This window comes from Borostomias antarcticus (assembly GCF_949987555.1).
Source record: "Borostomias antarcticus genome assembly, chromosome: 15".
NCBI lineage: Eukaryota > Metazoa > Chordata > Actinopteri > Stomiiformes > Stomiidae > Borostomias > Borostomias antarcticus.
Genome location: NC_140248.1, coordinates 14439908 through 14511996, shown reverse-complemented (window position 1 = coordinate 14511996; position 72089 = coordinate 14439908). Strand labels below are relative to the sequence as shown.

At 44.7% G+C, this 72089-nt stretch overlaps 1 protein-coding gene across 2 annotated transcripts; it reads left to right on the top strand.

Annotated features, from left to right (window-relative positions):
* Positions 1-21353: 21353 nt before the first annotated feature.
* gabra3 (gamma-aminobutyric acid type A receptor subunit alpha3) lies at positions 21354-71402 on the top strand (the record flags this gene model as incomplete). Of its 2 annotated transcripts, none has more annotated exons than XM_084450016.1 (8): positions 21354-21467; positions 23482-23550; positions 37208-37428; positions 53241-53323; positions 56071-56214; positions 57987-58139; positions 64016-64221; positions 71076-71402. In XM_084450016.1, exons 2-8 carry the CDS (start codon positions 23548-23550, stop codon positions 71400-71402), a joined length of 1137 nt encoding a protein of 378 aa, XP_084306142.1. In that variant the 5' UTR covers positions 21354-21467; positions 23482-23547. The 2 variants fall into 2 exon arrangements, with proteins under 2 accessions (XP_084306142.1, XP_084306141.1); XM_084450015.1 differs by having other exon boundaries at positions 21357-21467; positions 64016-64239.
* Positions 71403-72089: the final 687 nt, after the last annotated feature.

The following is a 72089-nucleotide window of genomic DNA, read 5'->3' as shown; positions in this document are numbered from 1 at the left end:
CTCTAGGGTGTACAGGGATTGGATGGCCCTAAGTAGGGACCCCCTCACCCCATACTCCCGCATAACCCTCCACAAGACCTCTCGAGGGACCCGGTCGTAAGCCTTCTCCAAGTCCACAAAACACATGTAGACAGGTTGGGCAAACTCCCAAGCCCCCTCCAAGATCCTTGCGAGAGTGAAGAGCTGGTCGGTAGTTCCACGACCAGGACGAAATCCGCATTGTTCCTCTTCGATCTGAGGTTCGACTATCGGCCGGACCCTCCTTTCCAGCACCTTGGAGTAAACTTTCCCTGGGAGGCTGAGTAATGTGATGCCTCTATAATTCGCACACACCCTCTGGTCCCCTTTTTTGAATATTGGGACCACCACCCCAGTCTGCCACTCCTTCGGCACTGACCCAGACTTCCACGCAATGTTACAGAGGCGTGTCAACCAAGACAGCCCCTCTACACCCAGCGCCTTCAGCATTTCTGGACGGATCTCATCAGTCCCTGGGGCTCTGCCACTGTGGAGTTGTTTGACTACCTCAGTGACCTCCTCCAAGGACATTGACGACCCCCCATCATCTTCCGGCTCTGCCTCGATCGTAGAGGGTGGATTAGTCGGGTTCAGGAGTTCCTCAAAGTGCTCCTTCCAACGCTCAACAACCTCCTCAGTTGAGGTCAGCAGTGTCCCCTCCTTGCTGTATACAGCTTGGATGGTCCCCCGCTTTCCCTTCCTGAGGTGTCTGATGGTCTTCCAGAAACACTTTGGTGCCGACCGAAAGTCCTTCTCCATGGTTTCTCCGAACACCTCCCACACCCGCTGCTTTGCCTTGGTCACGGCCGAAGCCGCAGCCCTCCGGGCCTGTCGATACCCTGCAACTGTTTCTGGGGTCTCCCGGGCTAACATAACCCGGAAGGCCTCCTTCTTCAGTCGGACGGCTTCCCTCACCACCGCTGTCCACCACGGTGTCCGAGGGTTACCGCCCCTTGAGGTACCTATGGCCCTCAGGCCACAGCTCCCAGCCGCAGCTTCAGCAATGGAGGCTTTGAACACCGACCACTCATGCTCGATGTCCCCAACCTCCACAGGGATGCCTGAGAAGCTCCGCCGGAGGTGGCAATTGAAATCTCTCCGGACAGGCTCTTCCTCCAGACGTTCCCAGTTCACCCTCACTACACGCTTGGGTTTTCCAGGTCTGTCCAGAAGTTTCCCCCGCCATCGAAACCAGCTCACCACCAGATGGTGATCAGTGGACAGCTCTGCCCCTCTCTTTACCCGAGTGTCCAAAACGCATGGCCTCAGATCAGATGATACGATAACGAAATCGATCATCGACCTTCGGCCTAAGGTGTTCTGATGCCAGGTGTACTTGTGGGCATCCTTGTGTTCGAACATGGTGTTTGTTATGGACAAACCGTGACTAGCACAGAAGTCCAACAACAAAAGACCACTCGGGTTCAGATCGTGGTGGCCATGCCTCCCAATCACGCCCCTCCAAGTTTCTCCATCATTGCCTACGTGTGCATTGAAGTCCCCCAGTAGGACACTGGAGTCCCCTGCAGGAGCCCCCAAAAGGACTCCACTCAGGGTCTGCAGGAAGGCTGAGTACTCTGAACTGCTGTTCGGTGCATAAGCACAAACCACAGTCAGAGTCCCCCCCCCCACAGTCCTAAGGCGCAGGGAGGCGACCCTCTCGTCCACTGGGGTGAACTCCAGCACAGAGGCGCTCAGCTGGGGGCTAGCTAGTATAGCCACACCTGCCTTACGCCTCATACCGTGAGCAACTCCGGAGAAGAACAGGGTCCAACCCCTATCCAGGAGTTTGGTGCCGGTGCTGTGCGTGGAGGTTAGCCCCACCAGGTGTAATTGGTATCGCTCCACCTCCCTCACAAGCTCCGGCTCCTTCCCCCCCAGCGAGGTCACGTTCCATGTCCCCAGAGCCAGCCTTTGCCGCCCGGGTCCGGTTCGTCGGTGCCCCCCGCCTTCACCGCCACCTAGTTGGCAGCGCACCCGACCCCGACAATTCCTCCCGCGGGTGGTGGGTCCACGGGACAATGGAGGAGGAGATGGTACTTCCACGTTGCTTATTCGGGCTGGGCCCGCATGCGAGCGCCTGGTGGCCGGGCTTACCACGGAGCCCGGCCACCAGGCGCTCGCATGCGGGCCCTCCGTCTGGGCCTGGCTCCAGACGAGGGCCCCGGGCTTCCTCCGGGCCGGGTCTCTCTTCCTTTTTGGTGTTCTGTCATCAGGGTTTTTTCCTGTAACCCCAGGTAGGGGGGCTAGGGGGTACTACCACTTGCCCAAGGTGGACCCCCAGACTAGTGGAGGGAAGGAGGCGTCTTACTTCTCCATTCTAGTTTTGCAACTAGCCACTGCCGGAATGGTGAAGATCATGGGTCCAAATTGCAAAGTTGTTCCTCATGAGGAATGACGTACATCTACCAAGTTTCATACATTTTCGTCAGTCAGGGTGGACATGGAAGCATTATACGCTAAATTGCTGAGCACTACATGTGGTCAAGGTTGATACAATGTGAATAAAACATTACATACTAAAGCAATATTTTAGTGGTGAAACACAAAAACACACAAAGACAGCTCTTTTGGGGGAGCTGCGTGAAACATACTGTTAATAAGTGCATAATAAAGGATTTATTAACCTTAATAATGCATTGTCTCGCTTTAGATCCACTACTGCAAAATTGCATAATTAACTGCTAATAAATGCATAATAAGTGCATAATAGCAGTCTATAAATAGTTAACAAGTTTCTTATAAGTGCTTATAAATGTCTTATAATCTAACAATAAACATGTTTATTATGCTATTATTAAACACTTGTAGTCTTATTTACGAATAATAATGTCTTATAAGCATGTTATAATGATTTATAAGGTCCTTATTTCCTATTAACTAATGCTTATAATCTATCAATAAGCGTGATTATTATGCTATTATTAAACATTAATACAGTCTTAATAAATAATCCTTAATAATCCTAATAAAATAGCAAAATACCATAAAGAATAACTTGTCTAATCAGCCACGTGTAGGAAGCAGGAAGGAAACAGTGTGCTAAGTGGCAATGGAGTCCAGTGTGTTATGGTTTATACTGTAGTGGTGCAGAACTGCCCTGTCATTTGTTCTGGTTGTCTCAGCTTAATATTGTATTCTTAATTTTGGTCTGTGTCTCTGTCAGTATTACTCTCATTCTCTCCATGCGTCAACTTCGTGACTCCTGTTATTCTTATTTCGAAGTTGATATTCACTAGGCTCTATCCACTAAGATAGGTCTACTATATAGGCTAGCTCAAACTCGTAAATCACCTGTTTCTTTTTAAAATGCCAAGTGAACACATGTTTAAGTCTAGGGCTATTCCTATAGTTTTCAAAAGCCTCCGGATCTGCCCATTACACCAGAACGCAACACCGGATTTCTAGCGCCAAAATGTGGTTCTAGTCGTATCCCAAGGCCTCCTGGTTCGAGCTTTGTTTTGGCTGGAGTAACTGCTCCAGGGCCTTTCTGGTGCCGATAAACCTCCCGTAAGACATGCAAAAAATGTGTGCACGCTGCTTCGCTGGCTCTGGCATACAGTAGGCCTACCTGGTGCCAGGACCCACCAGACACCACTGGCTATAGGTGAGGCTTTATGCCTCACCTATAGGTTTGAAGTGCGGTGAGGTGAGCATGGGTGTGGGGGGGATATGTGATCTGGTGTCTATCTCTATTTTTTTTATTTAACTGAACTTCAAAAATGTAAGTCTACAGTACAGCTGTACAAGCCATGACCACATTTGTAAATAATGCCTTTGGACTTCAGAGCAGAGTGCCTCCAGAGTATCTCCACATCAGCAGTGCTGTCTCTCTCCGAGTCCTACTGCCTCCCTGATTCCTCACTGATACCATCGCCCTGCTACAAATCGGCTTTGCTACAGTGCAGGCGGGAGACTTTGCGAATGGATAAAGTTGTCACAGACAAATCCCCTATATTAGGTTCTATCACTCTGTACATCACTGCAATCTCTCAGTGCACACACTCGGTGATAGGCAGGACTTGATTAAACTATTATTCGCAACAATCCATCTTTTACATATGAATGAGCAGGCTGTGTTCATTTCCCATTCCACGGAGGTCTCCCCAACTGCCATTCCAGCCTCGCCTCCAACCCCCCAGCCTTCGCCGCGCCATGGCCGGCTAACGAGCACAGACAGCTGGACCCTCTTCTGTTGTCTGTTTAGTTTGGAATCAGTTTCAGCGCTACTGGCTAAACTGACACATAATCAATGGCTATGAGTGGCAGAGCGCTGTATGACCACCGCAGCCCGGGATCATGTCTCAAGTCCCCCCGGCGTCTCTCCTCCCATACACACACACACACACACACACACACACACACACCGCATGCATTATTCACGGGATGGAAAGGAAGGGCGTCACTTTGAGATGTGACCCAGTCGACAGATAACATTCTGTCAACGTTACCGGGGTGTTGTCAAGGTTAATGTGTTACGGGGCTGGGAGATGGGTAATGTATTCACTGGTGGTGCGTCTCTCTGCAGGTCTCTCTTCTGGCCGTCGGATGGTTTGACCATGCAGGCGTATGCTCACATATCATTTTTTTTGCTGGAGCCCCCAAATTAAGATATTTAAATTCAAAGACATTACATTATTGTGGCTTTGTGATTGTGATTACTGACTGACGTCCAGTGATCCCCTGTCCCTAGCGCCAGTAGGCCCTACTTCCATTCTTGTCGTCTTTTCTGTGTCACATGATTTATAACTACGGTGCCTCTTGAAGGCGGCTAGTAAGTTGCATCGGAAGGAAGCAATTTGAAACGCCTCCATTAAGCCCTTGTCCTGTACCATTTAAATTGGCCTGCAGTCCACAACAATCCACTTAAAGGACAATGCTCATTTTTGACAACCTGGACCTTAATTACGACATATTATAAGACGTTTGACTCACCGAGATCACTTTGGTGTAGTTCGGAGGCATGTAGAAGAAATTTAAAATCCAGCGCGTGCCAGTATATCCATGTAATGGCGGTGATCGGGGCACTTAGAATGCAGTTTCTAAAAATCTATTTTCTTCCGCGAAATGGTTAATGTTACGTTAGCTGTTGTTAAGTTTGCTGCCTAGTGAAAATAAACATTTATTGGCAGCTATAATGTTATGTTCTATAAATAAATTAGTCAGACAAGTAAATCACGTCTTGTACTTACATGTTCTGCTGCGAACGTTTTTTCTGTACATAAAAGTTACTAATACTGTCACCTACTGATTTTACACTGACTGAAAATGTACACTTGCAACTGCAAGTATATATATATATACTCCTATATAGTAGACCTATCTTAGTGGATAGAGCCTAGTGAATATCAACTTCGAAATAAGAATAACAGGAGTCACGAAGTTGACGCATGGAGAGAATGAGAGTAATACTGACAGAGACACAGACCAAAATTAAGAATACAATATTAAGCTGAGACAACCAGAACAAATGACAGGGCAGTTCTGCACCACTACTAGTTTTTAGTAGTTTCTAAAAATCTATTTTCTTCCGCGAAATGGTTGTTAGAAAAAAATAGATTTTTAGAAACTGCATTCTAAGTGCCCCGACCACCGCCATTACATGGATATACTGGCTCGCGCTGGATTTTAAATTTCTTCTACATGCCTCCGAACTACACCAAAGTGATCTCGGTGAGATGTATTACCCAAAATGTATGTCTGCAGGTTGGACCCCCTGCCCACCTCGGTGCTCATGCAGCTCGATCCTGGTACAGGAAGCCAGTTCACGTCTGGCCTGCTATATCTCGTTCGATAACAGCAAAATAAATCCATAAATATAAACGTTATGGTTTGAAGGTACAGGAATGTTACGTTAGCTGTTGTTAAGTTTGCTGCCTAGTGAAAATAAACATTTATTGGCAGCTATAATGTTATGTTCTATAAATAAATTAGTCAGACAAGTAAATCACGTCTTGTACTTACATGTTCTGCTGCGAACGTTTTTTCTGTACATAAAAGTTACTAATACTGTCACCTACTGATTTTACACTGACTGAAAATGTACACTTGCAACTGCAGGTGTTTATCCACAATACATGGCCTGGTTATTTTCATCCAAATCCCTATCTTGACATGGGGACATTGGTAATGGACAATTAGCCTACATCTTTACTCTGAGCAACCCAGACACAGCTTACTTAATAAACATTATGCCATTTACCTTATTCATCCAGCAAGTCATTACATACTAACAATATGAGGACAACATCATCATTCCCCATCAATTATCTCAACTTTTTAAAATCTTGATTTTCCAAATAAATTTTCCACTTGTTGATTGTTGACCACTGCCTGTATTAAAAATGTTCCACCATGGAAATCTGAGGAATATGAAGGCACCGATTGAATGGATAAATAGAAAACCTATATACAGAGGATGAGTCGGCATTAAATAACCACAGAATGAATACTAATAGATATCAGTCCACTGGATTCAAATGGTGGATTTGTTGTCTTGGCAGCAGAGTTACATCTGATTTGGCATCAACTGGTCTGGCTAAGCCTATAATTAAATCAGATCGACAATACATCCAACACAACTGTATGCCTTCATGTGGATTTCAAGCAGGCCTACGCTTGTGCATGAAGATTTGATACAATTGCAATTGGGTCTATTATTGAATGCCATGCATATTGTCCCTTTACTCACCCAGACCTAGGCTAGGCCCGTGGGCTTACAATGCATCAGCAATAAGCTTACAGTACAATACATCATTGGCTTGGGATGTGGGGAAATGACAGTGTAGTCACAGTAGCCTAAATAGAAACCAGTGTAACCTTTTTGCCAATTTCTTTACCAAAACATATGCGAGTACATCTACTGCTCCCTAAAACAAGGACTGTCACCAGAATGTCAGTGGCCTTTCTAATCTGGGCAGTGCACAAAAATGAATGTTTCACTGGCTTCGTGAAGCAGAACAAAGGGCCTCTGCAGTTCAAAGTCTAGTATATCCACACCAAAACACATCAGAAGTCGTATCATAAAACATTTTATTGTGCATGTTTGTCAAAGACACACGCTGACTCTCACCAACCATTGAGCCAAATATGAATTTGATCACCAATAATCAGTAGAAACAAATCTATGCTTGAACACTGTTCACCCTTACTGAACATTCTCACTGTCAAGGAGGAAATACAAAGCTGAAATATTGTCCAGGTCCTTTACATCAACCCATTTATGCATGAATGAAATGATACAGCAGTAAACATTTAGGATAGTAATAGTTCTTGAATGCCAATAGTTCTTGTAATGTTTGGATGAAAAAAAAAAAAAAAATCTAGACAAACAGTACCAGATAGGCAACAGACAGGTAGTAAGGGAGCTGAACTGATCTAATAGCCACATGTACTGTAATAATGCTACTTACTGGACTGGGAGTCCAGTCCCTGCTTCTCCAGACAAAGCACTTTCAGAGAAGTAAATTAAAAAATTAAAAAATTGAAAACCACATACAGTACAGCCTCCTCAGACTGCAGGGCTCTTTTCAGGTTCTCTACATGTACCCTGAGCCTTTCCTTGCCCTCCTCAGTCTGGCCCTTTTTCAATTGCTCTTGTAGCAGTTCCTGTTCACTGTAAAAAAAAAGAAAAGAAAAGTGAGACATTATCTATAAATCTAAAGTTCAACAAACGTACCCCGTGACAAATGAACATTGTTTAGCATTATTAACCCTCTTACCTCAGTCATATTGTGGTCCATTCCGGTATATGTTCTTTGCCGCTTCCATTGACACACACATCACCCCGGCGATGGCGTGTATTGTTGCCTGTGGAATGCAGTGAATGGCTGAGACTACATAGAACGGGACATAATTAATTTGATCAATTACACCTGTGTTTACCCTGCTATTGTAAGTGTTGAAATGGCTGCTGGGAAAAGGGCCGATTCACAACATTATACATAAACCACTGTCACAGTCAGACAAAGGAATCCACAGGACTAAGTCATAAAACAAGTAGAAAAAAATTAGAATATCTATATAAAAATATATAATATATATGTAATAGAAAAGCATGTACTGTATATGCATACCTACTGTTAAAAAAAACTGCCTGTCTCGCAAAGTATAAACCAGGATTTGAAAGAAATACTAACAACATTGTTACACATGAAAAATGTCAATCAAGATTACAATGATGATAGAAGAGCCAGAAGTTGATTGATTGATTATTCAGAGCTCCCAATTTAATTGCCAGGTGGCTGCAGGTATCAGTGTTCAATTGAGTACTTAAGATCAAATATACAACTGAATTGAAAGCAGCCATTTTGACATGTGTATGTCATATTACATCATGTGAGCCACACTGACACAGGCATAATTAATAACATTGATTATGGCCCTGTTACAATGGAGCAGAACCATAATCAATGTTATTAATTACACCTGTGTCAGTCTAGTTCACAGGATGTAAGATGACATAAGCTGAATCCCAAATCGTGCACTTAGGCGAAAGTGCAGAGCACTCGCGGCCTTGTGGCCTTACAGTACATGTGCGTTCTCGCCAAGTCCACAAGGGCTCAGGGTAGTCCCAAAATGGAATTGCTAGGTCCACAAGTGCGCCACTGCCGCCATTTTGCACACTTTAACCGCACTTACCGAAAGTCCGCAATTTCGTGGACTTACCCACAGACCACCGCGTCTCATGTGACACAGTGCTTGAGTGTATCCGAGTCATGATCCGAGTGCATCACACATAAATGATGACATTTGCCGATAACACAACATTTATCTTGAAATCCACATGCTGCAAACATATCCCACCCAACATCATTTTTTAATTATTATTAAATTAAAACAGACGTCAATCGGTCAATTTGCAGAGCCGAGCGGAAAGCTGAGGGGTGCGTCAGAGACGCGTCATGCATGGGCTATTTTATAGGGGGGGCAGGGGGGGCAAGTGCGTCCCTGATTGGCCAGCCCAACTCTGCTCAAATTCTTAAAAATAAAAAATAAAATAAACGTATTTTTTTTAAATAATTAACACAATTATTGAATACATAATTGTGGTTTATTAGTATGTTAGGTCATCATTAATTTTAAAAGTGTATTTATTACTTAAACTAGGCTACCTTTAAAAACATATATATTCATAATCCACCAATGGCACAACTCGTCCGTCGATCTCTACTACATCCATGGTCGATCAACTATTTCCGGTTTGATCTGTTACCGCAAAAAAATGAGATCTGACTGTACTGCTCAGTGCTCAACAAGCTACAACTAGCCAACCTGCTCACAATGGCGAAAAGCATAAAACAATTGCTATAAAAACAATTGACCAGTTCTTCATAAAAAACATAAAACTGGCAATGCTAATGAAGAAGCTACCACTCGAAATGACACCGCAGCAGGTGCAATCGAATGCAGAAGTGCTCCAGAGGCTATATCGAAGCTAGCACTAGCACTAGCAACATCACCATCGGCGAGGAAGCGATGCACCAGCAGGCAGTTGCAGTTTGATGTTGTGATGTTGGGTATGGCCTAGTGCTCGGTCATAAAGTCACATTGACATGCTTGTCACATTGACACGCCAAAAAGACCACTGTCCACTGCACGCAGGAAGAAAGCTCTCCAATCCCGCCCCCCAGTTGCGCCAGACTGCAACAACCAAGAGCTACGCAACCGAACAGAAATCAACTACAGGAGGTGATCTGAGAAATGCTCTGAAGTCTCAGCAACATTATCATTTTTACCTTGAGCAATCTTGGGTGCTAAGTCCAGTCTTTCGGGGGTTTGGACTGATCAGTGAATGGCTTTTAGGATCCTGGAATACAGGACCAAGTTAGTCATTGTGTAAAATCTCTATTTCAGAATGACAGAGGGGAATTGAATGTGTGCTTTGTTTGCATGTAAGAATTTCTCTATTGGATCTTGCAATAGCTTTGAATTAAATCATACCTATTGAAAATATGTTAACAATAAAGCACACAGTGGCACGCACATTCATGCAGCCATCATGCAGAGCAGCCTGCATGAAAAATAATGGGTTAGCTGGGAACAGCTCTCTTATGGTTTCATTCATGATTCGTTGATTACCGGGTGCCCGGTCTAGGAAGATATCTGTAACGTTACAGTGGAAACAATCCAGCACTCACGGATATATCATGAATGATACTTTATTCAATAATGGTACGGGCAGCAGCGGCAATGAACGAGGAAAGCCGTCAGGCTGAAACATTCGTTGTCGCTGCTGCCCTTGCCATGATTAAATAAATAATCATTTATGATATCTCCATGAGTGCTGGATTGTTTCCACAGTACCGCTAGCTAACATCTGCCTGGTTACCGTTAAGGGAACATAATGGAACACATTACGATCTCAAAGCAGTCAATCACGTTATTAAACCAACAACTACAAGCTGAGACAGTCTGAGAGTAATGTTAACGTTAGACTAAGCTGGCTTAGCTATTTCCATCCAAATATGATGATAAGTTAACTTTGATTGAAGAGCAGAAGTGTAACTTATCCTAAAGTTACACGATTAACATTAGTCAACTAAAATCATAGACAAATGGGAAAACGCGGCTGCTCACAAAAAGCTGACTGGGTCTTCTTATTTAGGAGGAGAACAAGCAAACAATGTTATGGTGCATTACCGCCACCATCTGGCCAAACTGTCTGCCTGCCTGTTGTTCAGTTAAATTAAGCTGTAAATCAAGGTACAAGGAGGACCATGTGGGTGTGATCGCATTGAAACTGACCAATCACAAGAGGGCAGTCCCTCTCTTGGTATCCGCCCCAAATTGTGAAACCCATTTTCATCGAGCGAGCAGAATTCCCTGGAGCAGAGCTGCACTCGCAGCGCATAGAACTCAAATGCGCGGTGGCTCCATACGCCCGCAACAGCCTGTATCGCTCTCGGTTGTTGCATTTGTGCGGGAGTATTTATATCGTACGAGTGTGCAGTTAATATCTGCGCGTGTGAAATCTGCCTGTGAGCATGTTTTACACGCTCTTGACTTTTGACATAAATCTGACTCCATAATTATCCGCCTCCACGAGTTTGTTTGAACGCAAGCAATGCTTTTGTGTGACATACAATGACGCGCCAACTGTGCCACCTACACCTGGACAAAATTGATGAATGCGACAAGGTACTGTAGGAATTTCTTCATTTTAGGGGCAAGGCCATTTAGCCTTCAGTGTCGCTCAATTTTTTAGGGCATAAAGGCTGTGCCAGGGCACAAAGGCCATTTAGTGAAATAAGAGGATTTGGAGCATACGAATAAATAACTTGAGTTATTTATTAAGTTTTATATTTGGGTTAGGCATACTATTTGACAAGGACCTTGGGACATGATATCGAACCCAAATATAAACTGAACTATACTTTTTACCACCCAAATGGCTAAAATTGAATTATACAGTACAATAACTGTGTCCTCTATGTCCAATAATAAACATGACTGGCATAAAAAGCCTACTGTATTCACTTTTTTATATCAATGGATGCCTTTATAATGTCATAAGGCATGCAATCTTGGTTGAATCATTTCAATAACAGTAGCCACTAACAACTTTACAGTATAACCCAATGTTTGACAAAATCAGTTTGTAGCATGCATTTTGCAGCAGAATCTTGTAGATGTTTCAGTCTCGACATTCTGTAAAGGCAAGTGCAGTGTAATTAGTTAAGATATAGCGTACAGTAGCTATTGCTAGAGCCAACCAAGTGTAATCAGATTATAACTGGCTATGTTGGCTAACTAACTAGCAAGCTAGTAGGTTAGGGCTGTCAATTCAAAAGTTGAACGTGATGGTTTTAACCCCGGTCTCCAGTGTGAGGGTTCATTGCTTTCACCGCTACTCTACTTGTGCAGTGGAGATTAGAGGGTTGATTTGGGTGTCCATCTTTATTTTGGTGTGCTGGGACTACTGCCTCTTGTGGTGCCAACAGAGAAATGCAGGTCAACATTCAATGGAGGGAGGGAGTGATAACTGGACAAATGCTATCCTAGATGCGCTGGCTTACAGCCACGCACAAAAATAGGTTTTGAAGCCATCACGTTTAACTTTTGAAATGTAAGGAAGATGCGAAAATGCAAATATCTTTTAATGTGAGCTTTACTTTGTAAAATTGCTTGTGATAATGTGATATACGTTGGGTGACTAGTTTTAGGAGATCAAATCATATTTAGACCGGTATGGTCTATTTTGACAGTAGCAGGGGCACAAAAGCGATGGTGGCTGCAGGAGGTACAATTATTTTCAGCGCATCAAGGCCAGAGGGAGGGGCATCGACGGCCATGGCCTCCATGTAATTTCCACCCTGGAATGCGATTAATTTGCGTACATTTTTATTAACGTCTTAATGTTTGCATAATTAATTAATCTAATTAACGTGTTAAATTGACAGCCCTAATATTTTTATGTTATTATCTGGGGCTGTGTGCTAGGTGTAGGGCCTATATTGGTGTGTGTGTGCGTTTGTACTCTTGTCAGATTGTAGAGAGGTCCTCTGGGGAGGGGGAGGGTCACGAGTTTCTGCCAACATTTGCGAACCGCAGACTGAAAAGTTTGAGAACCACTGCTGTATAGTGGTATAGCCATGTCTTATCTTATTCTGCTGTTGCAGGAGAACAGTTGAGCAGAGATGTCATTGTATGGCCCAAACTCCTCCATTATTGACAAGAGAGATATAGATGTAATGAGTTTATCCTTCTTCATCTCAATCTCTCAATCTCAGAACCCCCCCCCCCCCCCCAGTTCTCCATCCCGCTTACTGTTTCATTGATCTCTATACTAATTACCTGCATTTCAGGCGGTATAACTAACAGCAGCATTGTGCTGATATATATTGAGTAATTGATCCGTCAGCTTCAAGGTTCCTAATTGGTGAACATTCCCAGCAGGCATCTGTGAATTAGATTAGAGGCTGGCCGGCTAGCCCAGAGGGAGGACTAGACTCTATGCAGAGAGCTCCACTCAACTCAATGCTACAGTAACTGACACATGTCTCTCTACTGAATCGCTTTTTACATGTAGTGACTCGTGGTGACTCACACGACTATGTTTACACGAATGCAGTTTTGATACTAATACTAACTTTTGATATGTTTAGGCCTAGCGTCCAACCTATTCTGGTGTTTTCCAGTGTTAATTTTGACAGCAAATTTGTATTTAGTTTAGTCATAAAACTAAAAATGTCTTTTAACTAAAATGCTAGTTTCTGAATTGTGTTAGTTTTAGTCTAGTTTTAGTTGACTAAATAGCATTAAGATTTTGGTCGACTAAATCTACAGTAAATTTAGTCAACTAAAATCAAATGGGTTTAGTTAAAGTGAAATGCATTATTTAACCATTTCAAACTCATATATACTCCTGGAGGAAACATCTATTAAACTGATCGACAAAGCTACTGAATTACACTTCTGTGCACTCTCCTTGCCTGTGTTAGATTTTTTTTTCAGCGTGAGACATGACTTTCATGGAAATCTCAGTATTCTAATTGTCAATAGATTTTGTCATAGTTTTTGTCATCATAAATTTGTTTTTATTTAGTTATTGTCTAGTGACTCCAGATTGCTTTGTAGTGTGTGCCTTAAAAAACTAGAAAAACCACATAGCGGTTAAATGCCTCTGCCCAACAATGCAAGTTGCAGTTAACCTAACTAACCCTAACCCTAACTAACTGCTAACCTAACCTAACCCTAATGCTAATCCTAGCTAGCTAATGCTAACTCAAATGCTAGCACTAGCTAGCTAAAGCTAGCATTAGTGTTAGAATTAGCACTAGCTAGCATTAGCGTTTGCATTAGCTAGCATTAGCATTAGCTAGCTAGCATTAGCATTCAAAAGTGCCTTTTGTGATGTCACGGTGACCTTGACCTTTGCCATTTGAATACCAAAATCGAATACAATTAATCGAATTAAGTCCAACTGGACATTTTGGCCAAATATGTACAAATTCTGTCAAGCTGTTCTTGATACATCGTGTTCAGCAAGCCACGGATGGATGTATGGACGGCCGTACGGACAACCCGAAACCATAATGCCTCCGGAGGCATAAAAAAAATCTTGCTTATTGTGGAGAGAAAACCGTGCTCACACTGCTGGGCTCCAATTTCTGTAGCTTGGACCAAAATGTGTCAGAGTGACATTTCGAGCACCACGCTCTTCATCAGGACTGTCTTTCGAGCACCATGCTCTTCATCAGACCTGTCTGATGAAGAGCGGTGCTCGAAACGTCACTCTGACACATTTTGGCGCAGCATTGGAGCTCAGCAGTGTGAGACTTTTTTCTCCCTATAGTTTGTTCTCCTTGGGCTCAGCACCTGCCGTATTCGGCCGTGGTTGTGCGTGCTTCCTTCCACTGGCCTTTTAGGAGCCAGCAGGAAAACATTTGCTCATTGTACTGGTATGATGTCCCATGTGAGAAATAAAATTTTGACCTCTGGACTCGACAGAGATTATTTCTATTGTATACTATTCTTACACTTATACCATTTGAATTACTTACACCGTTCGATTAAAACGGTGCTTTACACTTCATTTGGTCAAACAATATTTCAGAACTAGCCAGCTTTCTCCTTCTTTAAAGTACAGGTTCGGAATTGCTACAAAGTATGCTTCCGATCGGGTTTTATTGATCATTTAGCATAGAACAACTTCCACTCGCAGTACATACTGTACGTTTGTAAACTTCCGCTTGAACTTTGAAAGGTCTTGACTGAGTTTGGAGGCTACCGTAGAAGAAGAAGAAGAGCTGCTTCCAATCATGTCTACACAACAACAACAACAACAACAACAAGTCGAGAAGACTAGGATTGCTTTGCAGCTGGTATTTCATTGATAGTTTTAGGTACTGTGGAACTGTTTGTTGATCAAAACAAATATGGACCGGATGAATCTAAACATCTATGGCTTTGTTGTCAATACAAATCAATGGATATAATATGATCAATAAAACCTGATTGGAGACATATGTACTTTGTGTTTTTTTTGCCAGAAGATCAACGGACAGCAGTGACCTGTCCTGAAAACGAGAGTTTACAGTATGGTGTTTTTGAGGAATTTAGTCTATGCCCCTATGGATCCATTGCATGTGTTAGCAGCGACAGGCTATATCTCTTTCGCAAAACTTTGATATCGGCCGTTGTATATGATCGTAAATAACCTTATAACATGACTTATAATGCTAAATTCCGAACCTGTCCTTTAACACTGTGCTCTTGTGTTGGGATTTCAACTGTGCAGGGCCCAGGACAGCTGTGATGAAGGGATGTGATATTACGTACACTGCAGTACTGTAAACCAGCCCACCTCCCAGATGGCTCCTTAACTCTCAGCAGGACTGTGTATAACTACTGTCTCTGAACCCAGTCAATAAGCTCTCCCTGCTGTGGATGGCTCTGGCTGGGGACTGTTGTCCAGCAGTGCATGTTGTCTGTTGGTGTGCCATTATGCGTCACTGGCCTGAACACTGGCCTGAACACCAGGGAATAGTCAGGAATAAGTCAACCATCAAGATTGAGTCTGTGCAATGGACAGAGCTTCAGCAAAGCGTGACCAAACATTTTGGAAGCCAGTCAGTTAAACAATGCTCATTTTCTCCATAAAAGGTGCAAACATGTAAAATAGTAATGTTGAAAGAGAAGAAACTAATATGAAGAAAACCCCTAGGAGTTGCATTCTGCCTTAGTAAAACATAGTAATTATACTGTACCAACAGTTGAAGAAAGTGTTTTATGCATACTACTGTGCTGTACTGTATATTTAATTAATTCAAACTCTGTGCTGTACAGTACAGTCGGTCTTAATTTAGCCAAAGGCACTACTAAAGCCAGGACAGCTTGCACTTTAATGTGTGAGGGACACTACTGTACAAATAAAAAACTCACTACATATAGATCAGAGTAATTGTGAGCACAACAATTCTCTTTTCAGAGTCCTCTGAAACATTATGTAACCATGCTACAGTAGTCTATAATAATACAGCATGACACTATCTGACACTATCTGTAGACTCATACTTAGATGATACTCATACTTAGATACTATGTTGGAGCCTGCTGAACCAGACCAGATACTGTAGGTTAATTCAAGCTCTTGGGCCGCTGACCTACATAGGCATCCCTTTGGGGAAGGTGGAGATTCGCCGGTTGGAGGATCTAGGGTGCACTCGCATGGGAGATGTAAATGCTGACCATTGGAGCGGGCCTATCCAGAGTGTCAGAGCCCTGGCCAACCTGCTGGTGTTGGGGCTGAGGGCTGGCTTAGAGGAGCAGCAGCTGCCGCTGGGCAGCAATGGGCCCGGTGGAGCTTAGATCACCGCTCCAACAGACCCACCAGGGAGCGGGCTGTGTCCATTCCCAAGGCTTTCTGGATCATAGACCCGAGACCTTGTGTCCTGTATAGACAAACAGGCATGGTGTGGGGATGCCAGTGGTGGGGATCAAGGCAGCCTGGCAAACATCCCAGGTACAAGCTGCAGATAATTCACAATTCCTTATCCGTGCTCTGGCTCTAGACAGCTCTCAGTAATATTCAGAATAAGATTGAAGACCGTCTCTTGGCGAGTTTTCCTGTATTTAGCAGGGTGATCAGATTATCCTGAACTCTCTTGTAATCCGCTGCTGGTGTGTGTGTGTGTGTATTGTTGTACTTGACAAGGCACTCAAAGAGATTAATTTCAAATAGCTGTTGATTCATGGGGTTGATTTATTCTCTTTAGGAATGCAAAATTCTGACATTTCCCATCCTTGCTTGTGCAGTTGCTCAAGTGTTATATGAGCCATCCATGTCCGTACAACACTGCTTTAGCTGTTTCTCCACGGCAGTACATAAATGATATGCGGTAACTGCATGGAATGAATAACATTTGCAGCTCATTTCAGGTCCAGAACATATTGTACGGCTGGCGTCAGTGAAATGAGAGGGAAAAAAAGAGGATTGGACGTAAGGGGAGTGAGAGAACGGAGATGAGAAAGGGAGTGGAACAGATGGAAAGAGATTAAGGGATCTGTGGATAGCGTTGGAAAGAAAGAGTATGATTGTGGAGAGGTTGACGACAGGGCCCACAGCCCCAGTGTGGAGCTGAGAGCTGGGCAGCTGAGAGCAGCCTGAGCCTGTCAGAACCAGATGGGGACAAGTGTCTCGTCTCCCTGGGAGACATGATTGTACGTCACGATCACCTGTGACTCACTCACAACATCCTGTCAGTGTCAAATGCTCATGTCTGTGTCGTGTCCAGAGAGAAAGAGAGAGGCATAGAGAGAGAGAGAGAAGGAAAGAGAGACAGAGAGAGACCTATATAGACCTGTACTTATATTTTTTGCTTTTTTGTGGTGATTTTGCTTTGCCAATGTAAACTTATGTTTCCCATGTCAATAAAGGCCTTTAAATTTAATTGAATTGAGAAAGAGAGAAAGGAGGGGATTGGCATTCATCTTTTAATTTTTTGGATTAGATAGGTTGTTTGATGGTGTGCTGCTTCTGCTGATGGAGATATGGACAGGAGGACTGATTTGTTCTGCTTCTTCTACTGTAGGGATTCTGTCAGAGCTGCTTTACCAAACAGAATACATGGGAAACCAAACAAAATGGCCTCTGTATGTGGCCCCATGTGGTCTCTATATAAGGTGACAGCAGTGTGACGGCACTAGGGGGCTAGTATCATGTCATGATACACCTCTTATCTGGGCCCATGTCTCCATTGTCTCTCCCCATTCTTATCGTCACTTGCTCACCCTCTATCTGTCCTGTTTGAAATGGCTGGAGAGTACTTGAAGATTAATGCACACCTGTTTCAAAGATTGCATTTATTACTATAAAAATACTTCACTACTAATACAAGTCTTGAATCAGGTTTTTTCAGGACAATGCTCTTCAAAAGTGGGTGAATAACAAGCATCAACCCCTCATTAGCTTGAGGTTGATAAAATAAATGAAATAAGAAGAGTTGGCACCTGTCCCCCGAGTCACTCAAAGCTGCATTACCGGCCATTTGTTCCACCTGGTCTCATTGTCTCCTGGACGTCTTATCTCCACCTGCACAGACAACTGGAAGACACAGAAAGCGAGGCGCAGAAAGGGAATCAGTCATATTGTGAAGGCATTGAATGATACGAGGCATGTCTTTGTCAGAGACAATGTGCTGCATATTATATGTATCAATAGCACTTGAAGGCTGGTGAGCTAAAGGAGTACAGTATGTGGAATGAGGAAGAGGAGGAGGAGGGCTGTTGAAGATGGGTGGGGGTACTGCTTCACTATGGAATAGTGCATTTTTTTATAAACATGTTGTCCCCCCCACCCCTGATGCATGTTCCTTTGTAGTAATGGAGTGGACATTTGATATTTTCTCCAAGAAATATGAAATGTTTTAAGAACTAACTTTGTCTTAGAATTAACTTTGACAGATATACTGTATGACCTACAGTAGCCATACTCCGTCTCTGGTCTATCCAGCATGATTGAACTACCTAAATAAGAGTCATATGTTGAGAAAAACAACATCTATAACTAATTATAATTGTACCCACAATGCACCTAACCTGGATACTAACCTAGAATCCTAGCATGTAGAACAGGCACCAAAAGAGCTACTAAACACCTCAAGTTTTGAACTCAGTAAGTAGAGGGCCCCCTGAGTAGGATGAGACATTAAGCATAGTTTATTTTTGTACCTACAAAGAAAAATGTATTTGGCAATGGGAGAAAATGAACTGGCAGGCGGCTCCATGGAAGGTGGTGGGCTCTGAGATGTTTGTGAGGAACTAACGTCCCAATCAACCAGCGTACACTGATCTCCCTTCAATTAAGAGTGTATTGATGAGAGATGCCAACCCCGCTCATGTTACTTTTTTCCACACCCCCTCCCATTGGAGTTAGATGATGGTTGTCTTTCATTTAATTTTCCATTGCCATAATGAATGAATGAAGCAGGGCCCCTGTAGCTAGGGAGCTGGGGAGAGTCATCAGCTCTCAAAATGTCATTTCATGCGCAGCTCGGAGCGACCCAGCTAATCCCCGCCGTAGCTTTCCCCCGGGCGCCCTCGCAGTGAGACAATGAGCCCGTGTCGCGTGGGCCCAACCTCTCCAGCGGCAGACGGATATCGGGGTCCTTATCAGCCAATCACTGCCAAGCCTCCCTCTAAGCCCACACACCACTCTTGAAGGGGAGGGAGGGGGAGATGGAGGGAGGGGGAGAGGGAGAGGAGAGTTGGGTGTGTGGGTTGGATGGGGGTTGCTTCCTGAGGTGCCCACTTTGGATGCAGGATGTGTAAGCAGCAGCTCTAAAAGCTCAAGGAATTTAATTAGATGTCGGCGGATTTATACCCAGAGCGACTCTCTTTCTCTCTCTCTCTCTCTCTCTCTCTCTCTCTCTCTTCCTCCCTGTCTTCTCACCTCCCTCTCCTGCTGTCTCTCCCTCCCTCCTTCTCCTCATCCCTCCGTCACCCTCCCCTGTCTCTCTGTCTCTGTATCTCTGCTGTGTTTATCAATCAGACTTGCTTCATTTTCGGCGCCGGGCCCTTTGGCTTTGACTGGCGTCTGAGATGATTGGATATGAAACCCAAATAGGAGTTCATACGTCAAGGTGACACACTCTCTTTCTCTCTCTCTCTCTCTCTCTCTCTCTCTTTCTCCCAAACACATGCATACACACACACATTTTAATATCTTTATTTGTGTTCACATTGACAAGAAATCCTTGAACACAAATAATAATAGACACGTAGACACATTGCACACACACATGCGCACACACACACACACAGACACACACACAGACCCACACACAGAGTCAGGTAGTTGGCTCTCTCTTCCGGATCGCCGACCACTGGGTTGCACGACGGACCCTCAACAGCAGCGACAGGGGACAAGTGGACAGTTAGGTCAGGTGTGATTGGCTACCAAATGGCGTGAAAAAGTGGATAAAATCAGTTTAGTTTTTTTTTTTATTATTAACTATTAATGCACTGCCCGATGTATTGGGCAGCACATTAATAGGGATTAATGAGGATAGGGCTGACTGGAAGCACCGATGGAGGACTCGTCCGAAGACGAGCTAGAGAGAGAGATTGTCTCACCTGTTCAACTGTCTCACTAGTTTATTACACCAACATGTGTCGGCACCATGCTCTTCACCAGACTCATCAGACTCATGAGCACGGTGCTCAAAACATCACTCTTGACACCTTTTGCCGCAATAAACTAGCGAAGCCTGAGAGCAGCAGTGGTGGGAGACGTTTTCTATCTACAGTCTGTTCACCCCTTTGGCTCAGCACCGGCCGTGTTCGGTCGTGGACGTGCATGCTTCCTCCCACTCGCTGTTCTTTGACCTCACGTCCCTTGAAACATCATTGTTTCTATTCTTTCTCTTAGCGGATCTCCTATGACTGTATTACTGCAGTGCCAGGTCGCACACGTATGCATGTGAGAGTTCTTGTAATATGCATATGTGTGTGACTGTAAATAAATGATAATTTGGCAGTTAATGGCCAGCGTGTCTGGTCGTTGATAGGGGTCAGCTCGAGGCGGGTTACAGGTCAGCTCCTCAGGGGATCGGGGGGGGCGTGGGGGGGGGGTTAGGTGAGCTCCTCAGGGGATCGTGGGGGGGGGTAGAATGGCGGTCATTAGCTCTTCAGCAGTCTGTCCATAGCGCCCTCTCAATCTCAACACCACACTTTGCACTGGGGAATCGCGGGCCCAAGAAGAGATAATTGCACTGCATATTTAAGGTAATTAAGGAACTGTAGGTTGACTGCATATTTAGGGCCTCGTTTGCTGTGAGATCGTGGGATATTATGCAGGAGGGTGGAAAGGCAGAATTTGCCTGAGAGTTGTCATTAGCTTGGTGACAATCTTCGCTAATTGAATCAGTCTTCTCCTGTCTGAGTGTAGTGTACAGCCACACAGAGCCTCGAATTAAACCCCAACGTGTTTGTCTCAATCAATGCAGAATCCGTGACTGCGAAGGTAGAATCACAAAGAAAAACTCAATAGCCCCAGCTTCCTCTGCGGTTTGAAACAACAGTGATTTGTTCCAGTGATCTGACCTAAGCTTCTTGTAAACAGAAAATTGATTATGAGGGCAGAGGGGGGATGTGGACTGGTACCTGTGCTGTTTTGGTGCAGTTATTGTTGTTGGTCTCCTGCTTTCACGCCAACTATTAAGGGGCAAATTTAGTCGTTTAAATTGACACATGCATTTTGTCTTTGTTTGTCTCACCTTCTCCATCCAGCTTTCTGTTTTTGTATGTGGTCTCACACCCTCTCTCTCTCTCTCTCTCTCTCTCTCTCTCTCTATCTCTCTCTCTCTCTCTCTCCCCGGTGCTGCAGGGCAGTGGTGGGGCACAGAGAGCCATTGCCTGATGACAGTAAAGACAACATCACCATCTTCACCCGGATCCTGGACAGGCTGCTGGACGGCTACGACAACCGGCTGCGTCCAGGCCTGGGAGGTACAGTGCCTAAGCGCATTACTATGCATGTTCCACGTTTTTATCGTAAGTGTGTCATGCGGTGTGGAAATCTGACTGGTCTGGTCCTGGTCTTGACTCGGTCTCTCAACCCCTCAAAGTCCTGGTCTTGTCTCGGTACACTCTGGTCATGAGTCATGACTTGGTCTCAGTATAGGAGGTCTTGACTGCAACATTGAGTCATACATTACAGTACCCCGCAAACACAATCAGCAATACTGTAGCATGGTTTTATACAGTATCAAACTAGCTACCTCTCATTCCCAAACAATAAGGGGTGATCTTATGTTTTGACTGATTTAACCTATCCCTCCTGGACATGGAGTAAAGCACACTGTGCCACCCAGCGACCTCCCCTCTGCCCTCTCCCCCCCATGCGTGGCCCATGGCACACCCAGCCCTGCGCTGATAGATTTTGTCTCCCTTGCCGGCTCGACCGCCATTGATCCTCCCCAGGTCCAGACAACGGTTTCATTAACGACTCCATTCCCGTGATCAGAGCGAGAGCGTGTCTCCTCGGATGTCGAGCAGATTGCTTTTTTTTTAGGGAACAGTGAAATTACTAATCCCCCCTCACAAGGCGATGCTTATCGCCGGCAAAACGCTACAAAGCCGCATTCAGAGCAGCAGTTCCTCGTCGTCGTTTGGCATTCCAGCCCAGTCCTCAGGTCCTGGAGATCCAGGGCAGCTCCGATGGCTGCCGGCTAGGGGAGGGGCCTCCTCCAGGCCAGGCGTGCGTGCCGGCGCTGCATAATCACCAGGGTGGAGGAGATAAACTACTGTATCCTAATCGTTTTTACATCCACTGTGGGGTGTTTTTTTTTTTTTAAATTTGGGCTCAAACTCATTTGAATGTTGTGTAAAAAAGGTCACTGAGAGTGTGAAGAAGACGTGACGCGTGGCAGGATGCGACAAGCGCCATTGGCTTTTTGGCGCCTATGCAGCACTTTCCGTTGGGTGTGCAACCTCTCAGGGAGAGGGATCTCGCTTGCCCTCCAAATGCGTTGAACGTGTACTGAATTTCAAAATCCCAGAGCTTGAGCGTTATGATTAATGGCCGGTGTCATGTTGGCAGGGGAACTCTAGGCTCCATAGCGGGAGTGTCTGGAAGCGTTCCATATAGGCTCGACAACGCCTTGGAGGAAGGGCTGGCATTCAGCCACTTAGCGGCGCGCATCAAACTTCCTTGTTTGCACAGAGACATCGATTTACATCCAGCAATCGATTAAATCAAAGTTAAGCCCTGGCTGCAAGGCACTAATTGGAAATCCTATAACTAAAAGGTGGTTCCCTCCACTCTGGGCGTCACGGTTTGGATGACTCACGCAGACTGTTGGCAGTCGTTCTGCACAGCGTGTTTCATCTCTGCTTTTCAAAACTCTGTTTTCTTGAACTCGACTCTGAAAACTTCACATTTTCACCAAATTACGGGGGAAAATGTTGTTTACTCAGAATCTCAAACAGAAGCCGCTAATGCCGATAATGAACAGTAGAGAGCATTAGGACAACACTCAGTGAGTAGCACCGTCTGACACCAATACAAACAAAGCCCCGTCCAACAGGCCTAAATATGTTTTTAATGTGCTCTTGCCAACACTCATTATTTTGTGTGATTTCTTGTCTAGTTTGTCACGGTGATAATATGCAGGAGCTCTCACTGTAAACAAACACTCTCCAAACAGCATCTAGCTACCCTCCAACAGAAGTTATTATTTTGTTGAGTGGTGAAGTATCAAACGTAAATGTTTTCTGTCGCTACAATTGCACATTGAATTGCAATGTGAACTGAACTCGCTGACATCCTTATGAAAAAAAACAGGCCCATGCAGAGAGCAGTAGTATTACTACATAGACTCTACTGAACTCTACTGTACTGTTGGTTACATAAAGTAACAATATAATCTGTCTTATCTTATTACTTCCATGTTACATGGTCCTATGTCCTCTGTGTCTCTGTGTACATGCCTGGTACCGTGTCTTCTACATCTCAAAGAGGAGAGCGTGACAGAGGTGAGGACGAATATCTTCGTGACCAGTATTGGACCAGTGTCCGACACAGACATGGTGAGTATTTGTCCTGCAGCGTTCTAGTAATATGACCATACCCCCTGTAGAGAACCATCAATTGACTGATTTGTCACAGTTTTTTATTTGATCAATGTCAATGCCTCTGGGTATGAAATGCGCTATACAAATAAAGCTTTGATTGATTGATTGAATGTGATTACAGAATGGGATAATGTGAATGTGATGATCACATTATCATCCTTGTTAAGGTTAAAGGAACACACCAACTTTTGGGGAAATTAGTTCATTTGCCATCTTTCCCAGAGTCAAAAAAGAGGATACATACCCTTCTCTTCTCTGTCCGAGCAGTAGGAAGCAATGAGACCCGTTAGAGCCAGTGATTACAGCTAAGCTAGGCTAAAGGCTCTAACGGGTCTCAATGCTTCCTACTTCCGTATCTTCTTAGATCTGGGGAAGGTAGCAAATAAACAAATTGGCATTTTCCTTTAAGATTTGCATATGTCACTGTACTATACAGTGTTACTCAACTTGGAGACGATGTGACTTGTCTGACTGCAAACCATCATTTCAGCAAGGGAAAAAGCTGAGCTTTTACAATCGAGAAGATGTACCCAAACCTTTGGCCGCCACTACTGACACAAGTCAAACCAAAGTTGATTCAGAAAAAAACTTTCACAAGAATATTGATTACTGTACCAAACAGCCAGAGAATCACACAATATGGGGTATGCAGTTCATCCAGGGGTTGCTTTCAAAATTCAACATTTCTGCTGCTTAGAATGGCTTCATTTTAGAGATCAAGAAATTAGTTGCTGGGCAGGCCTGAAGGAGTCGCAGGCATCTTAATCAAACACCCAATTGGGTTTGGCATGCGAGATGAATCACCAAAGCCATGCAGAGCTACTGCTCATTCTGAATGGGCGCTCATTTCCTAATAGTCAGAGCCCAATCTGCTGCTTCATGTGAAGCGTAAACCGGGCCTGAATAACAATAGCAATAATTAGCTAGGTTAACATGAACATAATCATTCTCCGAGTATCAACAGGGTTGCTAGAAATGATTTATTAATTACCAAAAAAGTAGGGCCGTTTAACACTTGGGAAAACAGATCTAATTAACAGGATATTGCATAATTTCTTTTCTTAGAGGACAACCTATACCCAGGGCATCTCACAACTTTGTGCCTCACACATCCAGTGATCCAATTACCAATCGGAGCCACCACGAGTCCCAGACCCCCCCCCCCCTCCCCCAGCCGCAGGGCCAGTGGTTCTGCCTCATCACGGGGCCCCAGAGTGCCACTTCTGCTCTACTTTCCCCACTGTCACGACTGGAGACAGGAGAGTTAGCAGTCTAATCAGAGAGAACCCACCCTGGAAGAAAATTGAAATATCAAGCAAAGCATCTAATATATGGCCTACAACCAGGGCATGCAGAACAAAAATGTCAGAGTGCTTATAGTGTATAGTATAGTATAGTATAGTATAGTATAGTATAGTATAGTATAGTATAGTATAGTATAGTATAGTATAGTAAGTGACTGCTTTACACCACAGGCTGTCAGGCCAAGCCTCAGAATGTGGGTTATACTGTTGAAGGTTGGAGAAAAGGTGAATGTGAATCTCTCTCTCTCTCTCTGCCTCTCTCTCTGGCTGTCTCTGGAGGGTTGTGGAGCGCTGTCTCGTCTGCACTGTCATGGTACTGTATGTTCTCCTGTTCTCTGTTTGGCTTGACAGGGTGTGCGTGATGAAATTGAGGGCAGTTTAAGCTGCCCCAGGTACTTGTAGAACCCCGCTTGACAAAGATGGCAGTTGTAGTCTGGGAGGCGGCCTTGATCCCACAGGCTCTGCTCCCATTTCACAATCTATTGTGCTGAAAAGCTAAATACCTGCGGTGTGCAGCACACTACTAGTATACGCCTGCCCAACTGTAGCTTTAAAATGACAACATGGGATGAAATGATTTTGCTTGATTGAGCATCCATCTATGTACTGTAAACCATAGACTCACAAGTAAGACTCTAAATGCTGTGCTCAACTAGAGACTGAAGACAGTCACCCAGGTTTCGTCGCTTGAAGGTGGGTGGAAACAATTAGATTGAAAAAAAACTGCATTGCAGAACCAGTCCAGTGTCTTTAGGGTGGTCCTTCCTAATGGAGCGGTGAATGTTTTGTCTTGATTCTCCACTCATCCTTCCCAGTTTGTTTGGAGGACATAATTTCTGGTAAGACTTTCACCGTATTGGAGATGTAGGCAGTGGTTCTGATTGGTAGCGTTGGTTTTCAGCGCTGTTCTAATGACGATTTTCAATGGAGATGTCTCCAGACTTTCACAAGCGGAGATCTCCAAAGTCTGGCATTGTGAGACTATGTAAACCATACTGGGTTTTATATTTAATTGAGCCATGTTTTGTAAGCCAGATGGAGTATGTGAAGTGGAGATTGGGCCTCTTGCTGGGCCCTGTTCTGTTCCAGTACCCCATGCTAGCCTTTCCAGTCATTTCTTTATTAGCTAGTGGTATAAACCTCTCTCCTTCTCTCTGCGGCACCCTCATCAGTATGTCGGTGTGTGTAGCTGCTCGCTGTTTCTGGGAACAAACTGAGGGAAGAAAAGTAACACTGTATACCGAAAACCAGGAAGCCTGCACAGTAAGCAGTTCTTCGAATGAACAAATTAGATGGGGGGGTTTGTTCGCTTTTGAGGGTGCATACTGGGATTCTGCATCCATCATTTTGTGTCTTGCTCAAGGGGATGCAAGCCAAACTAGAACAAGGAAACGAAGAAGGGTTGGGGGGAGGTTAACTAAGAATTAAAACCATTGTTTTCAAGTCTCTACGGTGCCTCTCCGGAAAACTTGTTGGAGGCACTGTGAAGAAAAAACGATAATGTGCTTCCACAATTGTACTCCCATCTTCCATCTTTCCTCCCAATATGCAGGTCCTCGTTTACGTCTTACGACAATATGATGAACTCAGGGAGGGAATAAGTGTTAAGAGCTGAACACTGTGCTGTGTGGAAGGAGACAATTTGCATCCTTAATAGGCCACAACCATGAGAGTCTGTATTGTGTTGCCAAAGTTACAAGTCGTTAACCCAGCTGTCTTAAATCCATGTTGTGTAATTGCAATGCAACTTACAGTAAGTCTCCCAAGTATCCCTCAAAACATTTTTATGCAGGGTTGGAAGTGTTTACTGCAGTTGCTCAGTCATGTATTGTGAATGATTGTTCAATCTCATTCTTTATTCTAAATACAAACAATGATATGTGAAATAATCCAATGCATACAAAAATAGTGATACTTAATGATGATGCAGACTTGATGCATTTTTCCAGGGTATTCTGAAATTAACATTAAAGTCCATTAGAATGCATGAAGACATACAGACAAGACAAGAAAGTCCGTTATGAAATTAATCTCCTGCAACAGGAGAGGATGTAATCACCAGGGTCATATCCATGAACATAACAGTCTTTGCACTGGCTATGAGTTTCAGAATTGATTTTAAGATGATTTTATTCATTTTTAAATCAATTCATAACTGTGCATCGCAATATATGTCAGACATATTTTTGAAGTATGAGCCATGTAGAGTGCTACGGTCCTCTGGGACTAACCTTCTAACTGTACCAATGCCCAGGACTAAGAAATATGGAGACGCAGCTTTTAGCTTTTATGCCCCCAGCCTCTGGAATGGCCTGCCAGAGAGCTTTGGGGGGCCGAAACTGGGGAGATTGTTTTTTTTTATTATTTTTTTTTAAAGCTCTTAAAACACACCTTTATTGCTTCTGGATGCAAGACTAACAACACCCCCCACCACAACCCTCCCCACAGAACCATTTGCCTCTTGCCAGGCTGTCATTCTAAATAAGATATTTATCTTAATTAAACAATCAATTTTCCAAAAAGCGACAAAAAAGGACAGGACAACTTAAAAAATGATGAGGTAGTCAGGCCTAATGCCCAGGAGGATAACATGCACTGTCTACTGTGCACTTCTCTATTATGAGGAAAGTGAAAGGGAATCTCCTGGAATGCCCGTGCTCTCGTGAGCCTCACTGTTTCTGATGTACAGTACAGGAGCAGTCTGACAGTAGCATGTGATTCATTATGTCCCTCCTGAGTGTAATTTTGTATGCAGTTATCCACATTATGAAAATTGGTTTTCGTGCACGGCCAAAGCAAAGTTGATCGCCCTCGAAACTTGAAGTCTGCATACTGTCTGTGTTTGAAAAGAGTACAGCATAAACTTGATCAGTTCCTATGCTGGTGATCGATTCTGTACCACGCGAAATATCCTGTCATTACTCTCTCTAATCAAATAGCATTATTGATCTCCAGAGTGAGTCCAAACCGTGCAAATGATATGGTTAGATAGGTCAATAAAATGTAATGGCAGAATGTTTAGCGTATGTTTAGCGTTTAGTGTAAATCAATCCCATTAAGATGTTACAGTAGGGTTACTTGCTGCATGTCCATAGTTTGTATGGCAATGAAGCCTTCTAAAGAGACTGATCTTTTCTGGAACAATAAGATGTGTTTCTGCTCTTGAGCCAAACATGGAGGAACTGTTGAACACTGTAGATAATGTGTGATTGACATCGCATCATACATTCACGGGTCAAATTCCCAGCAGAGGAGAGTGAGAGAGGGAGAGGGAGGGAGGGAAAGCAGAGACAGAAATGGGAAACGAGAGCGAGGGGCTGAGGAGAGGAAGAGATACACAGAGGGAAAGAGAGAATGACTAACGTAATTAACAGATACTATACATAGGCAATAAGTCTTTGGCTCATCGTCATTGCAGTCCGCTGGGACTGAAGTTTCCTCCAGTGTTCCATTGTTTGGGAATGCCAGGCTACATATTCGGCAGATCAAGACTGCAGCAAAATGTGGCTGAAATCAAATTGTTTGGTTTTCTGACCAGGAGACACTGATTTTGCTACCATACAAATCGCCCTCTCTTAACAAAGATGTTTTTTGGAGCTCAAAATGTGGTTATGGTGGAGAGGGAGTTTGAATAGATAATCTTTATATTGTCCCAAAGACACGTACAGTGTGAGTTGTGCAGGCACTGGGATCACAGGATAGAGATGTTCGCTCCCAGGCAGCCTGTCTGCCCAGCATCCTCAGAGCCACAAGCTCAATAGCCTTAAATGAAGTGCCAGCTTCCAGGGCTGAGGGTTCTACAACAGCATGCAGTCCAGCTGTGTGCCCGTAGGCGGAGGGGGGGGGGGACTTTTCCTGTGTCTGTTACTGTATCTGTTGTTTTCTGTTAATGTCATTTTATCATGCTTGCAAAGCTAAAATGACTCACAAAAAAAGCAGGCAATATACAGTATAGACGACTTTACACTATTAAAGTATGCAAGCTGATTTTCCAAGGTGCTTGCTCACAACCCAGTAGATGAATCTGGGTTGAACATAGATTTTACAGATCATTTGCTGCATTGATATTTATAACCGCAGTGTGGTTGTAGGAATCCATGCCTGTGTGAACAGATAAACCCCATGGCACAACCAAGCCCACTCCTCCTTTATCCAGCAATAAAAGGCATGTCCAATCATAAATTAAATTAACAGCAGCCTTTACTAGGTATTTCAGAATGTTTCAAATTGTTAGAATGAGGAAAATAATTAATTAAACATCCTCACTTCCTTAATTAGATAGTAAAGTAATGCTGCTTCCCTTTTAATTAATATGCAGTGCCACGGTGATCCCTATTGTGATTAATGTCTAAGAGTATCCAGGGAAATCTATGATTAATATGGTCTCAGAAACCATCCATATTGTTTAATTCCCACATGAGAAATGTAACGCCTCAGGGCATAGACACCAAGGAAGTATTAGTTGTATACTGTAAACATGTAATTAATCACATGTGTAGGGTCAATTACACAATTTTTGTTTTGTTGATGTGCTGTAGAGACCGGCCTGACAGGATGTCAGGATACTGTACGCTCTCGCATGTTAGACATTGTCTGTGAACCAGAGTGAGGCCGGGCAGTACAAATCCCTGGCAATGGCAATCCTTTCATGTAAAAAAATCCCGAGTCTGGTTTAGACACGTTCAAATTCTCACACTGAACCCTTGAAATCTTTTTGAGTGTTCGTTCACCCACTCCTCCAGTGCTGCTTCCTCCAACTTATGTCAACACATGTGCAGTAAGAGATGCATCGATTTAATAGTCTAGGGAGATAAGATGAGAGTATTATCCCTGTTAGGCTGAGCGGCAGCCTCGCTGGTGTAAAGCATAGTGCCAACTAGGCTGGTGCTGGAGTTAAAGTCAAGTTAGATTTACCGTATGGATCACAAGGTTTTAAATTGACTACATAATTTAAGGCACTTACGGTATATGTGGTCAGACTCAGGCATGATTGTACACAAACTATTACTCCCTAATGGTTGTTTATGTTTTGGCCTCCCAACAATGATCCATCCTAAAACACTGCTGTGCACAGCCTAATTAGAGTGCTGCTGTCCCTTTCCCAGACACACTCAGAAGTTTTGACTTATGTGGCCCATACAGAAACTAGCGCCGCACACCAGGGGTCTGGCCACTCCTGTTTTTCCTAAACTTATGTTATAAATAGGTCAATCCAGGCCCCTCTCCTCATTAGGGGAGAAACGCTGAAGAGATGCTCGACTAGAGGGACTCATTTCCCTGGTGAGGATTCTCCTCTCCCTCTCCCCTCGGTGGGAGGTGTCTGGGCTTTTTCATGTTTGTGTTTTCTCTCTGTTCTCTGTTGATGAGAAATCAATCACTTCCTCCCAGGAGGAGATGCAGCCATGCGCCACTTGGCCTTGTGTGCATAGAAATATGCTGCTGCCCCCCCCCCCCGTCCACCCCCGTCCACCCCCGCCCTTCCTTTATATCTTCAAATTCATTCCCCCCACCTTGACTCAATATACTGTACCCCGGCCCAAAAAGAAAACAAGTGATATTTTGGTCGAGCTAAAGCCCAACAAGCAGCTGCATTTATTTATCACTGAGTATTCTACATGGTTTGTGGAGGTAGCAGGAAGAGGAGCTTATTAAAGAAGTTAATCTGTAAAAAAAAAAAAAAAGGTACTGACGGACCTGGAAGCTTTGCAGTTTGGGGGTTTTGGACTCAATAGGTCCAAGTCTTAGACTGTACAGTTGTTGAGTAAAGAGCAAGCACAACATTCGGGGGGTCACCATATGGTCCCCTATTTTCTTTCTCTCTAAAGGGGTTTTTAACTTTGCCATCGCCACCTGTTCTACTGTATATGGATGTATGTATTTCCTTGTCTTCATCAGTCGTTTTATGTGACTGGGAAAGTGTTTTGTCGGCGATCCCACTGGGTGTCTAGTTCATAATTAACACCCTCCCTGTGATATAATTAACACAGATGAATGACTTAAAAGGGATAAACTAAATTCTTAAAGGAGAGAGAGAGAGAGGGAAATGAGAGGGGATAGCTAGAGAGAACTGCAGGGAAATTGCAATTAAAAGTATGGAAAAGACATGGGGGAGGGTGGGGGAATGGAGGAATGGAAGTAGAGCACTAACTCTGGCGTACCAGCCTGGTTCTGCAGCCTACTCCGTGCTTCTGTTTTCAGTGTCTTTGGCTGAATAACAGTGTCAAAGAGTGAAACGAGGGACTATGGCAGTACAGAGCAGCATAGGACTGTAGAAAACTAGACTGTCTCTCCTGCATTGTTGCTTTCCGTTTGTTTTTTTTAGTTAGAAAAGATGTACTGCAGCAAGGTTGCGTTAGATAACAGACGCACTGGCTATAATGATGGAGCTGACAAGCAGACAGACTGATGTAAACGATTTCCATGAGGCATACAGAGGCTTTTATTCTCTTTCCTCAGCATTGTTTAAGGAGGTGAAAGATCTTTCTCCTTGCAGGCTCGGAGTTGAATCAAGGCGGGATTATGTAATTATATTTGACTTGCATTAAACAGAGACCATCTTTTTATGTGCTGAAGAAAGTAAAGTTGCCCGGCCTGGGGAAATGAGATTCAGATTCACAGCTTCGTAGCTTTCAGCGGCTTTCTACAACAAAAGCGTCTCATTTGCTTGTGATGTGTTCTCCTCAGGTCTGGTAAACTAGGCAGATTGTTGCTACTCTTTCAAAACATACTCATGCTGATAGCTGATAGGTGTGGTGAATAAAGGAAACTACTTCAAGTGATTCTCTTGTTTGAGCATTAGCCAGGCAAGACATGGAAATGGATTCTAGCAACGGTATAGTAGCCTAACACGCAATTAATCTCTGCTTCCTCTTTCTCAACATCCAGAGGCGACACATTTGTGTATTCTTTGTCTGTGTCTTAGTATTTCTATAGCATTGTGGCAGGCGGAACTAGCCCATTTTGATGTTTAATCCCAAATCTTTTATCTGAAATGAGCATTTTCCAGAGGGTGACTAATCATGTCCTCACATTTCTCTGTGATGTGTCACTTGTTTTTGGTCCAACTGGGCTGATATCCCCTTCAGTCTTGGTCGAGTATATGGTTGTTTGTGATTGTTTATGCGCATGCTGTCTGTTCACATGTGTATTTGTGTCTTTGCGTGTCTAAGAGAGCAAAACAAAAAGGAGAACCAGACACACAAACACACACACATACAGTACACACACAGACATACATACACATGTATACAGGTACACACTGTGGCATCCTCAACTGTCCACAACAGTGCCCAAGGCCAAGCGCCAGCTCCACACCCACCTTCAGCACCATGGACAGCATGGCCAGGTTGTGGACAGCGTCTACAGGCCATTCCTGATCGCCACGGCAACGCTGTTCCCCAGCTGCCCCAAATCAGCTCATCAGCGTGGAGCTGCAGCAACCCCAGCTGCAGCCAATCAACCAGGGCACAAAAGCCCAGCAGAAGGGGAAAGGAGCGGTCATTGTTGGACTCAGTCTAAGCCCGACCCCGGCCGCCCTGAGACCTGCCCTGCCCGGCTGAAGGAGACAGGGAAACGAGTCAGCACGCCTGACCATTTTGTTTGTTTTTGACGTTTTTTCTGTTTGATACCCTGAGTGGTATTTTTCAATAAACGCACCAAGAGCGCAGACCTGCCCTCGTACTCGAACTCCCTCTTGTTCTCCACTTGCCTCACTGCCTTGCTTGTGAACACACACACACACACACACACATAAACACACACACACACACAGATCAAAGACCTTGGCTTGAGAAGCTGAGCAGGCAGTGGTCTTACTCTCCATGCTAAGTCCTGCTGGGGGCTGTCAGACTCCAGGGCATACTGTATACACGGGCAATATCCTGGCCTGGAAGCCATTCTCTATACAGTGGCAATATCCTGGCCTTGAAGACTTCCTCACAAAAAAAAATCTTCTACGATAAAGTCTGGACTTCTAGTCGCCCAAAACTATTTCAATAGGTGGGACTGGTACTTGCCTTGACAGACTAGTCCTCGAGCACGTTTGCCAAATCTAGTCGGAAGAACGGCACAAACGTCTTTTTCTCAAAGAAACTGCTAGTGCATACTCTTGTTATTGATTAATTGTTGCCTCCACACTCAGCGACCGCCGGGGCGGGGGATATAATTTAGAACCCATTATATTTTGGAGTGGATCTGAATCACTGGATGAATACACAAATGAAAATTAGAACAAAACTTGGCCATACTTGGACTACTTCCATCACTTCATGTTTAGGTCTCCTGCCAGGTTTACTGTACATCCTGGTGGCCGAGTGAATAAAACACCATTCTCAAAATCAAAGTCTTGGGTTCTAATCCCGACGAAGATGGTTTTTATAAGATTCATTTATTTTTTTAAGGTTGCCTCTTTGTTAGAATGAAGAGTCAGTTCTGTTTTCACAATCAATATTATTTTATCTTTCTTTACATCTAAAACAAAATAATATCTGATTCGTGAGAAACCAATCAGATAAACATTGACTGTATTAGGAAAATACATTTGTTTAGCCTGGATCCTGTGGTGTTACATATAAATCATATGCTATCCAAATCACTGGGCAGATACACAAATTAAAACAAAACTTGTCCATTTCTTGGTCCATTTCTCTTGTTATTTTCTTAATATTTACATCTTCTGCCAGGTTTACCATACTGCCTGGTTTACCATACTGCCTGGTTTACCATACTGTCTGGTTTATCATACTGTCTGGTTTATCATACTGTCTGGTTTACCATACTGTCTGGTTTACCATACAGTACTGTCAGGTTGACCATACTACCAGGTTTACCATGCTGCCTGGTTTACCGTACTGTCAGGTTAACCATACTGCTAGGTTTACCATACTGCTAGGTTTACCATACTGCTGAGTGGATAAGGCACTGGTGCGGGTTCTAATCCCAACAGTAAGATTTTTTTTTCATATTATAAAAACATTTACACTGGCTCTTCGTTACAATGAGGAGCTTTAAATCAAATGTATTTATTTGCTATTTAAAGCTCAATGAGATTAGTTTATGAATTAAAACTATTAGTTTATGATTTGGCCTTAGCAAGACCCCTAAAATCGTTTTCATGACTTGAGACTGCATGAGACCCTTTGAATTTATTATTTTAGAATTTCGGTGTACTGGCTAGAACACTGGCGGGCTGACAGCTTGTGGTGGAAGCGGAAGTGACGTGTATTGCGTGTTACAATATCAGGAAGACAACAAACACTTCGCCCCGCAAATATATCTACATGCACATAAAAGAAAGAAGACCGGTATTTACCTGCATTGAAGCCATCCTTCCAGAATGTCCATTGAAGTAGCTACAATTTTCCAATCTAGTCTGCTCCACGCACATTGGTTATCATATTGTTTGCCATCATTACAGCAAGTGAGTGGGGGATTGTGGGAAGTGTGGTTCTTAAAACGCAGTGCCGATTTTATCACGACCAGAGGGGCCGCCAAAGTGCAGAGATATCTCATGTAGCTTAAAGCAAACAATATTATATTTTCTTTCTATGCATGTAAAACAAACTAATATCTGATTCATGAGAAACAAATCATATAAACGCAGTATTAGGAAAAATTCTATTTTCTTAGCCTGGATCCTGTACTATAGGCTATTATATATAAACTGAGACGTGACTTAATTTTCAACTCAGTTACACCAACAAAATGCATTAATGTACGGAGGCCTGTGCTCTCTGAGCATCCTTTCTAGTTGTTATTGAATCTTTTTCTGCAATAACTGTACTTATTGCTGTGTTTATTCTACTAATGTTAAGGTTACCGCTCTTTGCTTCGGGAGACTGTTTTACCGGCAGCCTGTATTTCATTTTCATGCATCAACTACGGGAACCAATCAGTGGCTGCCTCCCCATTGGGGGCCCGGACAGCAGTTAGAACACAGTCCCTGACTGGCCCAGTTAAAATCTGGAAATCGATGTGGATGGGGAGACGTCCAGACTGATCTGTAGAGAGCAGAATGGGAGCTCACGTAATCAGGGTGGCTATGCCAGGCTAGAAATATCCAACATAGGCTATAAAACAGCCTAAGCATACCTGAGACAAGTTTCCAATCTAAATCAGCCATGTTGTGCTAGATTGCATAGTCTCGTAGGCTGTCTCTGTTTCTGTTCCAACATGTGATGAATATAGGCCAAGTGGTGCTGTTTTAACAATGCTGACGGGCTGCTCACACGCTTCTGTTTGATGCGTGTCCGTCAACGTATGGCGGAAGTTGTGTCTGCTACAAACAACAACAACCAAATCCCGCCTTGCGATGACATCTTTCTCCGTCAAGACATCTGATTGGTCGGCAGCTCCAGCAACGCATCTGAAATTGAACATTGCTCAACTTTCTACGCTAGCAACGCAGGCAACGCAATGCACTGGGACAACAACGGAACCAGAATGCCATTCGGCTGCAACCATTGAAAGTGAATGGCATCCGTCAATGTTGACGCATCAAACGGAACCGTATGAGCAGCCCGTAAACCTCCTGGAGGATTTATGCAGTGTATAATGAAAAATGTGTCCGTTTCAAAAGACAGCAACCAGGCATGAGATACTGTGTTAGTGATTAGCATACAGGGGTTTAGAACTAGGTATACAGTCAGGGCAAAACAATTTGCTTAAACTTCATCTTAAACTTAAACTACAACACGTGTACCCATTATTGTTCATAAACTCATCATAAAGTGCTACTTTTTCAAGGTGGCTGGCGACTGACCAAAATAACCCAAATGAAAATCAGATTGATCATACTGTTATGACATTTTAATTAGACTACTTTTACTTACTGAACATCACAAATAGAGATGGGGAATGGAGAATGCATCTGATGACACTCGGAGAGGTTTATCGGGCGCCGTGTCCCTTGTTGTGTGTTACGTGGCAATATGGTCAGAGAGATAACTTTTTAAACAGGCGTGTTCTACCTCGCCAGCGGCAGCTGTGAAAACGCAATCACTGGAGTATGAACTCTGAAGGATGCCTTAAGAATCTCACACACTGACTAGGCTGTTTTCCTCTTCAAATAAAATGCATGGTGAATTATTGACGTGCTCGCTGTGGAGAAATCTTGATTATCTGATGCTTGCCAAGGCCAATATTGACAATACCCTAGGATAGAGGTTTAATCTACTGTAGATTAGAACACATAGCAAGATGTGGGCTGAAATTAGATCAGATCTAGGAAATGTTCTGAGGAGAATAAATACAAATCATATGAATGTGGAATAGAAAAAAATGATAGAAATGAACATATGTTTGAATTGAATGAGGTGAAGATGGGAGAGAGAAAAAATGGTAACAGTACAGTATGAATAACTCAAACGTCCCTCTGTTGAAGGGGAGTACTGCGTTCACACGGCAGATTTTGTCAAAACGTGTGCGTGTTGCTTTTCCTTGTTGTAGAACAGCGCGCTGGGAGCCCTTCGGCACGCTGCTCTGCCGAAGTGGGTTGTCTCGCGTTTTATCAGCCCCGAAAAGTTCAAGCGCCCTATGATTGTTGTTTTCTGTCACTTGACAACGAAGAGCATTGGCCAGGGACAATACGGTACGCCTCACGTTTTTAGCAGCTTGCAAAATCTGCCGTGTGAATGCGCCCTAAAAGTTGAAATTGAGATGGAATACTAGAGGAGATACTTTTTTTTCAGGGACTTGTGTGTGTGTGTTTGCTGAAAGCAGCCATATTTTTTAGTTGAAATACCGTCTGTAGTGTGTTTTCACAGTCTTGAGCTTTGACACAGTGTTCTCTTAACGCACGCCACTGCATTTTTGATAGGAGGAAAAGGGGGAACAGCTCAGCCCTGGCCCTTATATAGCCGTACGGCAACCGCCGCAGGCAACATTTCCCTGCCCTAAAGTTCCTGGGTGAATTATGTCCCACCTGGTCACAAAAGCATCCAGCGGTAACTTCAGGACTATCTCCCATAGTCATCATCCATTTGTTGTATATATATAAAAAGCTTAATAATTAAAAAATGATATCATTGCGTCAAAGTGAGATTCAATGTAATTAAGAAACTTACCACGATGATCAATAAACATTCAAAAGGAGATCCTACCTGTAAAATTGTAGCCTGGAAGCCAGACTCATCGCAAAAAAAAGTAGTTTTCACAAAAGTCTGGACTTCCAGCCGCCCAGAATGATGAGTTTTCCTAGAAAACGGGGCACCGATCTGGAGACTGCATTTCTGCAATTTCAGCAAGCACATTAATCAGATAATGAACATACTTTATCAACTGAATGATTAATGTATCTTTTTTTCCCAAAGGAGTACACTATTGACGTGTTCTTCCGCCAGAGTTGGAGGGATGAGAGGCTGAAGTTTGATGGACCCATGCAGGTCCTCCCCCTCAACAACCTCCTAGCCAGTAAGATCTGGACTCCAGACACCTTTTTCCACAATGGGAAGAAATCCGTGGCCCACAACATGACTACTCCCAACAAACTGCTACGACTGGTGGACAACGGTACTCTTCTGTACACAATGAGGTGAGCCACATGATGTTGACCAAATACTCTTGTCTTTTCAGCTGGAATACCACCTGTTTTAGATAAGATACTTCCACAGCTATGGCAGCCCTGAATCTAGTGTGTACTATCTGTCATTCCGCGCATTGGAACCACGGTCACCTGTTTAGGTGTGTCCAAAGAAACCACTGGGATGGTCTTAATGCCTCTCACCCACCTGTCAGATAAGACCGGGGCTCCGGTGTAAGGTGTCCTGGCTCAGGGTGAAGAGAGTCGGATGTGGATCAGTAGCTAGCTGCTGGAGCCACTTGTACAGTAGACTGAGGTGCAGAGGTGATGAATGAATGTGGGAATTGAGTTGTGGAAGGCTGGCCGCCCAGGAGTTATCTGGAGCAGTGTGCCTGGCTGCCAGGGGAGGCCGTTTCCAGCATCCAGACTGACACAGAAGCAGCGCCAATGCTTTATTTGAAGGGGTGTGCAGAAGACACTGTCATAATCATGAAAGGACACATGATCCTCCATAAATAATATTATGATATGGAAATATGTTGAAATATGTAATATGAAATATGCACCAAAACAGCCTTGATCATCATGCACTCACATGAATGCCACCACATTCAATTTTACTTGCACACTCTCAAAAATAATGGTCACATATGCAGCCATTTTGGTCGCAGTTTCGAGCCCTGTTGTGGGCATGATCCGCATGTGTGCGTGTTTTGCCTCACGCACGGGCACAAAAAAAAGTGTCATCATGGCAGTCTTATGCATACCCCTTAGTGTCATGACAGTGTCATGCCTGTCTTATGCACACCCCTTCAAATAAAGTGTTACTGAAGCAGCACATATTTCCACTGGACAGACAGGCTTGTCCAACCACTGTAAGCTCTGCTTCACTCACATGGTCAGAGGATTGTTACTATGATGTCACACCTACTGCAGATGCTACAAGTACAGCAGCTACAGAATGGTTTCAGAATCAGCAGTCCGATCCATTTACTGTTCGCCCCGTCATGTACTGTCGCTTTGTTGTAGGCGTTTCGAAACGACTTTAGTCCAACAATCCAAGAATAGACGTGGGGCTTATTGTGAAAACCTGAAGCGGAAAAAGAAATGTCTCAATCACAATCTCATTAGGTGGCTTTAGGTAACTTGTGATATTCCCACTATTTCTTTCTTTCTTTCTTTATTATAGTTCTCCCCAATTTTTTTTAACCTTAACTAGTTCTTCATACTTTGTGCTAGAAACTTCATTCATTGTTTGGCAACTGCGCTCCCCATTGAAACGTATGGCAATACACTCTAACTTTTGAGCTGCTAATTTAGCATTTTTACTCACGCTATTTTCTAACTATCGCTATGCCTACAGTTTTAACAGCTCATACACATATTATATATTGAAATGTTCACACAACTGTGCTGATTTGTACAATGTAAGTATCTAAGCTGTGTGACTTATAGTTTTTGCTGTATGACGATTTGTTTGGCAACTGCGCTCCCCATTGAAACATATGGCGAGTGAGTCAGCGAATTCTGTGTGTTCTGTTCTTTGGTGCTGTAGAGCTGTGCTGCTGTGCTGTCGTTGCTATGGTGACAGTTCACAGGAGAGAGCTTGAAGCAATCAGTATCCTGATTCATACAATATCTTGAAGACCAGGCTAACCATTCAAACTAATGGCGCTTCACTCTAGCTTTTGAGTTGCTAATTTCTGATTTCATACCTGTTTTCTAACCTGTCACCACTCCTACAGTTTTTAAGCTAAATGGACATACTGTATTATACCTCAACATGTTCAGCTGGTTCCCAGGATTCCTCTAAGCATTGACATTTATACTTTTTGAGATGGAGCTGTCTGAAGCTGGTCATACCTTTCCCCTTGCAAACAATTGATGGAATTTTCAAAGAGTCAGTTGGGATTTGAATTTGGGTGCATGGGCAGCCTCTCTTGAAGGTACAGACACCCTTGGACCACACAAGGGTGGTGCATGGAGATTGCCTGGTCTGTAATAGTACTAGCAGTAGCTGTTACATACAGCTGCAGCAGCTAGCCCACCTCACATTTTCTCCAGGAAATGTACTTTCTAGTTATCAAGTATTGTTCTCGGATCGCTTGGCACATAACCCCTAATCAAATCTCCAAGTCTGAGTAGGCCTCCTCATTTCATACTGATGTTTGACCACAGGGACTCCGCTGGCAATGCTGGTGATTAAGGTAACTAGTTCTCATCAGTGTTAATTTGCCTGTGAATTCCATGCATCAGTTTCCACATCAAAAGGTTTTTTTTTGCCAAGCAGAGTCTCTTATGAGTTCATTCGATGTGGCTCTGATTGTCCCCAGGCTATGAATAACATTTGAATTTAAAGGCCTGTCACTTTTTTTATTTGCAGGTTAAGATAGTGTCTTGCCAGGGAAGTTGCTATCAAGGGCTGTTGGACTATTCTATACTGTATACAGCGTAAAGCCAAACAAGATACATAATTAGTGACACTGGTGTAGGAATGCCAAGTTGCATTTTTGGATAATAGTGTGCACATTGAACCAAAAAGACCATTGAAACTCAACTCAAAAATCACTGAAACGAAAACGTAATAAACATCGCTGTCCAACAAGGAAAATAGTAGCCCCATTTTTAGCTTTCATGATGAATTAGTTACAATATTTCAACTGACAGCTGGACGGCATGCACTCCGCCATTTCCCTGAAGATGCTCAGAGTATTGTTGGAAGTGTCATTATCGTCACTCTGCATGCCAGGGACTCTGACTGCATACACAGGACCTCTGATGTCAGGCTCCCACGCGGTTCCGTCCGCAGCCCATGTAGAGCCACAACCAACATGGCAAGTGTAGGTTTGACACATACAGTATCACTTATCAAAGCCTGCAAACCTAGTATCTCCCTTATATTGTGTTGTGTTGCATTGTATCATGGACGCCATGAAGACCTGGATGTGGAGACAGTTTAGGAGCTGGGAGAGGAAGTGAATAAATGATCCCAGGCTGGATGTTTATGGGTGTTTCTCAGGAGCAGATCTCCTCTCAGAGCGTCTGCAGTGGTACCAGGCTTGTCATAAAGACAGGCACAAGTTGTCTCCAACAGTATTTTATAGAGAGGGCATTTTGTTTTCATGAATTAAGGACTACGGTGTGCATGGATTGCCTGCAGTTACAGTAATGTGACTGATACAAGAGATAGATTACAGCGCCACGGCATCCACCCTGAGCGCTGATTCAAAGGTGTCCTCTAAGCTATGGCAGAAGACAAACAGCTGCTTCCTGTCATTACATTCGAAACACGGCCCAGGGGAGGTGAACAGGAAATAGAAATCAAAGAATGCATTTCCATATAGTGGCATCACCCAAAGCTTCTATTTTCAACGTAGTTATGTTGCTTTCTGAACTTGATCTGCATTGTCTTCTGTCATCCAGTAAATAACTATAGGTCACATGCCATGTCTAGCCTCTTAACAGTGTGGTACAGTTTTACGAACCCCTGCTTTTTTAATATTAGTGTTATCATGTAGTGAATGAAAATGTCTGAATAAGATTTTTTGTTGTTGTTGTTTGTAGTCTACCTTGGTTGTCCTTGTCTCGTGTCCGAAGTGGCATTATAATTCATATATCTTGTCCTGTCAAAAAAATGGCAGCAGAAAAAAGAAAACCTGTCTCAACTCTTGTGTGAACCGAATAAGACGTCTTGGCAACGCAGTACAGTCTCAATCAGAAAATCACACAAGGGTTTCTTATAGAGACTAAACAGGGTCATTCTGATTCGTAAGCACTTCTGTAGAGGAGGGAGCAGGCAGCATGCTGTGAGTGGGGGCGGGGAGGGGAGGATCAATATGCCTGGATTCAAAAAGAACAAGAGACACTGATTGCGTTTTGGTTTGGTGAAACTGACAGCACGGTGCAGTCTCATCAAAGCCCCGGCCACCCACGTCACACGCCCCCGCACCGTTCCTGATTGGCTCCACGAGCACAGGTCACCCACCACCGCCTGTACGACGTGAACTAACAAAACGGAGCATTTGCTTGGGAGGTTTCTCTGCAGAAAAACAAACAAACGGGTAGAGTGGGAATCTCTGCCCAGTGCCCACTTCCAACACTCACTCACTCACTCACTCACTCACTCACTCACTCACTCACTCACTCACTCACTCACTTACTCTCTCCAGCATCTCTCTTCCAGACAGGTCATCGTTGTTGTCGGGCAGAAACCTTGTATCTCCAAAATGGTTTTCGGAATGTTCAAAAGAACATTCCAATTTCTATGTTTGTTTATTTTTTGAATAAAATCACATAAGATGAGTTGTTTAGAATACGTGAATTAACATTAATTGGTCCCAGGACTGGGATCTGTTCTGAGGTTGTAAAGGGTAGTCCCAGTTTTCCACCCCCCCAAAAAAATCACCAAAATGGAGATACAAGGTTTCCGCCCGACAGCGACGTTAATCTGTTGGGTTGGAATCACTGCCCCCATGTGGACAATGGCGCCACCAATTTGTGATTTTTGTCATAATAGCCAGTGACGAAAAACACAATTGTCCAAATTCCAATCCCGAGTCCCACACTTCTACCAAGTTTTTACCAAAAATGAGGTTGAGGATGACATAAAGCTGCTGAAATCATTCAGAAAGCCAGTGTGGCCCAGTGAACCATCTCAAAGGCCCGGCGATGAGATACACACCCATACAGTATTTATAATAACAGTATATAGATGGAGCAAAGATAGTACTGGCGTAGCACGCAACCCTGTTGACTCACTGTCAGCACTGTCATGTTCCTGCAGATGTGCTGCTGGAATGGATGTGCTTGAGGGAGCTCCATTCATTACGGGGGAGGGGCTGAGATGACAGCCTGGGGAAAGCACAGGTGGCACAGCTCTACAGACACACAGACCACATGCTGCGGGCGTCACTCACATATGCTCCATGTTGTCTGTCTGGATGGATGGATGGATGGATGGATGGATGGATGGATGGATGGATGGAGGGAGGGAGGGAGGGAGGGAGGGAGGGAGGGAGGGAGGGAGAGAGAGAGAGAGAGATGGGTTGTATTCTTCTCCAGATGACGCTTAATTTAGGCTCCTTATACCATGTCAGGAAGTGATAGATTTCTTAGGAGCGTCTTTAGGTCCAGTTCAGGAGTTTGACCTTGATCTTGACCTTGACCTCAGGAATTTACATTCAGAAGGAACAAGGAAAGCCACTCCCCTGCCCTTTGTATATTATGAAATGTCCATGATAAAAAAAAAAAGAAAAAAAAAAGAAAAAATAACAGTCCTGTCTCATGTGGCCCCCCCTTTCTATGAAAATCTGATTTTAAAACATGATGTAAAGCTTATCCTTAATGCAGTCTATCCTATTACAATTTGCAATCACAATATGTGCCTCTTAACTTTTTATGCTAACCACTCTATATTTCACTCTGCCGGGTATAAAAGGTTTAGTCGCCCTGCCTCTGCGGGTTCCTCTGCTTTTATTTTCCCCTTGACCTCCTGGCGACATGACCGTCCGGCTCGGGCCGCCAGCTGGGATTAGCCCTGCGGTGGAGCTGTCCCGGAGCTCCCTCCCTGACACAGCCCCTGGTCAGATCCGGGCTCAGCACTCGATATGGGGGCGGCAGGGGTCAGGATTTAATTGCATGTTCAGAGCTATAACAGGCACTCTCTTTTTTTCTGCCTGTTGGCAAAGCTCTGTCCCACTGCCAATACCAAGGATGAAGCCTCCACCTTGTGAGGGGAGGAGAGTGGGAGTCCTTGTCTGTCAGTGGGTGAAGGGCTTGGGGTTGTTCATGCAGCTGTGATAGGGGCTGAGTGTCTATTGCTGGATGCTGTTGTTGTTGTTAGCTACACATAGTTGGCCAAATAGCCTTACAAACTAGCTTGTGTCTGTTGTGACATTCATGCGGACAATAGAATAAATAGTATGGTGTCTCACCTCTTTTGCATCTTGGCTGTAGCATGCTGTGCTGGGTAGGCTACCTGACAACTTTTCTTTGATCCAGGCCTGTCAATACTTTTGATAACATTATAACCTGTGACAATACAATAATTGACAGACACATTCAGTGTTGCCTTTTCGTAATCCAATTACTTCTCATTTGAGGGGAAAGCAGTGTATATTTTACAAAGCTGGCTAACTGAGTAAGCCTGACATTTGCAATGAGTAAAACCTGGAAACTCTTCAAATCTAGACTGAAGTAAAAATAACTTTCTGGGTTTCACTTTGTGCAGAAGCCAGGCTTATTCAGTTAGCCAGCTTTGTGGAATACCCTGGTGTTTGACATCTGATCTACAAAGTACAAGAGCTAATACATGTTTTTGAAGTTTAAACGTGAATCTGTGGTGAAATACTGTCTTCTCAAATCAAATTTAATGGCTGAATTTACCAGGCAGCAAGAAGCAAAAGAATTGGGACACCATAGTTTTTATTCTTTCTCTACATTTATGTCACAACAAGTACAGGCTATCGTAAGGCTATTGTGGCCAACAACATCCAGCAATAGACAAACATGGTACTGTATGTGAAAAAAAAAATATGGCAAATTGCTATAGATAGTTTGAAGGCTACTTTTTTCCCGTGACAATATGTGTCTGGCCCTCAACTTCATCTCTACAGTATCTCCAAGTATGGCCAGTGGTGTGATTGAGTTGGCGCCCCTGGTGTACATGTATAGAGATAATGAGAAAGAAAACCAAATGGCCTCTAACTAAACAAAAGAAGGCTGGAATTGAAATACAGGCACTGCTGATAATTGATACATGTTTTCTTGTCTAAAAGATCAGAATTGATTATGATGTGTGTGTGTGTGTGTGTGCGTGCGTGCTTGGGGGGGATTGAGAATATGATCACACCCTGGTAGTTACTGTCTAGCGGAGTCAGCAGCCCTCCCTGTAATGGCCTCTGTGTCTCCAGGGAGTTAACTGTTTGAGAAATGTTTACAGTGACTGGAGACTTTAAAACAGACTTCTCTCATCAATGCCGTTTGAATCTAAATCGGAAGACTCCATCTTCATTTTTAACAATGTCTACAAAGAACCATCTGATTCTGCTGCCTGTTTCATTTAGGGCCTTCCAAATAGAATGTTTATTTTCCATTTTGACCTTCTGTCCTCTCTGTTTGGATCATGTGTGAGACAGGTTTGTTTGTCTCTGTTTTGGCAGTGATTGTCTCTGTTTTTTGCAGGGTTGATTTCATTGCTATCAGGTGAAAACCACTTAACTCCATTTTGATGTTGTTGTTTTTAGTTTTTAGTTTTTTTTTACATCAATTGAAAGCTGGGACTACTCTTTACAACCTCAGAACAGCTCCCAGCCCTTGGAACAATTAGCTAAATGTATTCTAAACAGCTCATCATAGGGTTAGGGTTAGTTAATGTATGTTGAGTTTATGTTCAAAAACAGAAATTTGAATATTCTTTTCAACATTCTGAAAACGTGCCATTTTGGAGATAATTGGTTTTCACTTGACAACAACAATTAACTCTGTAGCACTATAACTGATCTGAAGTGTTTTCAGGTACAAAAAATACGGCTTCACAGTGGTACAGTATATTCAAGATCTGCAAAGTGGCAAAAAAAGGGACACTGCCAAACCCCCTTATACTGTAAGAGCCCAGGGGTTCATTATGATGATGGTTGTGCTCTCCAGCACAGAGCCCAGGCATAGACAAAAAAAATTGCTCTAATGATATGCCCAGGCAAAGGGAAGTGGCTAGTTTCAGTGCAAACTAGAATGGAGAAGTAAGACGCCTCCTTCCCTCCACTAGTCTGGCGGTCCACCTTGGGCAAGTGGTAGTGCCCCTTAGCCCCCCTACCTGGGGTTACAGGTAAAAACCCCCGATGGACGAAAATCTAAGATGAAGAGAGACCCGGCCCGGAGGAAGTCCCAGACGGAGGGCCCGGACAGAGGGCCCGCCTGCGAGCGCCTGGTGGCCGGGCTTACCACGGAGCCAACGGATGACCGAAAGAACGAGATCACGGATACAAGCGGCCGAAATGAGTTTTCTCCGGAGGGTGGCTGGGGTCTCCCTGAGAGATCGGGTGAGAAGTTCAGTCATCCGGGAGAGACTCGGAGTAGAGCCGCTGCTCCTTTGCGTCGAAAGGAGCCAGTTGAGGTGGTTCAGGCATCTAGTGAGGATGCCTCCTGGGTGCCTCCCTAGGGAGGTGTTCCAGGCGTGTCCGGCTGGGAGGAGGCCGCAGGGTAGACCCAGGACTAGGTGGCGGGATTACGTCTCCGCACTGGCCTGTGAGCGGCTAAAGATTCCCCAGGCAGAGCTGGTTGATGCTGCCAGGGAAAAGAATGTCGGGCCCCCTGCTGGAACTGCTGCCTCCGCGACCCGACCCCGGATAAGCGGATGAAGATGGATGGATGGATGGAACACGCCCACAAATTTGCCAACTGTGTGCAATTTGCACCCATGATTGCAATTAGCCATGTACGGGTTCTTGCGCACGCCTGGCATGACGGTGCCTTCGTCTGGCTACAGTACAATAATGTTGCCATGATCCCTGGAGACCGGGCATGTCAGCCCCTTATATGTGTTGCACTTACCACCAGCTGAATGCAATTTGTTCTTGTATAGACACAATGGATATTGTCAGATTTTTCCCCAGTGTTTCAAGCTGTTCTCCATATTTCAGGACACAGATTGGATCATAATGAAAATGACAATGATTTTTTTGCAGAAAATATCTGTTTGTTTTTGTGCATCACAGCTGGTTGGACCTTATTTTTAAATACCCCTCTATATACTGTATATTTCGCCCTTAATATCATCCAATATCAATTCAATATCATTCACAAGTTCTGAGAAGAGACAGAAGGAGAGAGTGCGAGCGGACTGCTGCAGTTAATACCAGCTTTTCAAAAGTGGTATTTGTCCCTCTAACCACGTGTGGCAGTATAGCTCACGGTCTTTGTGGATCAGACGCAAGGCTTATTTGGGGCAATTTTGCACGGAAGTACCTAATTTACATACATTCAAATGAGCCTGGCGCAGCTGTGGAGCTATTTACTCATCGGTGCAGTTTGCAATGCTTTTCCCCCTTTGCGTGTGCTTTGTGGTTTGGATGCTATTTTTTGTCCCATTTGCACTGGTTTTGCCACTGCAAAAGCCACGCAATCCTTTTGTGGATTTAAGTGAACTAAACAGGAGCAGTGGACACAAAAACAAGGATGTAGGAAGTATGAGCCTGTTTGAGGGGGAGTTCATAAACAGGCAATGAAGCACTCCAGTACAGCATATGGCACCCGAAGCCCTCCGGTATGAATAGAGAGTCATAAACAGAGAACCAGTCTTTATCTGCAGGCACTCAGACCTCTCTATTATAAACATTGGTGTTTGACTCACCTACGGTATGGACCCTTGCTCTCCTCATCTGTCACTGCGTTCCAGACAACCATCTTCTATTTTTGGTCATCATCAGCGGTTTTGATTTGACGTGGACTGTGAAGGAGAGTAACCTTGAAACAGATGGAGATCACTTATGGAACTGTCTGTCCTGAGTTCCTGCTTGCCTCGTGATCGACAGTACCCCGGGCAGTTTGTGTGGGATCTTTGTAGGGGCTAATGAGCTCATCTGGTGATGGAGAGGTTGGTGTGGACTACAGGACATGGGGAAGGGTAAGGCTCTCACATCATCTATAATTTTGCCACAGTGGTGACTGACACATTGTAATAACACATTTCAAGCTCTCTGTTAGATGCTTGGCCACCTTGTAATTGGGGTGGCAGTATGTTTTAGCACTGCTCATCCCTGTTTTACATTCCAAAGTACAAACAATCTGATCCCACTGTAGAAAGAGGGTTAATCAGGTTTAAAAGTATTAAATCATAATTAAGAAGGTGAATGTGGTATATAGGTTTTTTTATTTATTTTTTATTTTTCTTCTGATTGTTTGTATGCTGTAAACTGTCTATAGACTTTTGTATTGTGTTGTACAGTATGTTGACTCACTCATTGCTGCATCCCTGACCTCTGGTTCTGGTCTATAGGGCTCATATCTCTGGACACTGTGTTATATCCTGTTTAGTCTGACATGGACTTTTTCTCTAACCAGGTTCCCAAGCCTGGTCTTGACGCACATGAACACTGTGTAAGAGAATCCTGGGAGTCGAGAGGCCATTTCACCCTGTCTGTGTGTTCTCTCTCTCTCTCTCTCTCTCTCTCTCTCTCTCTCCCCCCCCCCCCCCCCCCCTCCCTCTCTCTCTCTCCCTCTCTCCTTCTCTCTCTCACTCTCTCTCCCTCTCTCTCTCCCTCTCTCTCCCACTCTCCCTCTCTCTCACTCTCTCTCCCTCTCTCTCTCTCTCCCTCTCTCTCTCCCTCTCTCTCCCACTCTCCCTCTCTCTCTTACTCTCTCTCCCTCTCTCTCTCTCCTTCTCTCTCTCGCAGGGCTCTGCTGTACCGTGATGAACCACATCGCCAGCCAATTTGAAAGCTACTAGCCACCCCTCTGTTTCTCTGTGGATATTCCACGATGCAATTTAGCCTAATGTGTAGCAGTAAATTAATTGTGTGGTGCGTGAGTAGTGGCGAGAGTTTCCCGCAAGTCATTGGGCGTCATTCACCAACGAAGTAAAGAAGTTCTTAAGAAGCATTTCTTCTTAAACTATACTTATTATTATATTTTCCTAAGAAAATTCTGGCATTCACCGATGGTTTCTCATCTGGGATTTGTTCTCAGCTAAGATAAGAATATACAAACACTGAATAACAGTCGCAAGTAGGCCATCTGAGTGCAGAAATGTAAACTTTGCAAAATTGGTGATTGCGGTCACCTCAATTCTACAGTTGGATGATATAGGCCTATGATTGAAATACAATTATATTTGCATAATTCCCAATAACGTGTGCGTCAGAATATCTGACATGTCATCGTTTAAATCATTTCGCTTCGAATTGCTTGTCATTCGTGTTGATCAGTCTTGAAGATGTTGAGAAAATATTTTGATTGTGTGTTAAAGGAGTAGTAAAGGGAAAAATCATGTTTAGCCCTGTTTTAAGGTTACTTATGATCATATACAATGGTTCAGATCAAAAAGTTGACAAAACTAGCACTTTTGAGAAAGTCTGATAATTGCTCTACCACCGTTTTGGTCATACAATGGATGTGGGTGGGCACCGTGAAAAAGTAACCTTAAAACAGGGCTAAACATGATTTTTTCCGTTACTACTCCTTTAATAATTTGTGATTTTGGTATAAATTAATGAGTATTGGGTTTTGTTTTAATTCTTTTACCGTTCTGCAAAAGCTTTTCGGTGGTCACACATTTCAGTGTATTAACACACCGAAATGTGTGACCATCGGATTTTGTGACCGGTGGTCACACATTTCGGTGGTCATAGATTTCGGTGTAGCCTATTAACATGCGGAAATCAGTGACCACCGGATCTTGTGACCGGTCACAAAATCCGGTGGTCACAGAATTCCGCATAACACCGGTATTCATTCAGAGAAGTGACATCTGCGCACGACCCTGTAGTTGCATATCCTTATATGGGGCTGGCGGGGAGTTTACCTATGCTAATCCATGTGAGCGGCCACAAGCTTTGAACTTGAGAAACCATGAGATTCGCCATTAAGAGAAGGCAGGTGCGAACTCTTCCAGCGGTTTACGAACACGTCGTGAATCAGACGGGAGCTTTCCTTATAAACGTTCTTAGGAAGAAATTTAAGAACAGAACTAAAGAAGATATTGGTGAATGAGGCCCATTGGTAGAGCTGTAAAATAAAAAAGTGTAATGGTCTCTGGGTGTGTCCGGATGCTCTTGCACAGCCCAACTCTGGCAGAAACCACAGTGTGGATGCCGCAGACTCAGGGCTGTAGGATTTCCAGCATGTGTTTGGTTGACCTTGAGAAAAAGGTGAATTCTCCATCCAGCATTTGACTGATTGAGTGTCCTCACGGTGCAGGCTGGGTCAGTTACCAGCCTTCCATAAAACTTTAGAGCTGGTTAGTACTCCATCTTCCTGCTGTCACCCTTCCTCTCCCATGGGGTGCATCCTCGGGGGGGAGGGGGGGGGGGCGCGCACCCCATGGAGCCATCATTACTGCGGCATGCGCCTCCCCACTGGGGTTCCCGACCGGGGGAGAGGCGAGAGAGACAGACCCATTGATCATGATCAGAGTCCCCAGATATGATGATAAGTGTGACGAATGGTTTGCCCCGGACCTGATATACTAGCTATCTCACTCAAAGTACAGAGCTGGAGGGGGGGGGGGGGGGGGGGGGTGGGCAAGGAGAGATCCGGTGTGAGTCTACGACAGGACCATTTGTTTTCTGTGAGGTGTGTATGTCAAGGTGAAAGCTTATCACTGCTGGTAAAGCCCGGCCCAATAGATTGACAGAATGACAGGCGGACACAAGCGCGGTGCTCCGGAAGTCGTGAATCATCCAGAGAGACGCGCTACGAATTCAATCAGTCCAGACTCATCTTTCTTTTGCAGGTATATATGGGAAGAGGAGGTAGTGTGGTAAGAAGTAGGACTCCTGGGTGGGGGGTGTGGAGAGCTCAAGGTCTGTGGTTCTCAGACAGAGACGAGGTGCTTATGGCCCTGGCTCTGGCACCGCGATCGATGCAGATGTTTTTCCGGGAGGCGGCAACGGGAGGAGGGAGGGGACTGGCCCCACAAGGGCGTTTTCACAGTTGCTTCTGGGCCACGCGCGCACACACACACACACACACACACACACACACACACACACACACACAGGAAGCCCATTAATTAATGTCAGCTGCAAAGTGTTCCTTTCCCTCCAAGTGCAGTTAATTTGCAAGGCCAAGAACATCATAGCCATTATGTTTGAAGATTACCCAGGGGGTAAAATGCTTTATCTCATTAAACACTTAAGGTTAGTGGTACTGTGTAGACTTTAGGGGGGGGGGGGTATAGACATTTTGATGGCATGTGCACCAAATCACAGTAGCAGCTTTCCAGTAGACTCTAGCAATGAAGAGTATTTCATCTCCTCGCTGTCGGGTGGAAGCCACTTACCTCCAAAATGGCAAACGTTTTCACAATGTTTAAAAGAGCATTCCAATTTCTGTTTCTGAACATAAAAATCACATACGATGAGATGTTTTAGAGTACATATAATTGGTCCCAGGCCTGAGAGGTGTTCAGAGGTTGTAAAGGGTAGTCCCAGCTTTCAATTCATGTAAAAAAAAAAAAAAAAAAAATCTTCAAAATGGAGTTAAGTGGTTTTCACCCAACCGCATCACTACTGTAGCTGTTGATGCTAGAGAGCAACGTTTTTATAGTGGTTTGGTTTCATGTGGGTGCATTACTATTGATGCTTGAGAAGGGAAGAGACTTACAGTAGAAATGGTGAAGCCATTGTAAAGCTGTGCAGCACCATATCATTTGTCTTAGAAAAGCCCTGAGTACTGAGTACTGGCTCCAGACCCTAAATCACACGCCCACTTACATTTTGACGGAATTAATGACGGAATTAAACTGCGCAACGTGATTGGTTAGGGAATGAACTAATCGCTGAGGACTCGCCCATCTCGGAAAACGACTGCAATGGGACTCTGTTCGGACTGAATAATGAAGTTAAACAAAATGGAAACTCAGTCTGAGTGTCAGGCTACTGTATGCTGTAGGGTGAACTACCATACGGACATGAATGACCCATGGGCACAGATAGTTCCATTGACCTGCAATACTGAAAGAAAGACACAGGTGTGCAATGGCTAAAGTGACCAGAGGGGAAGTGCTACAGAATAAGCGCTGTGTGATGTGATTTCCCGGGGACGGGCCAGCCTCCTCCCGTCACTCCTGCTTGACTTGCAGAGCACAGGTCACTCCCACTGAGTGGGGGAGGAGGGTGATGGGAGGATCAGCGGGTCAATATCTAATCAAGTGGAGGAGGAGGCAGAAGGAGAGCAGAGGGCCCGGGGGACTCGGGGTACTGTCTGCTCCACAGGTCTCAGGGGCGGGCAGACAGGCCAGCTGGTCCAGGAACTACTGAGAGAGAGAGGGAGAGAGAGGGAGAGGGTAGGAAGAAGGAATGGAAGGAGAGAGAGTAGAAGGGTAGGATGGAGGGAATGAGGGAGGAAGGGAGAGAGTAGACGGGTGGAGGGAGGGAGGGAGAGAGGGGAGGGGAGAGAGTAGAAGGGTAGGAGGGAGGAAGGGAGAGTGAGAGAGTAGAAGGGTAGGGAGGAAGGGAGAGAGAGGGTAGAAGGGTAGGAGGGAGGAAGGGAGATAGTAGAAGGGTAGGAGGGAGGAAGGGAGAGAGTAGAAGGGTAGGAGGGAGAGAGGGAGAGAGTAGAAGGGTAGGAGGGAGAGAGTGAGAGAGAAGGGTAGGAGGGAGAGAGAGAGAGAGTAGAAGGGTAGGAGGGAGAGAGTGAGAGAGTAGAAGGGTAGGAGGGAGGGAGAGAGTAGAAGGGTAGGAGGGAGAGAGAGAGTAGAAGGGTAGGAGGGAGAGAGTGAGAGAGTAGAAGGGTAGGAGGGAGGAAGGGAGAGAGTAGAAGGGTAGGAGGGAGGAAGGGAGAGAGAAGGGTAGGAGGGAGAGAGTGAGAGTGAGGGAGGGATGTAGCGGGAGCTGCACTGATAGGAAAACTGACAAATCGCCGGCAATCCAGACACAGCTGGCTGAACAAGCACCTTGACGGGCAGACGCACTACGTGACTGCACACACCCACTGTTCCCCACCTCCAGCACCCCTCCGGTCCACCCAGACTGCTCCTCTCCCAACCCCCCTTTCTCCTCTCAACAAAACCCCAAATGTCAGGTCAGCTCAAATCTGCAGATTATCTCTGGCTGGCGCACCACAAATATCCCCCACTGGCTGCAGCTGGCAGGACAACCTTGGGGGGCGTCAGGGACGCAGACAGGGTGTAGACTTGACATATTCAGACAGGGTGTAGACTTGGCATATTCAGACAGGGTGTAGACCTGGCATATTCAGACAGGGCGTAGACCTGGCATATTCAGACAGGGTGTAGACCTGGCATATTCAGACAGGGTGTAGACTTGGCATATTCAGACAGGGTGTAGACTTGGCATATTCAGACAGGGTGTAGACTTGGCATATTCAGACAGGGTGTAGACCTGGCATATTCAGACAGGGTGTAGACTTGGCATATTCAGACAGGGTGTAGACTTGGCATATTCAGACAGGGATGAGGGCCGAAGCCCCGTCAGGTTTTTTCTGTTGCGTATGCTTGGGCTTCACACACCAGAACACCAGGACACCAGCTGCAGGTGGAGAGGAGGGGCTAGTGTGTTAATGGAAATGTCATGGTCGGATACAGAGCTCGGTAGTCTGTGTTGGATAAACTGAACAGCAGCTGTAGTCATATCAATGCTATGCTGGGTTGTGGTAGAGGCATCATTTTGTTTCTAAGCAGCGTGACTTAGAATCACAGATGTTCCTTTGCTAACCAGGTGCTTCACGCGAAGGAACGGTTGTCTGAACATATGAAAACCAACCACACCAGCACTACTAACATGGTCTTGGTTTTTGCCATGTGACAGGTGTCATATCTGCAGTATATTTGTTTAACATGACTATAGGAATAACTTTTCATGGAGGCCTGACTAGTAAAATGTCATTGTTCTCTGTATCTGTCTGTCTGTCTGTCTGTCTGTCTGTCTGTCTGTCTGTCTGTCTGTCTGTCTATCTGTCTGTCTGTCTGTCTGTCTGTCTGTCTATCTATCTGTCTGTCTGTCTGTCTGTCTGTCTGTCTCTCTATCTATCTCTCTCTCTCTCTCTCTGTCTCTCTCTGTGTCTCTTTCTCTGTTGCTCACTCTGTGTGTGTGTGTGTGTGTGTGTGTGTGTGTCTCTCTCTCCCTCTCTCTCTCTCTCTGTCCTAGGCTGACCATACATGCTGAGTGTCCCATGCATCTGGAGGACTTCCCCATGGATGCACACGCCTGTCCTCTGAAGTTCGGGAGTTGTAAGTTTCTCTAGCTATACATCTGTAAGGGCCTCATTGATGACATCACATATACAAACAAACATCTTTATTGATCACACAGTGAGACACACACACACATTACACAGTGTAGGCGGCAATGCCGAAACACACACACACACACACACACAAATAGCTGGAGCGTCCACCGCTGAAAATGTACTCCTGCTCTTAACTCATTCCGTCGTCCTTCCCCCAAGGGCAGCCGGGAGCAGACAGCAGGCAGCGTGCATAGGCTGCGCCCGGGGGACAACCAAGTGCTCCTGTCCGTCTTCGCCAGGGACGGACAGCGTTAGCGATCTGTTCCTCTGCATGTCTATCATATTGGGTTCTTTATGGGGGAAACCCTTGCAACATGGGGAGAACATGCAAACTCCACACAGAAAGGCCCGGAGACCTTCTCGCTGTAAGGCGACAGTACTAGGTACTGCACCACTGTACCACATGTGGGCAATGTTGGGGTTCAGTGTCTTGCTCAAGGACACTTCGGCACACAGCCAAGAGCTATATAGGACTGTTGTGGCTCAGGAGGTAGAGCGGGTCGTCCATGATCGCAGGGTTCAAACCCCAGCGCCCCCTGTCCGGACATGTCGAAGTATCCTTGGTCGAGACACTGAACCCCAAATTGCTCCCAATGAGCAGGCTAGCACCTTGTATGGCAGCTGCCGCCATTGGCGTGTGAATTTTTCCATTTGCCATAAAGGGGTAAGAGAGCAAGGCAGACATCTTCATTTAAAATGACGGGTCTGTTTCCTTCACCAAGTCACTATCTGTTAATGGTGTAAAGGCTGGGGAATCAATTTAATCAGGCTCCAATCTCGAATAGCACAATAGAGGATTGTGCCTCAGACGTTAATTGTCTTCTCCATCAAGGCTGCTAGTCCCTTTCCTATAACTGCAGTCTAACACCTCTGTATGGAGCCGGGGTTAGGGAGAGCATTGGGGGGTGCTCTAAGTTATTATTCCTGGTGATGATAACTCTACCAGTCCATATTAAAGATCAGACAGGCGCAGTGGTCATGAAGCTGTGAATAAAACATAAGCCAATAAGCCAAAAGGCTGCATTTTCAGCACGGCTTCTATTTGCAGACTTTGAGCGCAGTCGTGACGCTCCTTAGATCTTGTATTTATATCAACGGAAATCCGTCGCCAAAAAATCGGGAACAATCAGCTCCTTAACTCAGCAGCTCACCGCTGGCAAGTAATTAGTGACCTTTGTTGAGGTCCGCCATGGAATACAGGCAATCTCCTGTGACGTTCGCAAAGCCCTAATCACCGCTATGTTAACATGCAGTTTCTTTTCACCGGATGGCGCAGCAATTACAAACGTAACAGAAGTGCCTTTTATTCTCCCACAAGCCCGTGAACCTACAGTACAGGGTGTCAGGTTGTCACCATCTGAATATCAGCTAAATACACCAGACTTTGTTTTGTCCCGCAGATGAAAAAAAAGGAAGAAAAAATATAATTTCTGTGAAGGTCCATGATTTTACGTTTTTGCAAAAAATCTCAAAGCCAATACAAGCCAGAGCTCTGTGAAAGAACAATGCATATGTATGAGTTGTACATGTTATTATGCTCGTGGTAATGGTTTCCTGAGATTTATATTATCGAAACGAGGTTGATGATGTGTTACTCAGGCACAGTATTGTGTAAGCAATGAATTCATTTAAGGAAAACACATATTTAATAGTTAGAATAATAGAATTATACTTGCAACTGATCGGCGATGCCAATACAAAAAACATTGTTTTTTTCCTGTAAGACACTTTGGTTACTATTGGTTTGTTCCAGTACTCTGCTGTCTAGTACATCAACTGTGCCACCTCGTCCTGAGTGACACGTTGTCCTGATGCGCTATTCAGAGAGGAACACTGGGAGTTTGATTGACCATTAAGAGAAGTTTCCAGAGCCATGAACAGGGTTTTATTATGCTATGAAAGTGTCTGACATTGTTGACCTTTCCCAAGAAGCAGTGCTGGGACTCCAGCCACAGTGTGTCCTCCATAGGCAGACGCTGCCAACCACAGAACACACTTGTTTATTAGATAGAATTATACACCTCATCATCAATTACTGCTATTCATAGCTGAGGAGCTATTAAAGTAAATGCAATTATGCATGTAGTAAATGCAAGTATTTGATTAATGGTCCCCCTAAGAGGATAAAACAATAGCTTCTTAGCTGGAGATAAAAGTTTAATTTGCGAACCTCGGCCTGGTGTGTGAATCATGTTCCTGGCGCTTAGCTGGGGTATTTTAGCATGATCCCTTCTCCTGTAATGTAGTAAAGAGTGTTTTTTGCATGTGTGTTAGTGCGTGTACCCATGCAACCTTGTGCAAGTGTACAGTACTTTGCATTCTGCATAAAATGCATCTCTGCCTCATCTCCAGGCCTTGTCCCTTTAAATCCAAATTACAGACATTAGTATGACATTAGTCTTTGTGTGGATAAAACCTTGAGTTCAAATTGCCACATCTATGAACTAATCAACAAACCACAGACATGCTGCTGTTATTACACTCCCATTCATCGATATCCATTCATTTAGATCAATCCACCCAGTTTTGCTCATAGCCTTTGTTCCCATTATCCGAATGAAGCATTAGTAACCATTGGGATTTTATGGAAAATAGTGATTTTTATACTCAGTGTGTATGCATCTCTCTCTCTCTCTGTCTCTCTCTCTGTCTCTCTCTCTCTCTCTCTCTCTCTCTCTCCCTCCACAGATGCCTACACTAACAAGGAGGTGGTCTACATCTGGACGCAGGGAGATGAGAACTCAGTGGCCGTGGCGGAGGGAAGCTCCAGGCTCAACCAGTATGACTTACTGGGCCACGTGACTGGGAAGGAGACCATCCGCTCCAGCACAGGTAGACACTTCTAACAAACACCGTCACCAGCAGAAGAACCCCGTACTTTCAAGACATGAACATGGACACAATAAGGTTTATTATTAGGTAATAAAAGGCCTGGTCTTTTATTTTTCACTCCTGTCATACTGGATAATTTGGGTGATTTCATTTCACCACCTTTTTTCCTCACTCCTATTCTCCTCCACTGGCTTATACTTAACCATTCCATTTGTGTCTTTTTGTAAAGTAATTTGTCTGGGCTGCTTTGCAAGCAGCTGGCTCATCGATTGGTTTCTGCTGGTGTTATTGGGGTCATTGTGGTCTCACCGCCACCGATGGAGAGACTTGCTGAGTTGAGCGGAATGAATCAACCTCTGATAACTGAATGTAGTGGTTTTCTCTGACTGGCTGCTGGACACTGACAAACTCTCAGCCCTTTTCTGTCTGTGAAAAAATGGCACGTGTTAACAAATATTCAGGAAATTTGGGGAAGGTGAAGAAGGCTGACCAACAGCGTCCATTTACATGGCATGTAATCAGAGAACATACACGCTTGAAACACGCATTGACCCCCCCCCCCCCCCCCCCGACAAGTATTCTACATTTTCTCTTTCAGTTGTAAGAAAACTATTCAGCAGAGCTACAAAGATAGGCTCTGCGGAGCTGATGGGACTCTCTGCCTCCTCTCTCTGATAGCGCCCCGGTCTGCAGGCCATTTGAATTGGCAGCAAATTATAGGAAATCCTGTCAGCCAGCACTGTTGATCAGCCATTCATTTGATCTTAAATTCTGATTGCCGTATTCGTAGGCAGAAGCCCTTTATCTACAACACCCACAATACTGACAGTGTCTCTCTCTCTCTCTCTCTCTCTCTCTCTCTCTTTCTCTCTATCTCTCTCTCTGGACCCTCATCAGGGAGGGTCAACCGTTTTTGGTTTTTTTTACCAGCCATTCAAATCAGACTACCCATTCAAGGCTTATACTCAGAGACAAAAGATCCATTCCAGATAGATACTGTCCAAGCTCTATTTAGTTGTGATGTATTAAGTCCCAGAGCCTCAGGCATGTTTTGGTTCAGCCAGGTTGCATGTCGACGATGATAGACACAGAGAAACCGGATACGGACTGACGCAGCTTGTGCAGATGTGCTCCAGAGACACTACAGCAGCCATACTGTACTTACTGTAAATGTCCCTGTGTCCCGTTAACTAAATGAGGTTACATTATGGACATGGCCAACATGTTTTTTTGCCCAGGGCAAGGAATACATGATCAGCTCACTCCCAGGCACTCAGTATATCACATGCAGCATGTTTTAAAACCCAGTTCCAGTGAGATGGCACATTCTAGCCTGTCGCCATGCATCACACGTCTCTTAGTGCGGAGCCGCAACGAGGTGTGCCGTTCTAACTCACTAGCCGTGTTTGTCACCACATTACTGATGCCGCCGCCGCCAAGGTCAAAACATCTAATCCTGACCAACAGTGGTGGGGAAACCAATCTCTGTCTTTAACGACCAGACACGGTGATACACCGAGCAATCAGTTAACCTCCCCTCTCAAATACAGTACAGTGCACTCCTCCTCCTGCAGCTCCTCCAAAATGCATGCTGCTGTATTAACTTTCCTAAATGTTTTTTATTTTATTTCAGCAGGGTGCTTATGTTTGTCTGGACTGAACATGAGCTGTATTAATAATTCATGTTCTCTCCCTCATTCTCTCTCTCTCTCCTCTCTCTCTCTCTCTCTCCCTCTCCCTCTCCCTCTCCCTCCCCCACCCCCCTTCCTTAGGAGAATATGTAGTGATGACAACGTATTTCCATTTGAAAAGGAAAATTGGCTATTTTGTGATTCAGACCTACCTCCCATGCATCATGACAGTCATTCTATCTCAAGTTTCTTTCTGGCTGAACAGAGAGTCGGTTCCTGCCCGCACCGTATTCGGTAAGTATCTTTATCCCTGTCTCTTTATCCCTTGAAAATGTCTCTTAACTAGTAATTGAACCATTCTGACGATTTATAAAGCATCAACAACAAAACTGTTGTTAAGTTTACAAAACTATATGTCAAAACAAGTGTGCGGAGACAGCAGCTTACGGCATTTGTGCTTTTATTTGGAGGCATTCGGTGAATTGGAGTGCCATGGGAGGGTGTAAATGGTGAATCTTCGGGTTCTGGCTCAGATAAGTGTATAAAAACAGTACTCTAGCCATGTTGGCTCTGCTGGGTCAAGACAGTGATGAATTTGGTTTTAAAACCACTCTTGGATCAAACTGTTCTTGGATCAAACCTGTAATTACCTTGGCCAACCACAAAACCACCTAATTAATTACAGATTAGCTGGAGCGAACCTGGAAGAGATTTAAGTGGGAGAATGTGAGGTGCCCACCTCTGGGGAGGAAGTGATAAAAATAAGTGTTGCGGTTGCATCTCTCGCAAAGGATATTGGACCAAGTTTAAGCCAGCCAACTTTCAAAAGATTATTGCCTGCTTTGGCAAGAGATACCTCTTGCTTTGTAAACATATGTTTTATTTCTTGGGTTGGGGGGGGGGGGGGCGTTTGCAGACAAATCAGGTGCAAAGCAGAGCTGATCCTGCAAACATCGCCATGGAGACTGCGATGGGGCAGAATGCAACATGAGCCTTGCCCATTTGAGTTCATGGGAGAGAAAGGAAGGTCCATCCGTTCGGGTTTAAGGGACACGATGGAGTAATGGAAAAGCCTGCTCTGCTCTGTCCCCCGAGGTAGTGTGACAGGGCATACTGAACACCACACAGTACCCTCCAGTCATAGAGAAAAACAAAACATGTCCTCCTAATTCAAGTAAGGCCAGCTGAGGACCAATAAATAAATAAAACCAGGAAGCAGTGCATAAAACTGCAGTTGATTACTGGTTAACATACCATACACACACCAAAACGTAAACCTGTCTGTTGAGTGTACAGATAGTGTATATTTGCACAGGTTTTGACACCATAGGTGATCCGGTGCCTGCCTGACTTCACAGCCATTTCCTTTATGCTGTAGAAAGAAGTGTTCTGGAAACGTGACTAATTTGAGGAATCAGTGTCATTGAAAAACATTAATCTCACCACCTAGAGCCTCTCATGTAAAGAAGCCAGCTAGCATATGTTTCCTCTAATCAGTTTACCCCACACTCAGAGATAAGAGCCTACGCATTATTCCCCCTCCTCTCTCTCCAGCCACGGAAACCCACAGTTGTGCCTTTTAAGCTGTGATGAGTGTGCCATGGCAACCCAAAGTGGCTTCCCCAGCCGGCCCCTGTTTGTCAGCTAATTAGTGTTTGAAAGCAGGGCATGATGCAGTCAAGCACATACAGTACAGGACAAACAGGCAGCATACAGGAGAACTACACAGCATACAGGAGAACCACACAGTACTAGGCGAACCAGCCAGTATACAGGGGAACCGCACAGTGCCAGAAGAACCCGACAGTATACAGGAGAACTAGACAGTACCAGGAGAACCCGACAGTATACTAGAACCGCACAGTATACTAAAACCACACTGTACCAGGAGAACCAGACAGTATACAGGAGAACCAGATAGCATACAGAAGAGCCACACAGTACCAGGGGAACCACACAGTACCAGGAGAACCACACAGTATAACTAGAACTGCACAGTATACTAGAACCACACAGTACCAGGAGAACCACAGAGTACCAGGATAACCAGACAGTACCAGGAGAACCTGGCAGTATAACTAGAACTGCACAGTATACTAGAACCACACAGTACCAGGAGAACCAGACAGTATGCAGGAGAACCAGACAGTGTATAGGAGAACCACATAGTATACAGGAGAACCACACAGTACCAGGAGAACCACACAATATACAGTAGAACCAGACATTACTAGAATATCCTGGCAGTATACTATAACTGCACAGTACCAGGAGAACCATACAGTACCAGGAGAAACAAACAGTGTATAGGAGAACCACATAGTATACAGGAGAACCAGACAGTATACAGGAGAACCCGACAGTATACTAGAACCACACCGTGTACTAGAACCACACAGTACCAGGAGAACCAGACAGTATACAGGAGAAGCAGACAGTTCCAGAAGAACCGGGCAGTATACTAGAACTGCACAGTACCAGGGGAACCATACAGTACCAGGAGAAACAGACAGTGTACAGGAGAACCAGACAGTACCAGGACTATACAGTAGAACCACACAGTATCAGGAGAACCACACAGTACTAGGAGAACCAGACAGTATACAGGAGAACGAGACAGGTGAATACCATGCAAAGACAGAGCAGATTGTCAGTGGACTGGACTAGATTGGTCATTTTAGACATCAGGATCTGGAGCTCTGTGTTCCATTCTGCCATAAGTAGAGCACTTCTCAGCTTGTTGTGCATCACTCATGCAACATGTGGCAATTCAGCCTCACCTGAGTGGGAGTTGTCCACTGCTTTTATTTGGCAGTATGTCCTCTGCCTAATAAGGTTACCCTATTTTCATTGCTCCATTTCCCTTAGATGAGGAAAATGCCTTCAACCAATATGACTCGAACCAATGTTGCTTCATGTCTTTTCATAAATAGGAGACAGGTTCTAGCAGGTTGCTCATACCTGCAGACATGCACTGCTTTAAAGCTAGATACCAAGGACATGTGGAGCGGTATATATGAGTTGTTTTTCACTTTCGATTTCATAATGATGGACATTTATTTATGACTACGGTTTTTGTCCACTTTATGTTTTTTTATGCATGGCTGCTTTTAACTAATTTCCCCCTGGGGATGAGTAAATATGACCTCATCTCATCTCTCATCTCTTTTTTTTTTATTTTTTTAGTAACTTACTGGGTTTCTTCCCTTGGAAGTGTTCTCATTGTTCTAATCTAGGGTCATGTGAATTAAGGCCAAGACCGCAAGGATGTTCTCAGCAGACACACTCTGATGTCTGTGCCTGCTGGGGGGCTGGGTGTAATCTCACCAAAGCGTTAGATTCTACGCAATTATACTGTAAGTGAAAGTGCACGATGGCACAGCGTTGACAGGATTGATTGCAGTAATCACAGTGAGGCTAGCCAGAGGATGGAGGGAGTGATGGCGTGTTCAGGTGTAGAAGCGCCCTGGTTGACAAGGTGTCGGGTCTGCTGCGGACCCAGGCTGCTGCCCTGCAGCTACCACACACCACACATCTGGTCAGGGGCAGGGAGAGAGGGGGGGAGACAGTCTCACACTGGGTCGTCTCGCATAGCCAGACCTATCTCCACATTTTGTTTACGCTGTTGCCAGCGCTGGAGAAAGGTCTGGCTGGACTCATTCGGGGATAGTGGGGGAAAAAAGCTGTATTACTTTAAACCAATCACAATCGTCTTTGGCGGAGCGGCTGCTGGGTTGCTGTTGTTGTTGTTTTGCATCCGGTGAGTCAGACAGCGCTGGGTGACTGAGGGCCTGGACAGCCACGTCAGAGTCCACTGCCAGCCCATCCACAGCAACGCAAAGAGCTTTAAATCTGGGTAAATGTTTCAGGAAAAAAACGCCTCATATGTCTCTGATAAAGAGTTGCCAAATCGGAGAGTATGAGCAGCCCCAGTGCGCTGTGGGAAAGTTGATATTTAATTAATCATTTTGTTCCCTGGAGGGTTGCCAGGTCCAAGAATCTGCGCTGGCTGGCGTGACCTGATATTTTGTGTGGATAATCTGGTTTGTAATTTTCTCATTCACCCAAGTGTAAGGCTTGATTTATGGTTTCTGCAGACGCACAGCAGCGTGGACACAATATGATACAATCCCCAGTGACATTCCAGTTTGCTCTCCTATTGATGTTTTCTAATTGCCTGCGAGTCGTATGGAAACTTATATGGGGAGATTTCAGCCTCTCGGCGGTTAACATTACAAGCTGTCGATTTTTTATTATTATTATTTTTCTTACAAATTCAGCCAACATACTATAGGAGATAGTATAATGCATTATGAAACCACAATTTGTCAAAATATGAAATTGCAACTCAACAATATATATTTAAATGTCACTACAGCAAACGTACAGAACTGCATTCTACTGTATTACTGCATATAAATCAACAGAAAGGGCTCCCAACGCTGCAGAGTCAGATTTCTTATCAAGGAGTCTGTGAAATGAGTTGACCTCCTCCGTCACCGCAATGTCAGTTTTTAGAACTTATACTTTCTTTTAACAGATGAGACAGCTGGGGCCAGGCCATGTGGAATTATTGCTTATATCTGCTTTGATGGACACCCATTCTCATCTCCCCTCTGATTTCACTCTAAATCCCCGGTGACGATGAAGACACGGTGACCTATAAAAGATTCAGATTTCACACAGCAATTGATTTATCTTCTCAAATCTCTCTCTGTTGTTATTCAAAATCCACCGTATCACTGGCTACACAACGCTGGTAACAAACACGTCTTTTGTCTCTAGGCCTATCCATGATATTACAACAATTAAGCTCTAAATTCACAGTGTATTGGAGTAGAAATGTGGACAATGCACTATTGGTGTGAACAGCAGCGCTACTGCAACGCTTCACACCTGCCCTTATCGTATTGTTATCGTCAACCCAATATCGTGTATCGTATCGTATCGTATCGTGAGATTAGTGTACTGTATCATTACACCCCTAAATGGTTCTGTGATCCATGCCAAGCCCCCCCCCCACCATGGACTAAAATGTTTGCTGCGACAGGAGTCACGTTCTCCATGTTGCAGCAACCACCCCTCAAATCCATGACTTCTTGTGACGTGGCGTCCGCATACCGGCCGCAGCAGCAGCAGGATTCCAGGCTGCATCTGTTCATCTCTCTCTCCCTGTGAGGGTCTCTGCTGAGCCTCCTCTAGACAGATGGCAGGGGGCTGCCTAGCAGCCTGTGCTGTATCAATACAGGCATAACTGTTTATCAAGAGACAAGCCTTGGCACAGCTCCTCTGGGGCTGTCCCACAGATCTGTTAGACTAACGCTACCATCATGGCTATAGAGCAGTTTGTATAGCTGCTGCCCACAAGTTTCTGGTCAGAAACTGTAAGGATATTAGGGAACGTTTGAAATCTATGGGAGGGGGTCACTGGAGGAAAACAGGGAGTCATGCTTTTTAATTTTAGTCCGCGGGAGGGTTACTGATTTTTAGTTTGAGTCCAGGGAAGGGTCATACAAATTTTAATCGATCAAAATATAAAATAGTTTCTTCAGCTTTTCGGGATCCAGCAAGCTGTTTTGTATGACCTGTGGTATCATTTCTCTTTAGGTGCCCTATCAGTCTGTCGAATCAGTGCGCTCTGCTGGTGATGATGGGGTAGAGGTAGAACAACTCGCAAACAGACACCAACATGCGGAATGGTGTGGACGACTCGATTTTAACTTTCAAGTTGTTTTCTTCTTATAACACCATATTGAATATTCTTCGTAACACCATATTGAATATTGCCTGTTTGGTGGGGGAGGGTCAATCATTATTTTTCAATCACTCGGGGAGGGTCAAGGAAAAATATATTTCTGTCTGAGGGAGGGCGATGATGCATTTTTATTTCCGAGCACTCTAAAGTCCTCCAGTGATCCTCTCCCATAAATTTCGAACGGTCTCTTAGGAGGCAAACATGCATAGTCAGGCCCTGTGACAATGTGTGCTGTGTGTACAGGGTCAGCACTTCTTGTGTGATCCACTCCATTGTATATGTTGTTCAGCTTATATAGTATGTGGGATGCTTGTCTGCTTCTGAGTGCGAGAGAGTGTCATAGACGTGCATTTTTGTTAGTTCACTCTAATTATACAGTCTAATTCAATGTCTAATCCCTCCTTCTTGTCCTCAGGGGTCACCACAGTTCTGACAATGACAACACTTAGCATCAGTGCTAGAAACTCCCTTCCTAAGGTGGCCTATGCCACAGCCATGGACTGGTTCATGGCAGTGTGCTATGCCTTTGTCTTCTCTGCCCTGATTGAGTTTGCCACAGTCAACTACTTCACCAAGCGCAGCTGGGCGTGGGATGGCAAGAAAGAGGGACAGGAAATAAGGGTAAGTACTGAAACAACCGTGGCCTGATCCTGATGATAAATATCAGGGAGAAACATACAATACAAATGGTAAACCTTTAGTATGTTACACCACTGAGCAATAGAGGGTAGCACAGCCCAACCGCTCACAGCGCAACTCCTAAAAGCCCTGCTTACTCTTGGTGTTAGGGAGGTAACTAATCACCACCATGTCTCCATTCTCATTAATCTGCCGGAACGGCGGATGGAATGAGCCTGTCTCCCCCACTTCAGAGTCGGGAGACTTCTTGCTTATTCTAGATTATTTGCTCTCTATCTATCTATAGTCCCTTTGGTATCCTACTGAAAAATGACCGTCCCCCGAGCTAATGACTCAGAGGTGTGGCCCGTGAGCCGGCCGAGCTCTCGTGTTGTGTGTGGCATTGCTCTTGGCATGAAAAGTTATTGTACCTGAGAAACACAGCATCCGCCTGAACTTCCTGAAACCAGCAAGGAGTAATCTAAAGAGACACTTTTTTTACTCATTAACAGCCCAGCAGAGCAGGAACGCTGGGAGCAGGATATGAAGTCCTAGAGTCTCAGTACATAAACACTGGGTATACTAGGTCCAATACAGCCTGAGAGACAGGGATAATGAAGGCAAGAGGTGACATGGAGAGCTCATTAAGGATTGTGTTTTTACTGCCATTTTTTATTCCAAAAAAAAAAAAGTTCTGAGAAAGTTTTTGCAGCCGTCAGCAATATCTAATATTCACGAAGCACATGTTTCAATCTCGTTCATGTAGGGGGAACATCTCAAGCTGTCGTCCACCAACACATCAGATGCTACAGTGCTACAAATCCCTTTCATACAGTATACAGTATATTGCTGAGTGTGAAGGATTCATATCTATCAGTCAGACTCTGCCAGTCCTTTGAAACTTGAGTGGCGGTCGCGCAGATGATTGACAGCGTTGCATATCGCAGACATGAAACGTCTCGTAGATGATCCCGTGAATCACAATGCTGAGCGGAGCGCTCTGTCTTTCATACGCCACCATCTCAGCGGGCAGTCCACACGTTCTCTGGAGCCGATGTGCTGAGGAGGCACTCCTCTCGTATGTACTGTACATACGAGAGGAAGGGGTCACCGAGGGTGCGATCGCACCGCCGTCACCACCGCCGCCCCGGGCCGAGAGAAGCCCGCTAGGGAGCGGATGAGTGTGCTTTCATCCTCATTCACAGCCTCTGTTTCAGAGAGGATGGTGAATGAAGAGGGAGAGAAATGAATGAGTACTGTACAGTAGGTGTTTAACGGGAGGCTGTGTGTCCTGGTGGGGGCGTGGTCCCTGGTCATCAGAGCCCCGCCTCCAGCCACCGCTCCTAATGGAGCCAGATGGCGGTGAACTCCTTTGGACCTGCGCTCGGTCTCTGTTGATGCCCGGAGTGGTGTTCTGGATGAGAGTCGGTCAGAGGTAATTTAAGGCTTTTCCCACCTTCCTATTAGAAATGGCGTGTTTGTCTGTTCAGCAGTAGTAGCAGCAGCAGCGCAGTCCTTTCATACAATCTAAGGAGGTTCCTGCTCCTCCTCTTAGTACCCAGGGACCTGTCGAGATTTCATCAGCGGCGATGTTGGTGGCATTTTCCCAGATTGATTACATTTCAGATGTACTGAGCTGAAAGCGCATGATCTGATATGATTCATTTCCATGATTCCACCTAGCAAATTCTGAATCATAACAACACATTTTGGCCGACACAATGCTGTGATACAGTAATTACCATTCCTTAGCACGTAGCTATTTTGAGACACTTGGACTCTTTCTCCTGCGAGACCAGGGCATTAGCGCTGGGAGGAGGTAGCGTTTACCTTGATTAGGGATTTTCGAACATGTTTAATTCATGCAGGCCGACAGACAGTCGGCAACACCCTGCAGTAATGAGACCGTCTCTATAGAGCACAGACACTCTACAGCTGCCAGCGTTCCCAGCAAGCTAGTACACCACCGCCATGCACACATACACACACGTGCACACACACACACACACACACACACACACACACACACACACACAGGGACTTACACAGTCTCCATTTTAGCTGTCACTCTCTCTCTTTCTCTCTCTTACACACACACACCTAAACAAGTGACAGTAGCTGGGTTTCCATCCAAATGTATCGCAAATTTTAAGCAAATTTTGTGAGAAATTTGAATTTACGCACGTTTCCATTCAGTTTTGTTTTGCGAATATTGGGAGTCAGCAGGTCAAGCTGCTGACTCCCAATATGGTGGCGCTTTGTGGCGCTTCTCGTGAAAATGAAAAAAAGACCCGTAGAAGAAGAGTTGACTTTTTGGTCAAATCACAGGTCTGTACTGAACTAGGATGAGATGGAGAGATTCTTTGTAAACTTGATGGCTCTTGGGAGAACTTTGTTTTGTCAGCGTTGTCAGCTTACATCACCGTCTTGATGCAGAGATGAGAAAGAGTAAATGCAATGACCTCTTGTAGGCTACTGTCGGAAATAGCTGGAACATCATCGTTTATTCGCAAAATCTGTTTCCATTGCAAAAAGTTGCATTTTCCTACTTTCGATACGCTGACTTTGTAAAAACCTTTTTCCGATATTTCAGCCTTTTTCCGAATTTCTGGCGTTTCCATTCCAAGTTTTTTTCCGGCAATTTTGGAAAATGAACATTTTAAGAGGTGGATGGAAACCCGGTTAGTGTCATCGTGAATCTCAGGTAGTAGTAGCGAGAAGTTGGTTAAACTCACTCCTCAAAGGACCGCTAACAGTCCCTCCAAGAGGGACGTCCCTATTGGCACAACTGTTAACGCGACCGCCTCACAAGTGAGAGTTTGTGGGTTCGAATCCAAACCTGGGCAAGCCCTTCACATGGGTTACACATACTGTATATAGTATCAAGGTCACATGCTCAAAGCCACAAGATATGCCAACACCTCCCAGAACACAGACGTAGAGGGACACTCTAAGGCCCAAGATACTTTGTCAGTCCTGTGTAAACACACAGCAAGACTTTCAGCCTTAAAGGTCTCCCGTTATGAAAACCTACTTTTTCAGTGCTTATGTACCTACATTTGGGTCTCTGGTGGGCCTACTGTACTAACACACAAGTTGTAAAATAAGAAGACCCTGTCAGCCAGGTTGTTTGGCCAGCCAAATTCTGAAAACGTGTGAGTCAACAAGCCATTCAGATTTGCCTCCCCTTCTGAGAAGAGGACTCATTAGGATTATACCGCCACCTCCCTCTGACCCCAACTGAAAGAAAAAGTTGGGAAAATGTGTTCACTAACCATTCAGAAGTGTCCTACTGCATTAATTTTGCATTATTTGAACTTTAGGGCAGAGTGGGGGTGGGAAGCAGCAGCTCATTTGCATTAAAGCTACAGACATAGAAACAGCCCATCCAGAACAGGATTGAAACAGAGGGGAATACATGTAGATGCATACTAGACTGCTTCTGAGTGTTTTTTTCATCAAAAATATTCAGAGACATGTTTTGGGGACCCCAGAGACCTATATTAACTTGTTGAAAATTAACTTAATAGTTGACCTTTAAGATATCCAGGCACCATCACATACCCATATATAACACTCCTGCTCCAATTATGTCCTTCAACACTTTCATATACAGAGCCAACGGGTACAAATGTATACTCACTCAGGGATCTGTGTACCCAATGCTAACCAAAATCCACCACAGAAGCGTCTTTGCCCTGAAGTCATTTCTGTAGTGTTGTTTGTAGTGTCACAGTATGTGATAAACAAGGCACCGTGCCACTAGCCTCGTGAGACCATCCTGATCTAGCGAGCTCACATTCTGTTTCTCTCTGCAGCTCAGTCTAGCATTCCCCGCATCTCGAACGAGTGTTGTGGGTGGGAATACTTGCCTTGACAGACTCACTCCTTCAGTCAATCAGTGTGACAAAAGTTTTGCGAAATCCATTCCGGAAGAATGGCGAAAACATCTTTTCCTCTGAGAAACTCTGTGCATAGCCTACTCTTGTTCTTGTTAATTGTTTCCTTGAAAGGTAATGTTTTCAGTCGCATGTGTTTGTTCGTTTGTTATTTAGCAGGATTTCGCAAAAACTACCAGACTGATTTTCACAAAACTCGGTGGAGGGGTGTAGCATGGGCCAACTAACAACCAATCATTTTGGAGCCAATCACTGGGCGGATACACAAATTAAACAAAACTTGGCTGCCCATTTCTTTTCATTTCATGTTTAGGTATTCTGATAGGTTTACCATTCTGCCTGGTGGCCAAGTGGTTAGAACGCCGGACTTAGAGTCTGGAGTTAAAGTCCCAACCAAGATTCTTTGAGTTCAAGTCCTGGCCAAGATTTTTTTTTTTTGAATGTTGGCTTTTCGTTAGAATGAGGAGTCAATTCAGCTTTAGATACTTATACTGAGAAGTGAGTTTAACCATTCCCATATATTGAGGAGTGAGTTTAACCATTTCAACTCGGTTATACCAACAAAATGCTTTTATGGGCAGAGCCATGTGCTCTCTGAGCACCCTTTCTAGTTGTTATTGAGTCTATTTCTGCAGTACTGCACTCATGGATGTCTTTATTCTACTAACGTTACTGCTTGTCGCTTTGAGAAACTGTTTTGCCATGGGAACCAACCAGGGGCTACGTTCTACTGGGGGGCAGAACAACAGTCAGAACACAGTCCCTGATTGGCCTGGTCAAAACCTAATCAGAGAATAATCGTTCTAGATACGGGGAAATCCAGACTGATCTGCTGAGTTAAACTGAATGTGAGCTCGCGAGATCAGGATGGTCTCACGAGGGTACCATGCCTCTGCTGTATCTGCCTGTAGACAATCATTATATGGACTCCAGTAACACTGAGCATCCAATAGCTCCATTTGGTAACAGCACTGTAGTTACTGTCCAATCGCTGTTCTAGTAATAGCAACCCAGTGTTACCCAATGTGGAGTGTGATTGGCACATATGGCACTGCCTTAAAATTGTGTGTCAGGTTGGTGGGCTCGAGGCTTGAAACTCGAAACGAAAGGGATGAATACGCTTAGGCTGCAGTGGTAAAGGTGGGGAGACGCTTGTTAATAGTTCTCCCTCCGCTCATGCTGATCTGAGCCAGGGCTATGATTGAGGGGGCCTGGGGTAAAGTTGGATCATGTGGAATCAATACCCTGTGAAAGCCTGGGGGCGTTCAGGGGGCAGCGGCCTTCACTGCCCACAAACTTACCCTCTGCAATGATATTGGAAGGAGATAGAGCCCTCGCCCTGGAAAACACACACACACATACACACACACACACACACTCACACACCTACACTCACAGCAGCTGCTCTGTCTCTGGGGCTCGGTATTGTGTGGTGGCTGTTGTTGTTGTTGTTGTTGTTGTTGTTGTTGTTGTTGTTGTTGTTGTTGTTTTGCAGTGCAGCATGTTTGATGCTGGATGCTGCTGGTGTCCCTGAGTTTGTTAAGAGTCTGCGTTGTCTGTCTGTCTCACCCCGCATCTCTAACCCTGTAATCTTCATTACCCCAGAGTCAGCCCTCTAACCGGCCTGCTTACCCATGAGTCTCCCACTTCTTCTTGATTATGTCGTTTTAGACCAAAATCCATCTTAATTGGTGTTTTATCACAATGACCCTAGGTCCATAAAACTTTGATTTACACCTTTAAGCACCACCTAAGGTTGTAGTTGTTGTCAGGGTTATGCAATGATGAGGACGCACATGTACAACACAGCATGTGAAAGAATCTGAATTGTTTGTGTTATTCCCTAAAGGCAGGCAGGCGTGGCATGAGGGAGCTGGAGCTGGCTCCTACTCATCCATCACCCCCGCTCCCGTCATCCTGTCCTCCAGTCCCCATCTCCGGCCTATATACAGCTTCATCCTCTCCCGGGTGCAGTCTGGCAGGGGTGTTTACAGGCGCACTGATTTAGCTTGTCTAATCGTCCCCGCCCCGGCGTGTCCTACTCCCTCTGGCCAAGCCCCACCTCCCAACCATGCCCCCTTCCGCCACGCCACGCTCTGCACTGTGGTCTTGGTTTTCAGAAAAACAACAAGCAACAAGGCCTCCCTTTGGAGATGAAACCGTGATCTCGTCCACACAGAACCTCCTCTCATTTCTTTCCTCCTAAACTTCTAACCATTGTGCATGTTACTGTAACCAGCATCTCTCTTTCTGCCCTGGAGTGCTCCTCTGCTCACGGTCACGTATGTATATCTTGTAAGGGGGGGGGGGGGTTGGGGGAGCACACGCAATTTAACATTTATTAGAGCGTGGATGGGTAATGTTCTGTGACCCCAGCCCCTTTTGTCTGGGTCGGAGGGATGGTCCTGGTCTGGTCCCTCCAGCAGGAGTCTGCACAGCTTGGCTGTGGACCTCATCATGCAGAATAGGGATGCTGTACTGGTCTCATTAGCTACGTACCACTGGCATCATTGCATCCTCCTGTCATAACAGTCACAGGTAATTTTGTCATTTTGGGAAGAAAAAAAAGGGAAAAAAGAAAATAATGAATAGCCAATTATCCTTGTGGGGTTCGAAGACAGATTTGAGTGTGTAATGAAGTTTTTGTATGCATTGTTCTATGCCAGACTGAAATGTTCTACTTGCACCTGGAGATAGACAATGGCGACAATGATAATTGTCATCGTTGAATTCTGGTCATTAACATAACTGGTAAAAACATTTTTTCTTGTCTACTTTTCTTTTCAGGAACCCTTTCAGAGTAACATTGCCAGGATTAAAGATATGGTTAGGCTATGTTTTGTTCTTTGTGTGGCGTCTTGTGTTGCTTCTGTTTCCTCTATATGAGTTCAAATGGAAGTATGGTTTAGTTTGGTATTTCAGACCTGATTTCTTGCTTCTTTTTTTTTAATTTTGCAGAGAAGAGAATCAGCCTCTCTCTCCAAAAAGTCAAACAACACGTTCAACATAGTTGGAACTACTTATGCCATCAATGTAGCAAAAGACCAAGGTTTAACAACCATCTCCAAGAGCGCCACAACAGCTCCTGTTAAACACCATCACCACCACGTCCCCAAGATGGACGACCCCTACATGGAGGCCAGGAAGTCGTACAACCGCGTCAGCAAGGTGGACAAGATATCGCGCATCATCTTCCCAGTGCTGTTCTTCATCTTCAACCTGGTCTACTGGGCCACATATGTGAACAGGAAGCCCATCATCATGGTGTCAAACCCTCCGAAGTGAATTAGAACCTCTGCTAGGTCTGAGGTGGCGAGATGCCAAGTCCACGACATGCTATTGTATCATTGTATTTGACTTGATTTTGATATTTGCCGTTCTTAGTAGATTGAAGACAAATGTTATTATCGTAGGGTCATGTATAAAGTCAAAGTGTTCTTTTATTGTATCCTGATTATTTGCTTTTTTGGTAGAATAGGTGAGACTTGGTTGTTTTGTCATATCTGAGACACAGTATTGATTTATTCAGAAACAAGGAAGGGAAGCATCTGTGGGAGTGCTTCATTGTAGCTCATTAGGGAGGACAGGTCCTCAACCCGCCTGTGTATGTGTGTACAGTACAGTACACACACAAACCTTTTACCCATGTTGCGCATCAGAAAAGGGTAGGAGAGCCATTGGTTGCCTAGCGCTATAGTGGGGCTCCCATAGCCAGGGGACAGCCTGTGGAGAGTTCTATAGGAACATCATTAATAATCGTCAGTGTCTGGCGTTCTGCTGGCGCTGAATCTCAAAAGAACCGATGCAATATCAACTGGAATTGCTTTTGTGTCCTGTGGGCCTGCCTGTACATTTTCCGGGCCACTGACTCTTATTGTTTTAACAGGCTGAGTATGCTTAAAAAGAGAGATGCAGTGTGCCTTTTTTTAATGCCCACACCATCAAGAAAATGTTTTTGGCACACATACTGTA